The following is a 72,089-nucleotide window of genomic DNA, read 5'->3' as shown; positions in this document are numbered from 1 at the left end:
TGACTTTATTACTGTTTTGGTACTTCATAATTATTTTAGACAATGTCCTTAATTAAGCCTGACTGCTTTGTGCCGTATCTACCAGGAGGTTGAGCTAAGGTTAATTTAAAGATTTTAAAGGTTCACCTTCATGAAGGTTGTGATTATTCTTTGAGGTGGGTAGTCTTCCCACCTGAATAGTAATCCAATTTCTTGGCCATTCACAACCACAGTCTCTACAGGGTACTTTTTGAACTCCTAACCAAGAGGGTTCAGTCTATTGTTTGAAAATGGATGCATGCATAATTGGATCCTGTATCATTCCCAAAAAGGGATATCATCCAATTACCCACATTGAAACTGTGGACAAAGTTCCATGGATTTAAACAAACTAACATACCACTTGGCCAGTTGCCTTTTCTGTGCAATGCATGCCTTCCACCAGCAGAGATAAAAAGCATTGCTTTTTAAAGTATACTTAAATCTACTACTCTGTAGGCTCTCTCATTACTTCCCCCCATTCTTTGCCTGTGCTCTAAAGTCTGTTCACAAGCACCTGGATGCAGATTATATTTAGTATTTGCTATTCGTGCTTATCCCATCTCTTAGTGCCAAACAGCGGGTATTGTACTAGGCATGACAAACAGATCAGCACAGGAAACCTGCCTCTTTTTATTCATTACTTTGTTTCATACTTTCCTTCCCACTTTAACTTTCTCCCAAGCATACATGTGCTCTCCCCGTAAGATACAAATGGAGGTATCTGCTTCTAAAGAATACCCAATACTTGTAGAGGGGAGGCTATGGCTGAACTCAGGCTACATTGGAAATGGACTGGATCACACCTCGTTTAGAGCCGTACACCATTGGAGAAGCTGAAAGGTCTAATTTTTAGAGTGCACTTGGCATCCTAACTGAAACTGACCTCCTCTGAGACACCAAATGAGGGTGCAGCCACTCCTAAATACCAGCTATTTGCAGAGAGAGAATATTGTGACTGAAAGCAAGTCCAATAGAGACTGGGGAAGGGCTCTTCAAAAGCTCTGCACCAGTGAAGAAGCAGATTGTCTAGTAGTTACTTTCTAGCCTTCCTACCTACTTGAAGTTGACCTCAACTCCTGTGTCATGGGGTTTCATATTGCCAGGGTCATTTACATGCCAACATTTGGAAGCAAGACACAGACCTCTCGGGGTTTGAGCAGTCAACAGAGGTTGGAGACACTTTAAATTATGTAAGTTATATCAAAAACCTTTTACTAAAGTCTTTCAATATTCTATTTGGCATAATGTTGCTTTTAACATGTGTGATCCGCTTTGCAGGTTAATAACATTGATGTATCAGTCAATAGAACAGCAGGTCTAGTGGCACAAGGACCCATCGGTGAGAGGGGCCCATGGTACCCTCATTACTATAGTCTTTTACTATCCCATCGGTGGGCAATGTGCCCATATTTCTTGCTTGCATTAGAGCCCTGCCACCCTAGCTACCACTAGCGGAAATTAACAAGTTATTTACCTTCAGTAATGCTCTTTCTCGTGAATACTCCTTGTAACTGCAAATTGCCAAACGTGTGACTATCCCCAGACGCCAGACTGGATCTGGAAAATTCAAAGCAATGCTTCTGAGCGCCTGTGGGTGGTATGGTACATTGTGATGCATGTCTGCTCTGGAAGTGACGAATTGAGCAGCATATGCACGCTGATGTCAGTTTCTTTCAGTAAATCTTCTGTACCCTATCAGCGAATTGAATGAATCAGTGTGCAGATTCCTAGACTGGGATCTTTTTAGGTAGAAGAAAACATAGCTCAAAACAAGGAAGTGGGAGGATAGTGATGAATCTAGGGTTAGAGTATCCTCCAGAAAGAACATCACAGAATGTAAGTAACCTGTTCTTCTGATGGATGAATCTAACAGCAGATGGCTCACCGTGTGAATAGCTACCAAAGTAGAACCCCCAAAGTGGTGGATCTGTGCAATAGCTCAGACTAAAATGTCCTGCAGGATTGAGAAGGCAAAATGTGCATCTCTACAGACCAGTCTGAGCGCCTGACAGGTATCCAGGACAGGCACTCATCATGCCAAAGCAGCAATAGCAGCTTTGGCTCCGGTAGAATGAACTCGTAGTACTTCTGGAGACTGCTTCCTAGCCAGTGCTCTGCTGGCCTCAATGCTGAGGACTATCAATCAAGAGACTTTCTGAACCACCTTGCCCTTCTTTGCCCCCAGAGACCCTCACCCTTCCCCCAAGAAAAAGCTGATCGTCTACTCAATGCTCTTGGTATGTTCTTTGGTATGTGCTCTCTTTGGGCCCCAACGAGGGAGAGTCTCTTCCTCTTCCGAGGGAAAAGGCAAAGCAAAGATCAGTAGAATGATAGCTTGTTCAATACATAAAAGGTGTCACCACATTCAGCAGGAATGTTACGCAAATCAGTTTTTCCATGGAAAAGGCAGTATTAGCAGGCTGGCCCAAAACAGCCTGAAGTTCACTTCCCTGGCATTTGGATGTTATTACCACCAGGAAGACCGTTTTAAGATGTGTAGGTGCCTTGAACAACTGTGCATTGGTTCAAAAGGGGTATGCATCATAAAAGTGAGATAAAAATTCAGATTCTACTTTAGCAACACAAAGGTCGTTGATAGAAACATATGCTCCATTCCTTTTACAAAATGCATCACAACAAACGATTTTAATAAGGACAGCTGGTCCAGCAAACATTAAAAAAAGGCTGAAACAGCCAACAGGTAACCTTCAACAATGCTCAGAGTAAGGCCTTGGATACGAATTTAATTTTGAACCTCCAATTTCGAATACCCTGACATTTACATTATGTTTTAACATTTTCAGTTGTACATTTAGCCACTTTATGTATATGTACTTTATTAATCTGTTAATATTATTTAATTTTCCAAGCAGTCATGGACACCCTGAGGAGGCTTTAAGGACCGCCAGGTGACCCCAGACTACATGTTGGGATCACTGGTCTAGTGTGTGGAACAACCTGCCTTGCACAAAGTTGTGAATTACATTTATTTTCCCTGCATCGCTCAATAATTCCACCATTGCCCTAGGCTAAGAAATGGATTTTTTTAAAATTGCGATACTGTTTATATCAGCCCCCAAGCCATCTTCACATTTGCAAAGATGCCACCAGGCCAGCTGTGCACTTCAATGGTCTTTCGTGTCCCTTTTCTCCTGGAAAATGCTGCAGATCCCAGAGGACCGTGACACCTATAAAAACACAAAAAGGATAGCTGGGCAACAGTGGCTACCCTGGTCATCTGTGACCGCAGAATGTGTTGGACCACATAGTAATGGATCCTGTATGTAGTGGCATTGGGTGCCGGTTCTTCCATTATCCACACCACTTAGAAGTCCCCAAACCGTGCGCTAGTGCCACCAGAGTTCTAGGGTTTCACCTGTCCTCCTACAGCTAGCATAACAGGCTGATGACTGATTACTAAGGAATGGAGTGATCTGCCAGCTGCAGAACATACAGAATCAATCTATGTTTTTTTTCTCTTATCAAGCTTGGATTAAAAAAATAAATGCTTTAAAGGCCCCTTGCGAAATATGTGCCTACATTCTCAGCTGGTGACAATCTGGCAAGTACTTATTTGGCAATTTGACTAAGAAGAGACACAGGGAAGTAAAACATATGATGTACACAATATGGCCTTCATTACGAGAGGCCCATTAAATCTGATAAGTCCAGTGACAGCAGTAACTGGTCCCATAGGACTCTATCCACTCCGGCGCCCCTTCGGACCCCTGCCCGCACTTCATCTTTAACAAAGCCGCCGACATCATCGCCCCGCACCTCCAGACCGTCATCAACTCTTCTTTTTCTTCTGCAACCTTCCCCGAATGCTAGAAACACGCCGAAGTCAACGCCCTACTAAAGAAACCTACGGCTGACTCGAGCGACCTAAAAAACGTCCGCCCCATCTCTCTTCTGCCTTTCCCAGCCAAAGTAATAGAGAAGACCGTCAACAAACAGCTGACCACCTTCCTGGAAGACAACAACCTGCTCGACCCCTCACAAACCGGATTCCGAACCAACCACAGCACTGAAACCGCCCTCATCTCAGTCACTGACGACATCAGAACCCTGATGGACAACGGTGAAACAGTCGCCCTCATTCTGCTCGACCTCTCGGCTGCCTTTGACACCGTCTGTCACCGCACCCTAATCACCCGCCTCTGCTCCACCGGGATCCAAGGCCAGGCCCTGGACTGGATCGCCTCCTTCCTCTCAAACCGTTCCCAAAGAGTTTACCTCCCTCCGTTTCGCTCAGAACCCACCGAGATCATCTGCGGCGTACCCCAAGGCTCATCACTCAGCCCGACACTCTTCAATGTCTACATGAGCCCCCTCGCCAACATCGTACGCAAGCACGACATCATCATCACCTCCTACGCCGACGACACCCAACTTATACTCTCCCTCACCAAGGACCCCGCCAGCGCCAAGACCAACCTACAAGAGGGTATGAAGGACGTCGCAGATTGGATGAGGCTCAGCCGCCTAAAGTTGAACTCTGAAAAAACGGAAGTCCTCACCCTCGGCAACACCCCGTCCGCCTGGGACGACTCCTGGTGGCCCACGGCCCTCAGCACCGCACCGACCCCCACAGACCACGCCCGCAACCTCGGCTTCATCTTGGACCCTCTTCTCACCATGACCAAGCAAGTCAACGCCGTGTCCTCCGCCTGCTTCCTCACCCTCCGCATGCTCCGCAAGATCTTCCGCTGGATCCCCGCCGACACCAGAAAAAACGTGACCCACGCCCTCGTCACGAGCCGCCTGGACTACGGCAACACTCTCTACGCCGGGACCACAGCCAAACTCCAAAATCGCCTGCAACGCATTCAAAACGCCTCGGCCCGCCTCATCCTCGACATACCCCGCAGCAGCCACATCTCCGCACACCTGAGACACCTGCATTGGCTCCCTGTCAGCAAAAGGATCACCTTCCGACTTCTCACCCACGCACACAAAGCCCTCTACGACAAGGTACCAGAATACCTCAACAGACGCCTCAGCTTCTACGTCCCCACCCGCCTCCTCCGCTCCTCTGGCCTCGCACTCGCTGCTGTCCCTCGCATCCGCCGCTCCACGGCGGGTGGGAGATCTTTCTCCTTCCTGGCGGCCAAGACCTGGAACTCCCTCCCCACCAGCCTCAGGACCACCCAGGACCACTCCGCTTTCCGGAGACTCCTAAAGACCTGGCTGTTCGAACAGCGATAACCCCTCCCTTTTTCCCTTAGCGCCTTGAGACCCGCACGGGTGAGTAGCGCACTTTATAAATGTTAATGATTTGATTTGATTTAGGAATTACAAGAAAGCAGCCAAAATCTCCTCTTGAAGCACCATGGGGAAAAATGTACGAATAGGCGTGGAAACACCGACTCCTGCATGATATTCTCAATAAACTTCTCATACTCGTTATTTTCCCACCCCGATATTTACGAAAACCCCAAGTGACGATAATTTGGGGTAATGGAGATTACTGGGACCACTTTTAACGATGGCCTCTATATGGTGTGGACAGCAAAATCTGAAGATTGGTTCCCATCTATTCGACAATAACCTTAAGATTTGCAAAAAGTATATATTTGTATTTAGTTTATCTCATCTTATTTACTTGTGGCACAGTTGTAAGACCTTTCTTAAACACATTGCATTGAGGGTTATGACAATAAGGCACATGCTAAAACAGTACATCAGGTGACATGTAAATGTCCAGTGTAACAGAATAAAGCATACATGCATTATATGGCGCATAACGGAAATAACTAGCAGCAGTGCAGCCGTGGTAACTAATAACCTGCTAGTGATTGAATACATACGGAAAACAATGGCAGCAGAGCCGGACAAGGAGATATTAACCAGTGGCGGCCACTCCTTTAGGGCAGAGGAGCCACGCCCCCCCACCTTTTGCCACTCATGAAGAGTGTCTGTCAGGCTGAACAAAGGTCAGCCTGACAGACACTCTCCATGTTCAGTTCAGGCAGCCAGGAGCAGACATGCGCGATTTGCGCACACTCCTGGCTGCCTGAGCTGAACGTTGCTGGGCTGAGGAGGTCACAGCTCCTATGGGCGAAGGTGCCTTGAGGCCCTCCCCTGGGTGACGAGGAAAGCGCCACCAATTGACACTCTCCCTGGGCGCTTCAGGTTTAAGCCCTGAAGTGCCCAGGGTGAGTGTCAATCAGTGACACTTTGTCACAGAGTGGGCTGGGGTCAGCAGTCTCACTGACCCCATCCCACTCTGTGGCAAGGCTGGGACTGCTGCCTTCCCTCATACAGGGAAGGCAGCAGTCCCAACCCTCCTGGGACCTGGAGGCTGAAGGTAAGTGTGTGTGCGATATTTTAAAATGAATGTTTGGTGCGTGCATGTTTGAATGGTATGAGTGTTGTTAATGGATGTGCGTGCGTGCATGCATGTCTGTGTGTGAAAGAATGAGTGTGTGTGTGTGTGTGTGTGTGTGTATGTATCGGGAAAAATTAATACGGTGCACTCAGACTGGGGTGGTGGGGAGGGGTGAGTATTAAGCAGCTAGAGTCCTTTCAGCGCCATCCCCATCTGACAAAGTCCCTAGTCGAGTCCGGTAATCCGCACTAGTGTTGTAGGGACAGTTTTTTTATGGTCATTTACAAGCGTTGTGGCCAGGTGCTGAGCTGCGGACACGCCGGCTAGTACTCTATTTGAACATCTGTAACCAAAAGATATCTGAGAGCCAAACAGAAAATGAGTTCACAAGACTCTGAGAGCGAAGAAAAGAAGCAGCACAAGTCAAGAACCGGCACCAGAGTAACTAGAGAAGAATGTTCCCGTGAAGGCACCGACAATAATTGATCCAAATTCCCACAAAGTCACAAAGTACTGCAGGGACTGGGAAAGAGTTATCTGGTGAGAGGAACAGAACAACTGAATTGGTTCTGACATGTAAAAGCTCCACAAGTAACCTATTATTTTTTTAAATAAATATTTGAGTAGAAGGTATACTTGCAGACTTAAAAGGTCCCCTTTTTCAGGTCTGCAGTTAGTCAATACCTTTTCATTTTACTTAATTATATAATGTGTTTAAATTACCAGGCATTTCAACCATCCGTCTTTACCTATAGGTCTGTTATTGTGTCATTCACATTTTTCTACTTCCAACTACAGCATACACTACTGGGCAGTAGGTCAGAACACTTCAGTCATTAGCTACCTTCACTGTGAATAAAGGTATTCTATTTTTTCACAAGGAGCACATCCACACACAAATTTGTTCCAGTAAGGCAATGTGTGCTTTCTGAGAACCAAAGCAATATTTTTGCAGGTAATCAAATTTCACTTTTATACGATTGACAAGGGTTCTGAAGCCAGCTTTCCCAACAATAAAGTTTTGCAAAAACGATGACAAAACCAAAACAACACTGATAAAGCAAAGGACTGGTGGCCAAACCAGACCACTGGCTTTGCTAATGATTGTTTTCAAATCAATGCAGATGAGCTCTCCTCATTGATGGAACAATTGGATTAGCAGTGCAAAATTTGTAGAATAATGTAAATCATAGGGACCAAAATACCGGCCCTTCTTTGAAAAAAGAAATCATTAGGGATCCTTGTTGGCCAAGTGGCGCCATCAGATCTCAGCTGTGTTAAATTAAACCTCAACTCATGGTCAAAAAATCAAAATACATTGTAACCAGATCGATTTTAACAGCTTCTTCCTCCACAATGGAGCATACATTTAACTCTGGAACGGTGCAAATAGAACCTTCTACACTTTTCTCGGCATAAACATAAATTGCCCCAATGTGGGCATTCACTTTCCTTTAGTTCCTTCAAAAGAATGCCCCCAATGATCTGACAAAGGGCAGTAAATCAGCAGCAGGAGTATAATAGTGGGTGTGACACTCAGCTGTGACTTCCAGTTCAGGCTTCTGAAATCCCAGCAGATTCTGAATGTGAGATCTTTTATAGCTGTGCACCCTTCCTGTTTGCGAGCAGATCCATATCTTCCTCTTCACAGTCAGGAACGGGAAAGGACCTCTTAAGAGGGGGGACAGAAGCAGGAATCAAGGCAGCAGCCACTGCATCAGCAATCATCTCTTGTAATTCTGAATGAGGAAAAGTTCATCATCCTCTGAAGCAAAATGGTCTGGTGTCAGATGATGATGCTTCTCTTCACACTTCCTTCAAACAGATACAGCAAGGTAAAAAAGACTTACAGCTACATAGAAACTCATTAGCGATGAAACTGCAAGAGAGACTGTATTGAGGGGCAGCTTTTTATGAGAAAAACCGCTGAGGCAATGCTGGACATGCGAGGGACTGGAACACCACCCTTACGACCTCTGGCTGCAGCTCTTGAGAAGAGCGGACCATACTTCTTGCAGAAGACAGCAACACCCACACACTGGTGTTTTACACAGGGAGACTTTGTATAACCCCTGCCACACTCCATGTACTGCAAATGAGCAGAGCAACATGGCTCCACAGAAACCACCATTTCCTCCTAAAGCACAACTGAATGAATGCTCCCGCCATGCTGCCCAACTGCTATCTAGCCAGGTCAACCCAAAACAAAGCAGAATAATGAACCTTGTACATTTGGGTCTCAAAGAAATCACATGGCATAAAAATATCAAGGAGAGAAAGATAAACTTAGGAGAAACAGAGCAATCATCTCTGCATGAGACACAAATAAGGTCTCTCTGTGGGGTTGGAGGTAAGGCTATTGGGAAAGGATGAGGCTTCAAAAAAAAGAAAAAGAAAGCACACTTGTTGATGTATGGAAAAAGGCATTCCATCCAAGTATAGATTAGATGGTAATCCGTCTCATGGGAGGGCACATCTTCTCACACAAGTCATTACTGGAATGAAGAGGACAGATGAGGATGCAATGTAAATATGTAAATGGTTAAGAAGAATCAAACACAAAATAAGGTGCTATATGATCATTAATAGGGTAAGAAGGAGATGAGTTGCAAGGTGAATGATCTGGTAAGGGTACTTCGTCCAGGAATTGGGAAAAACACATATCCTCCAGCTTGTCTGGTCTTTGTATTATTCCATGTGGGAAAATCAATGTAGTGTGGTTGGACCAGGGTCATATCTGGAGCATGCAAGGCACATTGTGTTTCTGAAATAGCAAAGAAACAGAGGTTTAGTGGACTTAGACTGGGCAAGTAAGAGTAAGGGCACATTCAACCACCGTAGAAACAAGGAATTGTAGAATCCTGAGTCCTCCAAAGCGTATAAAGAGTTTATAAAACAAAAAAAAGACTTTTTTTTCTGTAGAGAGTAACTAAGGACTCTAAAGGCGCTCTACAAGGTCATTGAGAATATCAGAGTTATAAAATGTCCTTATGAGTAGTTGAAATATTATATTTTACGTTTTTACTGGAAGTAGCAATGCATTGTAGGCTGTAGACCATGTTTTGGCTAAGTTAGATCCTTCTACAATGAATTAGCATGAGGAAGTTTGAAAGTTTTTGGTTATATCTTACTAAAGCTATTAAAAGTCTTTATTTGTGTTGGAAGCTGTAATTGAATGTGCATATGGTGATGTGTGCTTTTATACCTAGTAGGGTTCATTGTCTGCATATGGACAACTCATCTTCTCATAGCATAATGTTTATTATGTATAAATCCTAATTTGGAAACAACAAAATTCCATTTGCCCTTGAGCGGGTATGGCCCACTAAGGCTGTGTATCTGTAGGTGGCTTTTTAAGTCATTATCAAGTCTCTTCTAAATGACTGAATCATTTGCAACGCTAAGAATTTAGGGCCAGATGTAGCAACAGAAAGTTTTGCAAGTTGCAAATTGCGAGTCAGACCGACTCGCAATTTGCAACTCGCAAAATTGTATGCAGAAAGGTGTCTCAGACACCTTCTGCGACTCGCTATGGGGTCGCAAAGACCCACCTCATGAATATTAATGAGGTGGGTCGCATTTTGCGACCCCATAGCGAGTCCATGCATTCACAGGGATGGTGGCCTGCTGAAGACAGCAGACCTCCATGTCTGTGACTGCTTTTTTTTAATAAAGCAGTTTTTTTGTGTGAATTGCAGCCCGTTTTCCTTAAAAGAAAACGAGTTGCAATACAAAAAAATAATGAAACCATTTGGTTTCATTTTTTCAGAGCAGGACCACTGCCTGCTCTGAAAAATAATTTTTAGCGACATTCACAAAGGGGAAGGGGTCCCATGGGGACCCCTTCCCGTTTGCGAATGAGTTACCACCCACTTCAAGTGGGAGTTAACTGCGAATTGCTTTGCGACCGCTTTTGCGGTCACAAAGCAATTCTGCATCGCGGTGCGAGTCACAAATAGGAAGGGAACACCCCTTCCTATTTGCGAGTCGGATTCACATTTTGTGAGTCAGTACCAGCTCGCAAAATGTGAATCAGCATCGCGATGGCCGTTTTGCATGGCGCAAACTGCGTTTTTCACAGTTTGCGACATGCAACCCGGTTCCTACATCTGGCCCTTAGTATCAGAATCTAAAATTTAATCTGGTGAACATATTTTGAAGTGAGTACAAACTAGTAACGACAAATCCATACTACTACAGGTTCCTTTTTGGCGAGTGGCAGGAAACATTAATAAAATAACACCACACAGTGAGGCAAACAGCCGAAAAGAGAAGCTGTGCACTGCTCCTTTTGTGTCAGGAATGAAGGCCCTGCGGGGTGCTGCAATCCTCGGGTACATATTGCAGTGCACCTGTGGAACAGCATTTGCGTATACAACCCTGTCCTGACGTGTGCCAGTAGCAGAGGTATTTCTGGGTCCTACCTGATGAGAAGATAATTGCGAAATTGGACAGTGCTGAAAGAACAACACCGGACAGCCAAGGGAAAATCGAAACCAAGATTCTCAACCAGAGCAGCTGGATATAAATGAAGGTTCCCCTTCACCAGGCATGCAGAGCAATGTGGCTCTTGTTATTAGCATAGTTACAGTACAACACACTTTCACTTTAAATATTCCTCCAAATAAAATGTCTGGGATAGAGATTGTAACAAAGAATGCGATTTTAAAAACAGTGGGTAGAGAGAATTCAGACTCCCCAACTATATCCTCTTTAAATAGCAAAACAGCTATTAATGGGCCATATCCCCAGGATGCCCAGGGGGGAGCTCGTACCTGTGATTAATTCCGCTGCCCACAAGCTGCATGTTCTATTAAAAAACAGCTGAAAGAGCATTTATACTGTAGAAACGAAAAGCATGCAGCTCCTGAAGTTTTAAGTTTGATAGTTGTGATGAGCTGAATTCACAAAATCGCAGACAGCTTCATACCACAGGAAAGACATTTTACAATTATTTAACAGTTCTACCCTCCTATCTGTTCCAACAATGGGTTTTAGCTTTTTCTGGGCCTGACAGGTAGACGTTACTCACGGCATCCATAAACATCTCACAACATTAAAAATGGGCATGCTATAAAATGTGCAACTATTTAGTTAGCTCAGTGGGCTAAGTACCAGGCTGTAAAATAACACTGGGAGACGTTACGTTTTACGACGGATCTGCGCTTACAGTGGTTTATAAATAATATATATTAGTACTGTTGAAGTGTCTGATCGTGGTAAAGGTCATCACACTGTAATCCTCAAACATATTAAAGGAAGTTTGTGAGATCTTCCCCTCCACTGGACAAAAAACACTAATATTTGTTTAAATGATCCGCAAATAGGCTTTATACAGAATAATACTTTTGTTTAGCAAACGTTATGCATTTTGGTAGTGAAAAAAATAGTTCTTTTAATTTACAAATGACTATAGTGTTGGAGATGGGGCAAGAGATGTGGTGGGGTACCGGGCGGTATGCAACCTAGACAATGGAAGGGCCTTTCACAAGCTGATGGCAGGCCCACTCTGGTACACACTGCAGCCTGCACCGAGAAGCGAAACGCCTGTAGATTAAGGGCCAGATGTAGCAAAGGTTTTTACCCATTCTGTGTCTATGGGAAAAAGTGTTTGTACATATGGCCCTTAGTGTCATGCCGGGCGATGAAGAGACAACAAAGATTGGTGTAAACACTAATTAACACTCTGGAGATGCACTTAGAGCTGGACGGCCAATGGGTATAATTCTTTTGATGGTTGCAGATAGCATCATAGGCCGGCTCAGGAAGCAGTCTGGGTTACCATCTCCCTGTTCTCTTGCTATACTGGTGGGCCATATTCTGCACTACCTGCAGCCTCCCCGCCCTCCATCCTAAGGTCAGGCACGAGGGAAAATAAGAAGAGCAGCTGGAGCGGGACTGTCTCTCACTCGAAGCATGGAGAAACAAACTCAGTTCCAGACAAGGCTGATGTCCCAACCCCCAGCCTCCCCTCCCCTCCAACGCTTTCATGATAGGGCTGTAAGCCTGAATGCCGCATAGCAATAAAAAACATGCTAGTTTGTATATGTTTTCTACTTTAATTTGGTTGACTGGGCTTTTCCCACAGTATGGCAAAGCGATTAATCTGAATGAGTGAGATTAAGGGGCAGGGAGTGTCTGGTGGTAGATTAAAGAGACAGGAGTTGGGATCAAGACTATGCACACTTGGTATTCAACAGCGCCGGCTGCGGGCTTCAGAGGACCTCTTTGGACCCCAGCACTTTTACAAAGTAAGCAGTGCATTGAGTTCTTTTCATTGCAAAAGTGTCCAATCTTTGACCGCAAATTATCTCTCTGCAACGGTAGTTCTTTGTCTACGTCAGTACCTGATACTTGAACCATCTACAATGACTGTAATCTTATTTTATTCAGACTATTTTTTCTACAAAATATGCTGCAACCTGTGCCTTGCTATTTTTCTAACCTGTAACGTCTATGTTTAGAGACTTGTATATTTGCTTTTATATTTATTTTGCCAACATAACCATATCTATAAGAGAATGTGACCAGCTGGCTATAGTCTTCTGAGTCCCAGGTTGCAAATTGTTTCAATTTTAGCTCTCTCCTGTAGTAAGCAGTGGCAGCTCCTCCGCAATGGTGGAGGAGCGTCGCCCCACTGGCTAAAAGCCAGCAGCTGAGAAAAAAATATATATATATTCTTTTTTATTTTTCAGCTGCTGGCTCAGCTGAGCCAGTGTGTGAAAGGCAGGACAGGGCTGGGCCATGGGAGGGAGGAAGTGGGAGGGGTAGTGGAGTGCACTAAATGTGCATGTTAGACCTGGCATCCTTGGCGTAGTCTCCCTTGTCTTTTTGCCTCTGCTTCCTATGTTGTGACTGTGTGCTGAACTCTGTTTTTGCTGGTTATTGGTACTCTGGGCATTTTGCCACTGCTGACCAGTGCTAAAATGCAAGTGTTCTCTGTGTAAACTGTATCTGTAATTGGCCTTTCCATGATTGGCAAATTTTATTTACTAGCAAGTCTCTAGTAAAGGGCCTTTAAACCAAATGCTACTAGTGGACCTGCAGCACTGATTGTGCCACCCACATGTGTAGCCCTGCAAACATGGCTCAGATCTGCCACTGCAGAGTCTGTATGTGCAGTTTTAAAATGCCAATTCGACCTGGCAAGTGTCCCCACGTACCACGCCAAACCCTTCACTTTTTATACATGTAAGGCACCCCTCAAGTAGGCCCTAAGTAGTACCATGATCAGGGTGCAGTGTATGTTAAAGGTAGGACATGTACTGACAGTGAAATAATGCCAAATTCGTTTTTCACTGTTGCACTGTTGTCTCTCTCATAGGTTGGCATGGGGACTGCCTTTAAATATCTTTCAAGTTCTGTTTCCCACTGGGAGGAGATAGCGATGTGGAGTTTGAGGTCTCTGAACTCAATTTAAAAATACATCTTTTGGTAAAGTTAGTTTTTAGACTGTCAGTTTGAAAATGCCACTTTTAGAAAGACAGGCATTTTCTTGCTTAACCATTCTGTGCCTCTGCCTGCTTGTGTATTCCACGTCTGGGTCAGACTGACAGTTGGGCTGTTGTGAATTCCCCCTAGACAGTGACACAAAGGAAGCTGGGGTGTAGCCTGCATATCCTGATGAGTCTCCTGGGCTGGAGTGGGGGAGAGGAGCTGACACTTACACCTGAAAGGGCTGTACCTGTCCTCACACAATGCAGTATCCAACCCCTGGTTTGTGTCTGGGGCTAGGCCTGGTCAAGACAGGATCTTGTGAACAACAGAGACTTTCCTTTGAAGTTGGCCTACTTCAAAGACAGAAAGAAGTATAAGTGGGGGTCCCACAACCTCAGAATTTTAGAACATTTCTGGATCAAGTGGAGAATCTGCCAAGGAGAAGAGCTGAAGGAGGAGTACTGCCCAATTGCTGTGTGTGCTTTGCTGGGTTGACCTGCAGTTGCTGCTTCTGCATTAGAGAGGGCAAAGACTGGACTTTGCTGTATATCCTGCTTGTGAAGTTTCTCCAGGGGCTTGGACTGAACTTGCCTCCTGTTAAGAAGTCTCAGGGAGAGTAAAGACTTCACCTCCTAGCCTCTGGGTTCACTTGCTCTGGACTCTAAATTGCCAGATGGTGCCTACTCTAGTTTCTGGGCCCCTGGGAGTGAAAGCTCGTTAAAAACTAAAAAAAAACAAGCGCCCTGACTTCGGATGTTGATGATGCCTGGTCTGACACTGCTGCCTGACCCCGCAACACCGCCTGCAACTGTAGCTGTGGTCCCCGCTGGAGTGCAACAACCCCAACGGACCCCATAGGCCCGACGCAGCCTCACTGAAGTCAACGACTCCGTGAGTCTCGAAGTGTTGTGTCACCGATGACCGTGACACCCGATTCTGCCGGAAGTGTAAGGAACCGACGCTTCACACCAACGCCACCTCATCTCCACTGATTTGCAGCAAGGACCCGACGCCTTGCACAGACACCGCTGATCCGAATTGACACCAGACCGGATCCAGCGACGCCTCGATCCCCGACTCCGTGCACCGGTTTGTCTCCTCATTTTCACAAGGTACTGTACCTGGGGGTCCGTGAGACTCCATGACTGGCGTCATTGGCATTGGATTGTTGGGAACAACTCCATCATGACGCCGTGATATCACCAAATTGAAGCATTTGTGTTTCTAAGCGCTATATTGTAGTTTAATCTTTGAAATTTCATAACTTTGCTTGTGTGTGTTGGATTTTTGTCGTTATGGTCTTGTTTGATTTAGATAAATATTGGCTATTTTTCTAAATAGGTGTTGTGTCCATTTTGTAGTGTTTCCATGTGTGTGTTGGTAGAAATACTTTACATGTTGCCTTTGAGATAAGCCTGACTGCTTGTGTCAAGCTACCAAGGGGTTGAACGTAGGGGTCATTTTAAGTGTGTATCTCCTTTGTCCTGACTAGAGTGAGGGGCCCTGCTTGGACAGAGTGCAAACTGACTGACAACCAGAGACCCCATTTCTAATAGTGCACACAGCCAGATTAGAGAAACTGCAAAGACTCCAACGCAGTGCCTGAGGGGCAGACCAAGCCGCTCAGACCAATTCTGATGTTGCTCTCATGCTAGGTATAGCATGAGAGCAGTGCCAGGATTACATGGGTAGCCTGTTGTGGTGTCCCAGGGACTGCTGGGATACCATCAGGAGAAGAGCGCAAAGGGGCCGGTAATGTCGGGAAAGGTACGTTTTTTTTTATTTTTTATTTATCCTCCCCGTCTCAAACACTCCAACCCTGCTCCCCCCCCCCACATTGTGATTTGCAGCGGCCGCTCCATAGGATAGTGCACAAAGTGCCCTTTCATTATATTAGAAGTTTGTGTACAGTTTATACAGGGACATGTTCTATTCTTTTGTGCTTTCTGGTAAGATTTTTGTTTGGTTTTCAATTTCTCTGCCAGTAATAATAAGTCCTTGATATTTTCCCCTATTGTAGGGAAACACAGATTCACTGTTAAATATCTTCTTCAAGACTTCATCCACTTTTATCAATTTCCAAAGACAAAACAGGGCGCATAATTACGGATTTCCATTTTGTTTAACTATGCTTAATTTAATGTAATTTTTTTTTTTATGTCCGTAATTACATAACAGCAAATTAGGCCAATTTCGTACACCCCATATGCCTTGGATGACTAAATATCGAGTACTACATTAAAAGAGTTTTGGGGCTTATATGGAATACTGCTGGTGGTCTGGTGCCAGACCGTGTTTTTACCTTTTCATTTCACCCATCCTTCTAAGTTTCTTTGTTCAGGCTGGGTAATACGTCATTAAAAGAGGCAGAAAACTGTGGCACTACCGTGCCGAAATACATCGAAGACATTACAAGACTCTTCAGTTTTAAAACTGGACTCAAATGTTACTTCTGCATGCTTTTAGCCTGATTTTCAAATGTATCACAGCCTGTTAACTGTATATGCATGCCAATGTTTTAACATTAAAAAATAAAGCACTATTTAAAAAATTGTATCTAATACATCTGTAATGTGTGATATCAATCCTTCAACTGCATGTGTTGCGCTGCATATTTTTGTTTCCTAGTATTTCAAGGCAGTACACGATTTATACATAAAAATACAGAATATCACATAAGATTTTCTTAAGGTAGAAAGGAATGCGTTTATTAAACAGTAACTGAAATATAAGGTGCTGACCCTATGAATTTATCATGCATAACATATAATGGGGCAAAGGTGGTAGCAGGGAGCCACGAGGCCCAAGTAGCTGGCACCAAAGAGGGTAAGGCAGGTAAAGTTAGTGAACAGAATGGAGTTTTGGAGGGAACCGACTCTAGCAAGAACCGCGAGGGGGAGAAAGGCCGTCCTGGGAGGGCAAGTAATGGCAGGCGACATTACCAAAGGAGCAGAGAGGAGCTGAGAAAGGCGAGGAGGACGTGTCAAGTAATGAGACACAGGGCGGTGAAGACTCCAGAATGAATGCTCGTGGTGAGCACAGAGGTTGCAAACTGAACACCCGCTGTAAAACAGGAGGCCCAGATAACGCAATGCACAGGAAAGCAGCTGAAACAGAGACACTCGCCAGTAGAGAAACACTGTCAGAGTAAAGAACATACGGCTAAGGCAAGGGTACTCTGCTTTGGACAGGAATTAGAGATAAGATGCTCTAATGGTAAGCGGCACTTTCAATTTATTCACAGGGAAGTGCAGGGGCAGCAAGGAGACCCAGATATTAGGCGAGAGAAAAAAACGATGTATTTATCTAAGGATTACTCACGCAGCCGTGATCATCTCAGCAATGATGGACACTCCAAGAGAGCATTGTAATAATCGCAATAAGAGGGAAGAGCGGTGAAGGAAAGCAATACACTCAATCACGTGCAATATGATGGCAATAGGTATAAGCATCTGGGTTTTTTCCTAGCAAAGCCTCTTTATCATAGATGATTCTTGGAGAAGAGCAGTATCAGGGGACTAAGGGAAGTCAAACGAGTGGGGGGGAGGGGTATCATGGCACAAATTAGATATTTCAAGAGAAAGGAATGGTGCGCTGGATCCCACATATGGTTTGGCAAAGCCAACAGGTCTGGGTTTAAAGTACCAACGCACGCAGCTTTATCAAATTAGAACAATGCACATGGAAGAACCTGCAAGAATGAAGAAAGGGCTACAGAAGTAAAATTGTTTCTCATGCAGTCCAATGCAAGCACTTGAGCAAAGGTGGAAAGATACTTCTAATCTGCCAACAGCAACCGGAGAAAGACGAATACTGTGCTGGACTGAGCCAAGACATAACTGACAGTCTCAAGCCAATGGCTGACACAGACTGGTGCAAGAAAGGCAACAGTTGAAACACACGGATCCAAAGTCCACTTAATATTTATTGTAAGCCAAAGGTCAGTCAGCTTCATTGTCAAAACTCAGACCTACAAAATCTTGAGCACAAATGGAGCAAAAGGGGTGGGTTGCACAAACACTTCAAGAGGCAACTGCTAAAAATCACACGGTCCTCGCCTCCAGATGCAAATTACTGCAAAAAGAGGTGATTGCATTGTGGTCTTGGGCAACACCTCCCACAGTCACCAATCATTCCTGTCAAAATCAGGCTCTGATAGTCCTGGAATACAAGATCACAATGGTTTGTATAAGTCGTCATTATTCATTTTTTGGTGGCATACCAAGTACAAGACCTTTCTTCAGAAGAAAGGCGAAGGCACACCTATAACCAACACATCTGAAAGTAGAGGGGAAACAAACAACCAATGTTCAGACGACACATCTGATAAACAGAACAATGTAATAAAGCTTAAAGCACAAAATAGTATCAAACCATTACCTTATGGGCCCACAATAATATGTCGGGCCCTACAATACCTTAACTGCCCTTAGGTACCTGATCATAGTGACACAACAGGAGCACGCCTCTTGTTATCATGCATGACATCAAAACACCTACCATATAGATTACACTTGGAGCCCATACTCTTCAAGCTACGCACAAAAATGTTATGAAGAGATAAAAGGTTCCATCCCTCGCCCATCTTTCTACACCCCATAGGGAGCACAGCTACATGTTTCACCATAAGGGTACCACTGTGGTCATCAAACAAAACACACTTCCGAAACAGACCACACTGTCAGACCACACTCTTCAAACCAAGCACAGCCGATGTAGCAGTGAGCTACCCGTTCACTGAAAACACCATAGAGTGCTACACAAATGAAAATACAATGCAATGCAATAAATAATAAACAAAAAGACAGTTATGCAACGGAAAGCTGGACAACAACAATATTCTGTAAAGTAACTCAAAGAAAAAAGATGGAGACGGGCTAACCCCTACTAATATCTCATGTTAATTAAAAGTAGTAAAAGAGGACTGAATGTAGATTGCAAGCTCAAGCACTATTTTGGAGTTTACTTTAAGATGCTTTGGCTATAGGGAATATTGGATATCCGTTTATACTGTTCTTCCAATAAATAAGCATTATTTAAGGAGACACAAACCTAGATTTAAATGACATGACAGAGATACCCACCTGTTAAATCTTGTCTGTCATTTATTGCTATTTCTTGCCTACTTCATGACAGTAGGTACCTCTCAAAGGTTTGACTGGTCTAGTGAAGTGCTCTGTAATCATCCATGGGTCTGTCATAACTGGCATCTGATGATGTGGGGCTAAATATACAAAATGCCTTGTCCATTCAAGCCAACATATTACCACCCTGCTGTGACGCGGAACTTCATTTGAAACATGGATAGTTTTTCTTTATTTGTGGAGAGGGGAGTTGAAATTAGCGCTAGCGCTGGTCAACACATGTTTGTGCTTTTTGAATTCTGTTTATCAGAAGACGGGTTTCAGAAATGTACCACGAGGACACTCTAATACAAAAATCAAATTAAAAAAGCCCATATGTGCAGCAACCAGCAGCGCCATACATCACACGGAAGTAATTGCTTTGAAGTAACGTTTGCAGTGTACCAGCACATACGCAAAGGGAATTAGAGGTTATCAAAATATACCATATATTACCTGTCACGTTAAAACATCTCCCTCTTTCATTTGCCTTTGTTTGGTAAGCTGAAATGCACTAACAAATGTCACTATTTTTCAATTTTATGTAACCATTAAAATTTGAAGATCTTAAAGGGGAAGTACCACATTTTTATTTGATACTAAGACTTCAACCATGGTGGTTGAAATAAGTGCTGTATACGTATATGTGCAATTAGCACTTTGAAAATTAAGCAAAGTCCAATCACGGACAAAGACAAACTGGTATAAGGTTCAGTTGCTAGGTGTAAATATTTTGCTCTAAATGTCCATCAGCCAGTTATTACCCATCTGTGTGCAGAGCTCAGCAATGCAGAAGGCAGCAGAGTATCAACTCATCTTTCTCCCAGAGCTCTTATTGTCAAATGTTGACTACGTGGAGAACAAAGCAAGGAGATGGTGCCAAGAGGCCGGTAGCTACGAATGGCTCATGTAAAGGAGGCAGTGGCCGATGAAAGGTGGTTATGAATGTCTAATGCAAAGAGGCAGTGGCAGCTGAAAGGTGGCTATGAGTGTCTAATGCAAAGAGGCAGGGGCACCAGGATGGTGGCTACAAATGCCCAATGCAAAGAGGAAGTGGCAGATGAAAGGTGGGAAAGAATGTCTAATGCCAAGAGTCAGTGGCAGCTGAAAGGTGACAAAGAATGTCTAATGCAAAGAGGCAGTGGCAGCTGAAAGGTGACAAAGAATGTCTAATGCAAAGAGGCAGTGGCAGGTGAATGGTGACAAAGAATGTCTAATGCAAAGAGGCAGTGGAAGGTGAATGGTGGTTATGAATGGTTCCTACAAAGAGGTAGTGGCAGCTGAATGGTGGTTATGAATGGTTCATACAAAGAGGTGGTGGCAACAGGCTGGGTGGTTTCGAATGGTTCATGTAATGGAGGCGCTGGCAGCAGAATAGTTCATGTAGAGGAGGAGGTAGCAGGAGGCTAGTGGTTACAAATGGTCCCTGTAAAGGAGACCGTGGCAATAGTATGGTCAATATGAATGGTGCATGCAAAGAATGAAGAGGCTGCAGGATGGTGACAACGAATGGCAGGCTGATGGTTTTGAATGTTTCATGAAAAGGAGCTGGTGGCAGCAGTAGGGAGGCTACAAATGATTAATTTAAGAGATATTGAAGTCAGTCACAGAACATCGGATGAGAACGCATCAGGGTAGGATGCACTGCTGGGATGGAGTAACAAGAAAGCAGGAAGCGCACTGCAAAGTACTGGCCTCTGAGGTGTATAATTGGCAATCAGCGTAAAGATAAACTATATGGTCTCCATTCTGCAATCATCTCTCAATTTCAAAAAGTTAAAAGGAGGAGATTTTAAACAGTATTGGGTAGCAGATGACACCACCAAATTCAGGTAGTGATTGCCCGAGAGTTAAACAGGTGATAAGACTTTGCCAAGGGACCCATACAGACACCTAAATAACTCTAAAATAACTGCCAGTCGTACTTGTGGCAAAAGATATTATGTCAAGCACCTTTTTTGCAAAGGGGCTAGTGTTTCGCTGTAGAAGCAGTGATTGTATCATAAAGTACCTGGCTTCCGTACTTATGTATGTGGTAGTTACACAACGCAAACTGAGCCCAAAGGCAACAGAGCTGCTCTATTACGTGTCCCTCGTTTTAGGGACTGACCCTAGAATGAGACCTCAAATCACTGAGGTATAGTTGACACTGGGCCATGACTCTTGTTTGGCCTGCAGTGGTTGTAACATATCTTAACAAAGCAACATTCAGAAGAACATGTCTGAAAATCAAATATCAATCCTGGGTGGACTGGCAGTTCTCATATACAATAAAGTTGATCTGATAGGTGCACACTGAATGAAGGGCTCTGAGGGCTCTGGATGGACAGTAGTGAGGTGCCAGCCTAGACAGATGTAAGTGTGGTTCCTTTTATGGATATTAAGGAAAACAATCTGGCAGTCTAGATTAGAAGTGTTTGGAGCCTAAAATGAGTTTTAGGAAGAGTAGAGTAGAAAATATTACAGTCGGAAGTTGTGGTGGAGAAGGACTAGGTCTCTTGTAAACACAATTCTATGGTCGGTGTGAAGGAAATGTTTTTTTCAGAGAAGAGTGAGCTGAGCCACCGTGTTGGGAGGAAAAATGAAGTGTGAATCAACATTATTAGCAGGTTCCTTATGTTTGGAGAGGTGGAAGTGGGGGTTTCAATGCCCGAGGGATAGGCAAAGCATAGGGAATTGGGCACAGTGCCTCTACCTACCAGGATCTTCATGTTGGTAATTTAAATGGAGAGGAAGCTCTTCTTCATACCATAGTACATACTGCCCAAACACAAAGTGATGCTGGTTGGATTCTTAGGCACTTTCTTAAAGTGAAAGTGATCTTCAGTTCATCTGGTATTGCTCAAGAGGATATAAGTGGAAAGGGTGTATGTAGATATTGAATAAAACAAAACTAGAGGGGCGACCCCTGAGGAGTGCTGCAGGATACTGGGTATGTGCACGTTTCCAATAATTTATTCCAGACATTTGGACTGCAGTTAGTTAGAAAAGTTTGGAATCACTGAAGCACATATCTGGGTCCCATATGTTAGAGCCTTATCAACAGGATTCCATGGTTGGCCATGTCCTAGGTAGTTGAGGAGTTAAGGAGTATAGCTGCAGTATTGTCAACCAAGGCCAGGGATTATGGGAACGTTTTCCTCTTACTGCACTAGGTGGTGTCCCTTAAAGAGCAAAATTCAGACTGTTGGTTGAGACACGCGTGGTTTTCTTGCACATATTCCTGAATTTTTCTTGTCGCCTTCTTCTCAATGGTTTTGGTAGAGAAAAGGAGATTGGAGATGAGCCAGTCACTGAGCAGACTTTTTGGGTCATTTGGGTCACTGTATTTTTTTAAAGTATTTTTTTAGTAGGGGGATTATGATGCTGTGTGTCAAAGGGACAACAGGCACTATACCATAAGAAGGAGGGCCTTGATCAGGTTAGTTGTGTCTGCCAAGAGAGGGGGATGAATTGTTTGCGGCATGTGCTAAGCAAGGCTAGTTGATCAATTAAATTACGGATCATGGCATTGATGTGGAAATGTGTAATGAAACAGCACTTTGTCTTACCTGGAACGCATTCATGCAGCGTAGAGAGGCTGGCAAAGATCTATTGCTTGAAGACAACAAGAGCAGTAATTCCAAGCAGGTGTGTGATGGGAATGTTAGAGAGTGAACACCAGTATCATTTCTCCATGCCTTTACAAGCCTACAAGTCAAACAGATATATTATTAGTACTAAAGTCCACTAACATATGTACGAGAACACTGAGCAAAGGAGCCAGGTAAGAGTGGCAGATAGATACTGACATATAACAGCTTCTTGATCAAAATGACAATTAGGTTCTGAGCAGCACTCAACTGCAACAGAAACATGGTGCCCTTCTTAGAAGCATAGAAAACAACATTCAGAGATGGCTGGGCTCAGTTATCGGCTTTGCCAATGCTTGCACCATATTGCCCAAACCAATACCACAAACACGCTTTGGCAAAGCAAACCCTACTGGCTATGCCAATGATGGTTGTACCTGGGTCCCGGAAATAAGAATGACAATTGATTGCAAAACAGTCAAAACACAGTGGCAATAATGTCACGCAAGCTGTGCCTAAAGCTATCACATTTTTATGAAGGTGCCACAATGAAGGGAGGCTTATTGAGACTGAAAACATGCTATTATCACAAGTATTTGGGAAAAGGATAACCCTGAAGCTGCCTGTCACTTCTACTGCCCCATTTTTTTCCTAAGCGTGAAGACCAAGATACTGGCAAATGTTATCACCAGGAGGTGGCTGCCAATGGTGGTATCAGTGATTCACCGAGACCGGTGTGACATCTACGCAATTAAACCTGCTGGAGCTATATAACTGCTTGAAAGGCACATATAAACTTTCGTCATAAGGTAAATACTCAACTGTAAGCGGTTCTTGGAATTCATTTACGTCTTGACTCCCATGTGCCATCACAGCTATTTGGGGTGAAGAGGACTTGACAAGAGTTCAAAACGCTCTAAATTTTAATTGTGATGCATCTGTTTCCAGAAATCACACAAAGTTGGGGTGACACATACCATGGAGAGCTAGGGAAGGGGAACAGACCAGGGCATGGGCACTGAGAAATCCATTCATGAGGGATAGGGCTGTTTCAGAAAATAAAAAAATGTGTGTAGCCTATGGAAAGATACATAACCTGAGAAGGAAAAGTAATGGAGGAACAAGAACAGGAGAAGGTGGGCTGGCCATTGTTTATCTTGCGACTGGCCACTGTGTGGAACCCAGTGTGATGAAGTTATGTCTGCTTCTGTAGGCATATGTGGTAGAGTGTGATCCTGTGATGTATCGCATACAGCTTATCCACACTGCCTTTTCCAGTTTACTCATCACACTGTGCATGAAACAGAATATAGTTTAAAAATATAAAACGTATAAACAAAACAGTTGCAAGAATTGTGGTGTGAGCCAAAAAATCTACAAAGGCATCCCCATTTTCATGAACTGCTCTGGCTGCAGGCATCTGCCAGGATCAATTTCAAGATGGCAGTATGGTATCAGAACAGCGTGGACTAAATATCGTCTGACATAAATATTATAAAACAATATCGTTTGCTAAAATATCACCCTACTGGAGTTACTCAAAAATCTACATCCAATAGGATAATACTTTAGCAAACGATATTTAGGACACCGTTATACATTTGTAGTAACGATATTCTGACGTAACCGATACATAGCTTGCACTCATGTACTTACTAAACTCAACGTAAAAACACACCTCCAGGGCTCAAAAACAATGTCAATGGGAGAAGCTCTGCGCATCTGTCAGACCAGCAACTTGGAATAAACGTGGCCTGCAAATGAAGTCAAACAAAGCACGTACATCTTGGTTTAAATACCTAACATCAGTTTTATAAAAAGCAAACCTGCTTCTTCTCAAATCATATGGTGACTCCAAATCAATTGGCTACCTCCAAGAAGCGCACCACATAACTTAGCAATATGCATCACCACGGCCAACCCCTGGTGATGTGCAACTCTAGGTTAAGTCTGAAATTCAGCACCAAAACACTCACCATGCCATAGACTGCTCTGATGGCCAAAACTGCTTCTAAACTATTCAACCATAATATTGTTTTTTTTAATTAAATTTAATGCAAATTAATGACTTCATACCCATAGTAGTTCATAGTAAATGGTGCACCCTCGCTTTTTAGAAGCAGAATATTTTATGTTGCAGTCTTTTTTCTAACTATGTGGACCTTCCATTAATTAAACTTCTCTTCACTGCATATCCTCAGGTTTGTAAATGTATTTGTTGGTGTAGAGATCCCTAGGCATGCCTTTCAGTGTCTCATTCGGTATATCATATACAGTACCATTACATCTGGCCTATGCTTTGGTTTGGGCCTCTAGTTTATCTATCAAAGATACCCAGATGAAGCACGGATTTTGCTTTCTTTAGCGGCAATTACAATGTCACAGCTGTAGTTCGTGCAATCAGCAAACAGTGGCAGAATTTACTAAATTTAACAAAAAACTAGATTTTGATTTGACCTATGAGTAATGCATTGTCACAAGTACAATTCAATGCTCTAAATTATATATTTGCAGCCAGTCGAAGATTTTTGTACATTTACTGTTTAGGACTTATGAAAAAAGGGCTAAGGGTACATTCTTTTTTCTCGTCACTAGTAAGGGCATACCTTTTGTTCTGCCCCATTAACATACCCACAGGGCCACTTTAGAAAGATCATGTTCTGAAATCCGTAGCCTGCCACAAACTGTTAGTCTCTTGTAATAGAGGGTTATCATCTGAAGAGGCTGGCATTTCTCGCGGGCATGTTCAAATTATTTTGTCGTTCTTGTTTTGCCGTTCAATGTGAGCGAAAAGCTGGCAGCGGAACAATATAAGTTTCAAGCTCTTTTGAAGTAGATCCAATACCCTGACAGGACGTAAAAGGAATACATCTATAAGAGCCTGGAAATAATGTTTAGTGATGTATAATAATGACTCGATTAGCTAGCTTGGCCCAATTTAGCATTACAACAGATATCTCCCCTAAGCGGATATTAGGTTGTGCCATAACAGGAGACTCACTCCATAATATCCATAATATATGCCCCAGCTGGGTAAACACAATTTAAACCTTCTTGAGAATTTGACCCTTTCGCTGTAGGAGCTTTGCCGGATATTCATTATAAAGGCTAAGATCATCTCAGGACAAACCTGGCTTGTGTCCAGGTCAGATAGGCTCGAACATTCCAGTTTACCATGATTGCCTTTGTAGTCATGATTCCAGTTTTTCCACAGACCCTACCAAGAGGGAACCCTTCAAAATGTCTGGTCATGAGAGCTGTAGAACTGCACCAGCCGTACTCATGGTTTCCCTAATGACCTGAGGGCAGCAAGCAATGACGAGGGCCCTTTTCCATTTGTGTGGCACAATGCAAATTTCATACATAATGGTGCTCTGACTTAACTCCAGGAACCCTTTCCCCGCTCAAAGCGTACAGCAAACTTCACACACAGCTGATTGCATAACCTCACACAAACTTCAGAAAACGCGCCTGGTTCAAAATACAGTTAAAACAACAATATGGTGGTACATATTTGGAGGTAGCTCTAGCATAGGCTATCTCTTAGCGGCAGCTGATGTTACCTGCCTTATGACAAATATTTCACAAAGCTGGAAGTACCTGTATTTGTGGTTTATACATAAAAGTTAACAGTGGAAGTATCGAACTCAGAAAAGAACAGGCTTAGGGCAAACAGCCTCAGCTGCTCCAGCCTTGCGATGGCCCTGCTCCATGATGCGTGTTAATACTATATAAACCACAACAGAAAAGATTGGAAGTCTCGTATAAAGACAGTATCTTATCAAGCACTAATGAAGAGCCTCCCTATCCCGCGACCTCCTGGTTTCAAATGCAACATCACTTGTATCCATTGTCTATAAATTGAAACATTATCATTCACCAAGTTAGTGTATAGTGTTCTGTTGCTCTCCAGGTAGGTTTGTGCTCTATAAATCCCAGGAATTCAAATTACACATAAATAAATGACATATTAAATGATATATGATTTGGACCTTGGCCAAGTTATGAAATTGAGAGCTAGTGGTACCTTACTGAGAGCAGGAATCACCACTCACACACCTCATCCAATTTGATTACCATTATTGTAAAGGTGGTTGCCTGCGTCACAGGCTGGATGAGAATTTGGGCAGGCGCAGGCTGGATAACAATTTGGGCAGGCGGCAACTTAGTCATGCATTTCCCTACAAGGATGCACACTTTTCTGTTCCTGCTTCGTCTCACCCATGGGACTTAAGGGCACGACTCACATCGGAAAGGCAGGCTAAACCCCTCCAGTTAAGCCTGGTCTCGTCCCCAGTACAGAAGTCACAGGATTCGTCCCCAAGGTCGGGAACACTGCGTTGCAAAACTTCAGGTTACCCAAAGAAAAAACATTAAAAAAAACAATTTGTGACTTGGCCCTTCCTGCTACTCACATACCGCTGAGAAGACGCAAATGAGTCACTCATGCCTTTCGATCTCGCTCCGAAGTCAGAGCCTGCCCTTCAACTTGTGACACAATCAGAGTTTCCAGGGCGTCTGCGACACAGAGACAGATCAAAGAGTTCAGCAAGGTCATGCTCCTACGCTTCAGATCCTTACTGATTTCCTGTGATGTGCTGTCTGGCTTCAAGAAGTCAAAAGGCCCTCCATCTGGGGTACTGGCTAAGTGTTCCTTCTCAATGACAGTTGGACTCTCCGAATCCACCACTGGCTTCCATTCTGACTCAGTCTTCGGTGCCGTAGTCCACGTCAATGCCGACTCCATCAATGTCAGAGGATGAGGTGCCCATTGTGCTCTATGGTGCAGAGTCTGCATTGCTACGACCTTGACCGAAGCCGTGATCAGCTTCTATAGAAGGGCCACACCCCTGCTTGACTTGCCATTCCCACAAGGAAATGTACATACATTGCATTCCTTATTTTGCACAGACTCAGACAATAATTATGATGTGGGTAATGAAATAACGCAACTGTAGCACAAGGAAAATTGGTATGATGACGTTCAAGAAGCCAGTGACCTTGACTCCACTCACCCCTGGTCCTGCCACTGAGGACACAGCTTCTTATTCAATGGCTATGCCTAGTGAGCCAAATTTCTTGATCTTCAGCTGCCCAACTCACACACAGGTCAAAACCAATGTGGTGATGGATTGCTCAAGCTGGGGCAAACATCTACATAGCCCCCTTCTCACTCAATGAGATGCTTAAAGATACCTTTTTGGGGGCATGAGCCAAACCTTGCTCTGGCCCGCAGGTCAGTCACTCGATTGCGAGACATCACCGCCCTGCATTTTTGTCTCAGCACCACTCCCCTGAAAGTGTGGTGGTGCAGGCAAATACAAGCTGGACGAACCCAAATACCTTTCCAACTACTCCCCCCATAGCAAGTCCAAATGATCAGAGACCTTTAGGACGAGGGTTCTCTCTTCCACCAGTTTGGCCCTCAGGTTTGTGAATGTAAGCTGTCTCTTGGGCAGCTATTCCTAAACTCTTTGGGATTCGGTGGCTCATGTCCTCCCAGCTGTCCCAGAAGGCCTCTGACCTGTCCTAACCCAAGCCATACAGGACAGTCGTAATGCAGCCAAGTTCAGAATTTATTGTGGAATGGACAGCATCAATTCCATCAGGCAGGCCATTGGCACCGGTGTCGCCATTCGCCACTACGCCTGGCTGTGGTCCACTGGTTTTTCAGGCAATCTCCAATCGTCTTTTATGGATATGCCCTTTGGCAAACTCTGCTCTGGAGCTGTTCAAAGAGAGCAGGGCCACAGTACTCTCCAGGGGCTTACATGCCCAACATTGCCAGCGGCATCAGCCCTACCATTCATTTAGCTACTTCAGCAAAGGTACCCTGTAATCAGCCAAGTAAGCCCAGCAAGATGGCCAGCAGTTTCGGATCCAGACACTCATTGGCCCTGTGGTCAGGGTCCTCATACTACTCAGTCCACTCCCCTACCTCCTGCAGCCCCATCTGCCACACCCCTCTAGCATGCCCTTTGTGCAGCCCAGCTAGTCTCCTGGAGGCAGGATCGAATAATTCTTGCTGGGTTAGCTGACCATCACATCGGAAAGGTGGGTCCTGCAAATAGTCCAGAAGGGGTAAGCTTTGCCCTTCACACTCACTCCAACGCACTTTCCACCATTCTCAGAGGAACCAACTGGGGACCATCTATCTGTCTTAAGGCAGGAATTTCAAGTCCTTTTGGCCAAAGAGGCTATAACGGTAGCTAAGTAAAGCAAAAGCAAAGTAGCTAAGTAAAGCAAAGTAGCTTGTGTTTGTTATTCCTGCTACACCCTTGTACCAGACTACGCACTGTCCATGCCTTCCTCCAGAAGGAAACATTTGAGATGCTTGCACTGGTTCAGGACTCATCTGCCCTCAACCCTGGAGACTAGATGGTGGCATTGGACCTGCAAGATGCCTATTTCCAGATACTCGTCCTGCAGGCCCACTGGCGGTACCTGCAGATTGTGGTGGAAAAGAAGCATTTTCAGTTTGCTGTGCTCCCCTTTGGTCTTGGTGGTGGTAGAAGCACACTTTCAGAAGTCGTGGGTTTTAGTATTCCCCTAGCTCGACAGCTGTCTCCTAAAATGGGATCACCCCAGGCAGTCATCAACCACCTGCAGATTATGGCAAACCTCTTGTGATCTTTGGTCACTATCAAGGTGCCAAAGACACACCTGACTCCCTCCTTCTAGATGCTCTCCTTCATCTGAGTCATTCTGGAAAAAGTTTGGTTTTATGCCTTTCCCAGGAAAGGAGTGTCCAGAACATTCAAGCTATCATCCAGATCTTTCAGCCTCTGCCATGGATTTTAGTCAGGTCGACTCTAAAGCTACTGGGACTGATGGCCTCCTGCTTCTCAACCACACCAGATGCCACATACCGGCAATGTAGTGGGATCTGATGTCTCAGTGGGCCCAACATCAAGGAGACCTTCTGACCATGTCCATATTTTGGAGGAGATTACAGTCCTACAGTGGTGCAAAAGATCTGCTGTGGTGGTTGCTGGACCGACCACGACTGGGCCTGAGGCAGGCCCTTCTTCCTATCTCAACCAGATTAGAAAGTGGTGACCAATGAGTTCCTTCTAGCTTGGGGCAGCCACTGGGAGAGATGGAGATCATAGGCCTCTGGTTTCCGGGGGTGGTCCAGCTCCATATCAACCTGTCGGAGCTACGAGCCATCCACTTATCATTGAAAGTCATCCTTCCGCTGATCAAAGTGTGGCTGGTGCAAGTGCTTACACATAATATCAACAACATGTGGTATTACAACAAGCAGGGTGGTGTGGGGTCTTGTCCCCTATTCCACTAGGCACTATGCCTCTGGAAATGGCTGGAACATCAAATAATTTTCCTGGTTGCGAGCCACTTGCCCAGATCTTTGAATGCCAGGGCTGACTAGCTCAGTTGCGGATGCCTAGCAGACCAGGAGGGGCAATTACATCCTGAGGTGGTGTAAGGTCTCTTCCACAAATGGGGAGGACTAAGAATGCAGAATGATAGCAGGTCGGCACGTTTGAGTTGCCCAAGGCGTCTCTCGACAGGACACTTATTATGCCTAGAGTGGAGCTCTGGCCTCCTGTATGCCTTCGCACTTAAACCTCTTCTGCCCAGAGGTCTGAAGAAGATCAGGACTAACTGGGCCCAAGTCATTCTAGCGACCCCAGACTTGGCATGGACATTATGGCAAGCTCATGTGCTCGAGTATCTGTCTTCAGATCAGACTGCCCCTTCTGGAGTACCTGCTGTCACAGCAACGGGGTAGGGCTATGCACCCTAGCCTTCTCAACCTCCACCTTCATGCACAGAGATGAACAAGTTACTTACCTTCGGTAAAGCTTTATCTGGTGGATACATTAACTATCTGTGGATTCCTCACCTTATGACTTCTCCCATGCACCAGTATCCGATGGAAAATCTTCTTCCCAGCACTCCACATCGACGAGGACATCTCAATTGCATGGCTCCACGTGAATCCGTCTGATGTCCCCGTGCCAATAAAAGGTCCTCGTTGGCATGCTGACGTCAGATTTCACCCATTCTTTACGTGCCTTTGAGGCAAACAAGTGAAAACCGACCTCACAATAGCTCAAATTAATAGATATATACATAAAACCATAATGATGCAATACAATTATAACCATAATTTCTATAAACATACAGTTACTAAAACCTATATACACTTGTAAAAAAAAAATCTTGGTATGACCAGACAGGCAACAGAGAGGCGGGTGGGACTGTGAGGAATCCACAGGTAGCTAATGTATCCACCAGAAAAAGCGTTACCAAAGGTAAGTAACTTGTTCTTCTGATGAATACATGTAGGAAAGTCCTCCTTTTTGCCCTGGTCACCCCAACACTTTTTGGACAGGTACTGGTGGTTGCTGACTCTTGGCTGTGCCCTGGGTACTGCTTATCAGTCCCAGGGCCAGTGCTCTGTGTAAAGTGGATATGCAAATTAGGTTAATTATAATTGGCAAAGTTATCCTACCTATAAGTCCCTAGTATATGGTAGGGCATGGAGGTTTAGGGACCCCAGCATAGGTAGTGCCCCCATAGGTGCAGTGCTGAGGTGCCCAGTGTCATTTTAAAGGCAGGCCTGCCTTGCTGACTGCTTTTAAATTAAAGTTACATGCAAATTCGACTTTGGAATTAAAAGTAGTTCCAAAGTCTTAAACTACCTTATTTTTACTTATAAGTCACCCCTAAGGTGTGCCCTATGTGCCCCTAGGGCTGGGTGCCATGTAACTATAAGCAGGGACCTTATAAAAATAGTTTTATAAGCCCTGGTGAGATAAAACAGCCAAATTCGTTTTTCCCTCATTGTAGTGAATGGCCTCAATAGGCTAGAATGGGGAGACTTTATTTTAATTTTAAAAGTCCCCTTAAGTAACAGATACCAAGAATTTGGTACCAAATTAATTGTTATAATAAATCCCACTACTACCAGTTGTTGGATTTAATAGAACTTGCTCAGGTAAAGAGTTTTAAACTTTACCTGAAAAGTTGCCAACTTCAGCCCTGCAGTGTTTTTGCTGCTGTGCTCTGATTGGCCAGCCTCTGGCAGCCTGGCCAGGCTGCATTGATGAGGTTTGAAGTGGCCTGGCTTCACACAAAGAGATGTGCCTGTGGGAGGAGATCTCCCCTCAGCAGATGGTGAGGCAGGAAGGGCTGCCAAACTGGTCTTCAAAGGCAGGGAAGGACATTTGGAGCAACCCAGCAACACCCCCACAACCTGCAAACCCAGACAATTAGGTGCCCCCTTGATTAGATTAGGAGAGGGCAGGAAAGGGGTGTGTTTAGGATTTTTAGCCACTCCAGTGGGTGGGCTCAGCCAGATGTAACCTCCAAAAATCACTTTCAGCCATGATGGATTTTTGAGGAATGTTGCTCCCTGGGATTGATTTTTGCCACACTTCCCAGGAAGTGGTCATCACAGGGGGAAGGACCCTGCACCTGATTGGAGAACCAGGACCCCCTTGTTTTTCACCCAGGAGCAGGGATAAAACTGGCAGACCTGCACCCACACCTCAGATCCCCATCAGATTCCAACAAGGAAGAACCACAGGAGAAGAAGGACTGCCCTGCTGGACCCCTGGCCTGCACCTGGACCCTGCACTCTGAAGGACTGCACCAGCTGCACACTTGGGCTTCACCACAAGAAGGACTTTGCCTGGCTTCAACTGGTTCAAGGAGGGACTCCCTGTTTGCTACAGGTGAAAAATTGCTAACCAGAGTCCCCTGCACCAACTCCTGAAGAAACCAACCAGCTGACCACTGTCCAGTGGCTGAAAAGGAGTTTGCGCCAAGTGCATTCTGGGATCATCTCAGAGCCTCTGGAGCCTTGGGGTGAGCTGTGGACCCCAAAAGAACCTTAAAGGAACATCTGGAAGAAGATCCAGAAGTTTGGAGAACTTTTGAAAAAAAGCTCCGTAGAGGGACCGACCAGCCGCGGCAACTCTAGCCGGCTTGCCTCAACCGAGACCCGGCCTGACTTGCAGGTTCGTCCCGGTGATGAAAATCTCCAAAAAAGAGACTAAGTCTGAACGTAGGAAGTTGACCGGGACCTCCCAGCCAGCGTATCCGAGGAGGGCTCCAAGGACGTCGGATCAAGATCCAGGTTTGCCCTGGTCGAAGGATTTTCACCTCGAAAAAACGACTAAGTCCGAAGTTAAAAATCTCCACCGAGGGCTCCCGCAACGCGTATCCGGAGAAGAGTTCCAGGAGGTCGGATTGGACTGGCAGGTTCGTCCCACTGAAGAAAATCTTCAGAAAAACGACTAAGTCCGAAGGTAAACTTTTGACCAGGGCCTCCCGCGGTCTGTAGCCGAGCCGGGCTCCATCGAGGTCGGCCTTAAACTTTGACTATGCCCCAGTCGAGGTGCGACCAGATGACCAGATTGGCGCTTTTTGTTTCTAGGTGCTTGAAAACAATAATTCTTTAAAAATTCATATCTCCGGTTCCCCTTATCCGATTTTAACGTTTTTGTGTCATTTTAAAAAGTTAAAAATATAATCTATTTTTATAAATTGGTTTTGGATTTTTAAACTGTTTCCTGTGTTTTATTTAATTACTGTTTTGTGATATATGAATGCTTTACACTCTGTGTCCTAAGTTAAGCCTTGTCGCTCGTTGCCAAGCTACCAAGGGTTGAGCTGGGTTTAATTTACTGAGACCTAACTGGACCTAAGTGGAGATTAGGGGCCTATTGCTAAGTGTAGGTACCTACCTGCCCTTACCAATAACCAATTTTCCAACAATATAACTACCTGTGGATTCCTCACCTTATGAATAGAGTCCCAAAGCAGTACCGCACTCGGAGGTGGATGCCTGACTGGTTACACCAAGAAATCCTGCAATACAGATCGTGCAAAATGGCCATCCCTGTTAACCTCCAAGTCCAAGCAATAATGCTTTGCGAAGGTGTGGAGGGACGCCCAAGTTGCTGCCTTGCAAATATCTACTGCCGGAACCCCTCTAGCCAGGGCCAAAGTGTCTGACTTAGCCCTGGTAGAATGGGCTCTAATACCCTCAGGGGAAACCTTCTTTGCCAACGATTAGCACACCTTGATACAAAGAATGACCCACCTGGATATCGTTCTTTTATGGACGGCTCTGCCCTTCCTCTTTCCAATATATCCCACGAATAGCTGGTCTTCCAAGCAAAAGTCTTTTGTCCTCTCAATATTAAAACTGAGAGCCCTACTGGGGTCCAAACGATGGAGCCTCTCTTCCTCCTTCGAGGGGTGAGGCGGAGGGTAGAAAGATGGAAGGGTAATGGACTGCCCCAAGTGAAAAGGAGTAACAACTTTAGTTATGAAAGCCACCCTGGTTTTCAGCACCACTTTATCAGGAAAGAATAAAGTAAAGGGAGGTTTAACACTAAGAGCCTGAAGCTCACCAACACGCCTAGCCGATGTTATAGCTATCAAGAAACCGTCTTAAAAACTAAAAATCTTAACGGGCAAGAATGCATGGGTTCAAACGGTGAACCCATTAAAAAAGTTAAAACAAGATTCAGATCCCACTGAGGCATAAGAAAAGGACTGGGAGGAAATTTATTGGTTAAACCCTTTATGAACCTAATAACAAGAAGCGATTTAAACAAGGAGGGCTGATCCGGAAGGCAAAGAAAGGTTGACAGTGCCACCAAATAGCCTTTAACAGTAGCAACTGCACAACCCTTCTGTGCTAAAGCTAATGCAAACAACAGAACATCAGACAGATGGGCCCTCAAAGGATAAATTTGCTTCTCTCCACACTAAGCCACGAATGTTGCCCACTTGCCGGCATAAACAGTCTTAGTGGAGTGTCACCTGGATGATAAAATAGCATCCACTACCTCTGGTGGGAGAGAGAAAGAACTCAGATTGCCCCATTCAATCCCCAGGCATGAAGGTGCAGGCTCTGAAGGTGGGGGTGTAGAACCTGCCCCTGGGACTGCAAGAACAGGTCTGCCCTGAGAGGGAGACACAGCTGAGGGCACAGTGAGAGTTGGAGAAGGTCCGTGTACCACACCCTTCTTGGCTAATCCAGGGCTATTAAAATGACCTGAGCCTGATCTTGGCAAATCTTCCTCAGAACCCGAGGAATCAAGGGTATAGAGGGGACACGCGTAAAGCAACTGGTTGCACCAAGAGATCTGAAACGCATCCCCCAAAGCTCCTTGCACCAAATACTGGAGGCTGCAGAATGACGGGCAGTGCGCTTTCTCCCCAGTGGCAAACAGATCTACCCTTGGAGAACCCCCACATCTGAAAGATGTGAAGGACCAGATCAAGATGGAGATGCCACTCGTGATCGTTCGAGAAATGTTGAAAGAGAGTGTCCGCACGTACATTGAGCACTCCAGCCAGATGATTTGCTACCAAGCAAATCCGATGGACCTGAAGCCAGGACCAGAGCCGCAGAGCCTCTCTGCAGAGAAGGTACAACCCCACTCCTCCCTGCTCGTTTATATACCACATCGCGGTAGTGTTGTCCATCAGGACCTGAACTGACTGACCGCGAAAGGACGGGAGGAAGGCCTTGAGAGCCAGACGTATCGCCCACAATTCTAACAGATTGATATGAAAAGTCTGTTCCACTCGAAACCAATGACCCTTGATCTCCAGGTCCCCCAGATGAGCTCCCCACCCTAGAGTCGAAGCATTTGTCATGATCGTGGCCACTGGAGGCGGCAGTGAAAACGGCCTTCCTTGGAAAGGTTGCTGTCCACAGCCTACCATCATAGATCCACTACAGCGTCTCTGGAGATCGTAATCGACTCCTCGAGATCCCCTTTGTGGTGAAACCACTGCTTGTGGAGGCACCACTGGAGAGCCCTCGTGTGCCAACGTGCATGAGTGACCAACAAAATACAAGAAGTGAACAGACGGAGCAGGCATAGGACCTTGAGGACTGGAACAACCATTCCATTTTGAAACAATGGAATCAATGCCTGGATGTCCTGAAACCGCTGAGGTGGAGGATAGGCCCAATTCAATGTTGTATCCAATACTGCCCCTATGAACAGGAGGTGCTGAGAGGGCTCCAGGTGAGACTTGGGCACGTTTACCGAAAAGGCCAGACTGAACAGCAACTGAGTTGTCATCTGCAAGTGATGCAGCATGAGCTCTGGAGACTTGGCTTTGATCAACCAATCGTCCAGGGGAGGGAATACCGATATTCCCTTCCTTCTGAGACTTGCTGCAACCACCACCATCACCTTCGTGAAGACTTGAGGTGCTGAAGTAAGACCATACGGAAGGACCGCAAAAGGTAGTGTTGCTACCACACCACAAACCGGAGATACCTCCTGTGCGACTTGAGAATAGGGATATGAAAGTAAGCCTCTTGCAAGTCGACAGACACCATCCAATCCTCTTTGTTCAACGCCAGAAGCACCTGCGCCAGAGTCAGCGTCTTGAATTTCTCCTGTTTGAGGAACCAATTCAAAATCCTCAGGTCCAGGATTGGTCTCAATCGACCATCCTTCTTGGGAATCAGGAAATATCTTGAATAACAACCCTGACCCCTTTCCTGCTCTGGAACCAACTCCACCGCACCTTTTGATAACAGGATTTGAACCTCCTGCTGCAAGAGGAGATGGTCTTCTGAACAAGACGAGGGACGGGAGGGATGGAAGGGGGAATCTCCTGAAAAGGAAGAGCATATCCTTTCCTCACAATGCTCAGGAGTCTGATGTGATTAACTCCCACTCGCGGAGAAAATACGTAATCGCCCCCCTACAGGAGAAGTATGGCTGAAAATGGGCTGCTTCCCTTGTTGTTGTCCTCCAGAGGAAGAGGATGGTGCAGGGTGCTGCTGGATGGCCTCTCTTGTCCAAACCCTCCCCTGCCCTCTAAAGGACCTATAATGGAGGCTGAGGGGCTGCTGGACTGTGGACTGATGTCTCCCACGGTAAACAGCTCCACGCCCAAACCCCCTGAACCTCCAAAAGGACCTGAAAGGGGTAGTAGTGGAAGCCTGCAGACCCAAAGACTTTGCTGTGGCCCTACTGTCCTTAAAGCGCTCTAGGGGCAGAGTCAGCGTCCAAGAGAGCAGAATGGACATCTGAGGAAAAGCCAGAGGACCTCAACCATGCATGCCTCCTGGTAGCAATAGAGAAACCCATCGCCCTGGCCACCTAATCTGTAGAATCCAGACCAGACTGGATTATCTGCTTTGCCGCTGCCTGAGCATCCAACAGGAGTTCTCCAAATTGTCCTTTCACCTCCTGTGGCAGGTCTGGAATCATAGCCCTAGCTGAAACCATCAGGGCGTGCACATATCTACCTAATACAGAGGTAGCATTTGCTGCTTTGAGGGCCATACTACAAGAAGAAAAAGACTTCTTTGCTGACTGCTCCATCCTCTTGGACTCCCTATCCGATGGAATCACAGGAAAGGAGCCTGGTGCAGACCATGTGGAACAAGAGGCTTGAACAAATAGACTCTCCTGGGTAGGATGTTTCGACAAAAATCCCGGATCTCCAGAAGCCACCGTATACCTCCTTGCCACAGATCTGTTGACAGCTGGGGACGACACAGGCTTCCTCCATACCTCTAAGATAGGCTCCGTAAGAGCATCATTAAACAGGAGCAATGGATCGGCTGAAACCGAAGAAGGATGAAGGACCTCAGTTAGAATATTCGTTTTGACCTCTGCAAGAGGCAACGGAAGATCCAAATAATTTGCCGCCTTCCTGACCACAGTATGAAAAGAGGCCTCGTCCTCCGTAAACTCCCCTGGAGAAGAAAGGTCCCATTCCAGGGAAGTGTCTAGCCCACTGGCTGAGTCAAGTACTTGATATTCCTGCAAGGGCTCGACAATCTCTCCTTCCTCCAGCAACTGCCTTTGGTACTCCTGTTCCTCCAAAAGTCTTAAAGCTTTTCTGTGCGACCTCAGCCTGGCCTCTAACCTTGGTGTCGACAGAGAATTAGCAGATGTCGATGACACCGGCTTCAGGACTGAAAGGCGCGGACCAGGAGAAGAAGGCTGACTACGGTCTAATCCGGGGCCATCAAGCGCCCCGGAGCGGATCCCATTGGCGCCATGGTCATCTGAGGCTCGATCATTGGCGTCGACTGATAAGGTGATGACATCGGCGCTGCAGGTCTAAAAGGTAACGTCATTGGAGCCGCAGGTCTTTGAGGCGACGTCATCGGCACTGAATCGGCATCCTCAGCTGGATAGAAGGGCATAAACGGCACCGCCTTGTATGGAGCCGGGGAGCCCAATGTAAATGTCAAAGGACGTGACAAGGCTTCCGAGAACTGGAACTGGAGAGAAGGACCTTGAACTGTGCAGAGTTCAGAAGGGTCAGCAAGAACATTCTGCAAATGTACCAAAAGAAAGGAGATGATGAAGACAATTTGATACAATTATGTGTAGTGTAGGCTAAACGCACTTTTCCAGGACTTGAACAATGGAAGCACTGACTAAAAGACTGGGTGCAACAATTTTGTTACCTGAAGAGCCGGATGATGTTCTCATCGACAGAAAAACTAATCAAACTAATGGAACTTGAATCCTGAATAAACGTGTACATGCGGCAAACAAAAACTATAGGTTAGAGTTATAACTTCTGATAAGGTTGACCAATTAGCAATTAGTGGGACGGACTGAGAGACCCTAATAAAAAGTCATGACAAGTTGAGAAAATTCAGAGCGGGGAGGAGAAAGTTGATGATGTCAGGAGACGCTGTCCGAAGTGCTGGTAATTGGGCTTACTCTCTGTGAGCCTGATACTTTGCTGATGACTGATGACCTGGAGACGAAGACTGACTCGTTGCTGATCCATCTTAGATAGGTAGCTCTAACAATGTGACTGACTAATGCGTGCTTTCCTTCTAGGTGCCAATTGCGCTGTTTTAAATATTTTTCTCTTAGATAGATTTTTCCTAATTAATGTTTTTCCAAATTGTTTTCGCATGAAGACCCACATGATGATGCTAATCTGGGTTAGGTAGGCTGACAAGGGTGGCATTGATGGTGACAATTGACTGACAACAATTGCTTTGCTGAATTACTATGCCATGTGTTGAGAAAGTATTAGTTAATATTGCTTTGATTTTGGTTCTTGGATGAATAATGCTTCTGTGATGATTAATAAAGCTTGATTAATAATAAAGTCGAATAAGGTTTTTGGATAGAATTGTAACCAATGGGGAATAAAAACTATTAACCTTCTTAAGAGTGATGGTATTTCTTATTAGATAGGTTTTTCATTAATGTTTGATATTGATTATAGTGCTGTTAATGGTTCAATGGTTACCACTTAACTAGGATACTCCATGCGATCCAAAAGCTTAATCGACCTATAGGCGTCCCCTTATAAGTTTACTTACTAAGGACCAGGCACGCTATCAGTTTTTGGTAGCAGCTTGATGGTTAGTTTCCTTGGGGAACTAGTTAGATGGTGACTATTGGTTATGGTAGTAGTTCTACAGCCCCTCCTGCTACTCCTGGAACATCCCAGGAAGCTGTGGGAGCTGTACAAGCAGAAGGAGGACAGTTACCAGGGGTAGTACAGAGTAGACCTGTTGCAGGAACTAGTACTGTAGCTCAGGCACAGTTGCATCCACCTTTAGTACAGATAATTTATCCAGATGTACCAGTTCTTGAGACTGTGTCAAATATCATGGTGCCAAGGGAGCAGGTGCTTCCAGAGTCAATGTTGATTCAAACAGACCCGACACCAATGTTGTTACCCTCAGCACAAGCGCAGGGAATGTAGAAGTTTACCCCTTTGACAGGAACCTCAACTGATTTCACCCCAATTATGAATCATGCAATGGGAGTACCACTTGCACCAGGTGCAGGTGCTAGGGCAGCTCTGGATGCAAAATCGCTACTGATTAATGTTAGTCCAGTGGTATCTTTATGTGCACAGAAGAAAACAGAGACAGGAGAACAAAATGAAATGTCCCAGAGTCTTGTAAGAAGGGGAGTGGGAGATTCTGCGCAGTTGACATCGTCCCCAGGACAAGCTTTTTAAGTGCCTAGAACGTCTATGGGTCTTAGTCCTCTTGTGGCGTTGCCAGATGCGGTAAATGTCTCGAATGCAAGTCAGAGCCTGAGACTTCTGACACTGCAAGCTTCAGGCACAGTGGCACAGCAGCTGCCAGTCCTGAACGCAAGTAATATTTCATTGCAAGGGTTAACAGCTCAGCAGTTGAATAATTGGCTGGATAGTCTAGATACTCCTGAGAGTGCATTAAAAAGGGGAAGATCAGCTGAACCGAGTGGGATTAAACATTGATGCAAATGAGTTAGATGAGGGAACAATGGGATTGAATAGGTTAGAATCCTATACTGAGGAAGAGCTGAGGTATTTATGCCCAAGAATTACAAAAGAGGTGGGGAAAATACACCAGAGGTTAGCGGAATTGGCAGAAAAACATGACATTGATCTTAAAATGACGAAGCATCTGAGACGAAGTTACAGATTAGATTTTGAGGCACAAGATTTTGAACACATGAGATCAGCTGGGATGAAAGCACACTTAAAGGACTTACAGATTTGGGAGCATTAGAGAAGTGGGAAGGCAGATGGAAAAAAGAAGAGAGAAACAAAAACGAGATTCCCAAGAAGGGGCAGAAGGAGTTAAAATGCTTCCAATGAGAGAAATTCCAGGGGGGCAGTTTGTTCATGTCCCATGGCACAGAAGTGACATACTGTCTTTTACGAATGATTATCCCAAGTTGAGAGAGAAGCCAGTTGAATGGTATCAGCAGACTGAGAGGTCTGTGAAGCTTTCTAAATGTTTGTGGGAAGACCTGAACACACTATTGGAAATAGTTGTACCAGCTGATTTATGGGTTGAGTGTAAGAGGGCAGTAGACTGGCCAACGAGTGAACCCAAGAGAGACAAAGTTACAGGTGCGCCGTCACCCGAGGTAATGAACAATTATTACAAGGTGATTGAGTTCCTGAAAACTAGGGTTCCTCCTAAGAACATTGATTGGCAGCAGATTGATAGAACAGTCAAGGAGTCTAAAAAGAGTCAATACATACTTACTATGAGAGGTTGCTGAAGGCTTTTAAGGAGTATAGTGGCAAGGAGGCGATTGAACCAAAAGACATGTTGCATTTTTTGTTCAGATTTGTTGAAGGGTTGAGACCAGAAGTAGGACAGATGATTAAGAGTCATTTGATTTGCTGGCAGGCAAAGCTGATTGATGAAGTGCTGCAGTATGATAAATATTGTAGTGATGAGATTGAATTAAAACAAAGGAAATTGAAAGAAAAATCAATGGTGATGCAGATTAAGGCAGCCCAAACAGGAGTACAAGGAGCTTTAGTACCGCCGATGCCGCCGCAACAGAGAGCTGTCATGTTTCAACCTCAAGTGAGGGGTAGAGGGCACGGAATGGATATGATGGCTGTCCAGATTTAGGAACTGTGATTGTTCAGAATGACATGCAGGGTATGAAAAGGATGTTGCCATGCCATTTGTGCGGAAATGTGGGACACTGGAAGCAGGAGTGCCCATTGATGGTGAAGAAAGGAGGGGTTCAGCAAGGTGATGTCAGTGCAATTCAAATTGTACAGATCCCAAAAATGAAGGGTATAGTTCCGAATGCTCAGAATCGAGGACAGAATTTCCTGCCTGTACAACAGTTGCAGGTGCCTCGAACACAATTTGCTCCATTCTCACTAGTACAGCAGCAGGTTTCTATGGTACCTAGACAGCAAATGCAAATACCCCAAGCACTGATGGAACAGCAACAAGTTATGCTTACTCAACAGGTCACAGGTCAAAGACAGGACAATAGTAACAATACAATACTACAGTTCCCATTTCACAGTGAGGATGAAATAAACAATGGATGGATGAGTGACAGTTCGGGTGAGGGAGCCTGTATTCTTGCTGCGTCCATAGAGGTAGATCAGAGAGGGCCTTTTGTGAAAGGAAAGGTAATGGGTCCCAAGGTCTCGTTCTTAGTTGATACTGGAGCTACGAGCTCCCCAGTGAGGAGTGTAGAAGTACTGAATTTACCTTTTTCCAGCAGGACAGTTCAGGTTGTGGGAGTAGAGAATAGACAATTTACGAACCCTATCACAGAACCAGTGCAAGTTGAAATTGGAAATTATTTGGGACTGCATAGATTTGTGGTGTGTGATTCAAGTCCTGTGTTCTTGCTGGGTATAGATTTGTTGTGCAAGACCAAATGCTCTACAAGTTGCAAAGATGCAGGGATAGAAGTCCAAACAAATAGTGATGATGAGGAGGAACAGGTGTCAGCTATGGTGTTCAATGATGCTTATGAAGATTACCCATTGATTGAATTTTTTCTGATGTTCACTATGAAGGAGTTGCATGCAGATTTACAGGGAACTTTAAAGGAGGAAGTTTGGGACTTGACAGGAAAGGAAGTTGGATTGATTAAAGGAGTGGAACCTATTAAAATTACTCTGAAGCCAAATGATAAATTCCCAAAACTTCCTCAGTATAACATGGTGCAGGATGTGATGAAAGTGGCACAGATAATTGGAGACTTTCTAAAACAAGGAGGCCCATATTTATACTTTTTGACGCTAAACTGCGCTAACGCAGTTTAGCGTCAAAAAGTTTTGCGCCGTCTAACGCCATTCTGAAGCGCCATGCGGGCGCCGTATTTATGGAATGGCGTTAGACGGCGCAATCAGACCGGCGCTGCCTGGTTTGCGTGGGAAAAAACCACGTAGACCAGACAGCGCCGGCGTAGGGGGAAAATGGCGCATGGGCGTCTTAAAATGGGGCAAGTCAGGTTACGTCGAAAAAATCGTCTTAACCCGACTTGCGCCATTTTTTAACGACGCCCATCCCCCATCAACATGACTCCTATCATTGGAAAGATAGGAGTCATGCCCCCTTGCCCAATGGCCATGCCCAGGGGACTTCTGTCCCCTGGGCATGGTCATTGGGCATAGTGGCATGTAGGGGGGCACAAATCAGGCCCCCCTATGCCACAAAATATTATTAAAAAAAAAAAAAAAAAAACTTACCTGAACTTACCTGAATGTCCCTGGGGTGGGTCCCTCCATCCTTGGGTGTCCTCCTGGGGTGGGCAAGGGTGGCAGGGGGGGTCCCTGGGGGCATGGGAGGGCACCTGTGGGCTCATTTTGAGCCCACAGGCCCCTTAACGCCTGCCCTGAGCAGGCGTTAAAAAGTGGCGCAAATGCGCCGTTTTTAGCCACGCCAACTCCCGGGCGTCTCTTTTGCCCGGGAGTATAAATACCACGTAAAGTCCTGGGAGTCATTTTTTAGACGGGAACGCCTCCCTTGCATATCATTAACGCAAGGAAGGGGTTCACGCTAAAAAATGACGCACATTCCGGGAACTTTGGCGCTATTCGCCTCTAACGCCATAGTATAAATATGGCGTTAGTTGGCGTTAGTTTTGCGTCGAAATTGCGTCAAAAAAAACGACGCAATTTCGGCGCAAACGGAGTATAAATATGGCCCGGAGTTCTAAAGGAAGTGTTGAGCAGCCCATGTAATTCACCGAAAATGGTGCTGAAAAAGCCATGTGGAAAAGTATGAGTTGTGCACGACTTGCGAAAAGTGTATGACATGGTGGTTAAGTGTTGTCCGATTGTGCCCAATCCAGCAATGATACTGTTTCAGATTCCGTGCGATGCGGAGTGGTTCACAGTGGTCCATTTGTCACAAGCTTTCTTTTCAGTACCACTTCACGAGGATAGTCAGTTTCTTTTCAGTTTTAAATTCCTAGATAAAGTCTATACCTGGTGTAGGCTTTCACAAGGGTACATGGAGTCACCATCCCTGTTCAATCAGATCCTGAAGAAGAATCTGGAGTCATTGGAACTACCTTGCCAATCGACTCTTGTTCAGTAGATGATTTATTGATCGCATCCAAAACAAGGGACGAGTGTATGCATGACTTGATTGCCCTGTTGAATCATTTGGGAGAGTTCGGACATAAGGTCTCACCTGTGAAGTTGCAGTATTGCCAGAATCTGTTAAATATTTGGGACATCAAATTGAGAAGGGATTGAGAAGAATCTCCAGAGAAAGGATAACAATGATTTTGCAGAGAAGTCTCCCGACTTCCCAGAAGGATGTACTCATGTTCTGGGAATGGTAGCGTACTGTAGACGGTGGATTCTGAATTTTGCTGAGCTAGGCAAACCCCTACAGCAGTTGACTCACAAAGGAATTACAGATCCCATTATCATAGATGAGGACCAGATGAGGGCATTCACCGAATTGAGAGAGTTTGTGCAGAGCTCCAGCGTTGGGAATGCCTGATTACACAAAGCCTTTCACATTGTGTTGCCATGAACGTGATGCTTGTTCTTTGTCTGTTTTGGCACAGGTCCCTGGAGGTGCTAGTCGTCCAGTAGCTTATTTTTCAGCTACCTTGGACCCGGTCGCAGCAGCTTTACCAGGTTGTCTGTGAGCAGTAGCCACAGTTGGTCAAAGTCTTTCCCAATGTGAAGGGGTAGTCATGGGATACCCAGTGACAGTAATGGTACAGCATTCTGTTGAGATTTAACTGACAAGGACGAAAACACAACATTTGACGGGGCCAGACTGACAAGGTATGAGACGAGCATCTTGGGAGCTCCAAATGTAATTTTGAAAAGATGTACAGTATTGAATCTAGCAACATTATTACTAAGTGATACTGTTGAAATTGAGAAAGGGGAGGATATAGAGCATGACTGTCTTGAGGTGACTGAACTATGCACAAAGCCGAGGCCTGACATTAGAGATACTCGGTTAGAAGAAAATGATCGAATTGTCTTTGTCGATGGTTCATGTCTCAGAGATGGGACATGCACCTTGAGAGCAGGATATGCTGTATGTACAATTACAGAAACTCTGCGGGCATCATGGCTTCCAGGAGTGTATTCTGCACAAGTGACAGAGCTGGTGGCTCTTACTAGAGCTTGTTGTGTTTCTACCAGGCTGCGAGTGACAATATACACTGGTAGTCAATATGGTTTCGGAATTGTTCATAATTGTGGTCAATTGTGGTCGCAGAGAGGTTTTATGACCTCCAGTAGAACACAAGTAAGAAATGGCGACCAGATAAAAAAATTACTGTATGCAATTCAGTTACCTGAAGAAATTGCTGTAGTGAAATACAGTGCACATCAAAAGACACAAGATTACATTTCCTTGGGAAATGGGGATGCAGATCAAGTCGCAAGGTGTTGTGCCTTGAACTGTATATCATTCAAGGACAAGTGGGAATTGATGCCAGAAGAAGAGACAAATTGTGCAAGTTTGGCGTTGAAAATAATTGATACTTTAGAGGAATTGAAAACGTTGCAGAGAATGCAGACAAGGAAGAGAAAAAGCTGTGGTCGAAATTGAAGTATGTACAGAGACCAGATGAAAGTTGGGTATCTGAGGAGGATCAGATGGTTTTACCGAATAGTCTGTTGACTCAGATGGCTCGGTATTACCATGGTCAGGCACACATTGGAAGAGATGCCATGGTCAGGTTGTTTAAGGTTGATTGGTTCAATCCAAAGTTCAGGCAAGCAGCTGAGGCTGTATGTCACAGATGTGTGATCTGTCAGCAGTTAAATGTGGGAAAAGGGACAGTGGTGAATTTGAGCCACATTGGAAGAACAGGTGGACCATTCAGCAGAATTCAATTGGATTTCATTGGGATGTCTGCATGTGGGGGATTGAAGTACGTGTTGGTGATTGTGTACGTGTTTAGTCATTGGATTGAAGCATAACCCACAAGTAGAAATGATAGTCTCACAGTCGCAAAGCTGTTGCTAAGGGAGTTAATACCACAGTTTGGATTTCCAATCTCGTTAGAATCAGATAGGGGAACGCACTTCAATAGCGAAGTGATTAAGCTCTTATGTGCAGCATTGAACATTGAACAGAAGCTTCACTGCAGCTATCGTCCAGAGGCATCAGGACTCGTAGAGCAGATGAATGGTACTCTGAAATCAAGAATTGCCAAAATGTGTGCTGCAACAAATCTGAAATGGCCAGATGCATTGCCTTTGGTGTTGATGTCAATGCAAAATATACCTGACAGGAAAACAGGACTGTTCCCACATGAGATTCTCATGGGCAGGGCAATGAGGTTGCCAGCAATGCCAGCCAATGCTCTTGTCAATATTACAGATCATATGGTGTTGGATTACTGCAAAGGTCTAGCTGATGTGATTCGATTTTTCTCTCAGCAGGTACAAGCCGTTACCCTGCCACCCATCCATGAGCCAGGTCACAACCTGAGAGCTGGAGACTGGGTTGTGATCAAAAAGCATGTGTGAAAGACCTGCCTAGAGCCACGATGGAAAGGTGCATATCAAGTGGTGTTGACAACTACAACAGCTGTGAAATGCGCAGGTTTGTCTAACTGGATACATGCGAGCCATACCAAGAGAGTGGTGTGTCCCCAGGACCATGAGGAAGTGTTGTTAAGAGCACCAACAGCAGCAAAGCAAGTAGTTGTTCCTGAACCAGAACCAGGGCAGGCTGAGCCTGAAGTGGATCCAGAGCTAGTGGAAGATGGATCGATTACCCCAGTGAGAGACGAGGGTGCAGAAACACAAGAGGCAGAGCAAGAGTCTAATCCAACGGAAGTGGCTGGAGAACCAAGCATAGGAGAGGTTCTCTCAGAAGCAAATGGTGACAAAGCTCAAGGAGACCAAGTGCCAGAGCCTGAGGGGGAAAGAGTTGAGGCAGATCGAAGCCAAAGTGATCTGACTCCTCCTGAACCCGTTGCAGGCCCATAAAGAGAAGGCACTACAGACAAGGCGAAGGAGAAAAGTCCAATCTTAAAGATATTATTGTAGAAGGAACAAGAAAAGGAGACAACTGGCCTGAATCTCAAATAGGCAAGAAGAAGGACTTGGTTATAAATGAGACAATCGAGGAAGAAATAGACACCACAAGGAAAGACAAACTAAGTGATGGAGAGTTAGCAGGAGAACGAAAGTTGAAAAGAAAGAGAGTAGCAAGTCGTTGATACGCAGGACCTGAGTGGGCATATGCCGCTACAAGTGATTGGCAAAACGAGTTCATGTCCTTTTGCTTTGACAGAGAAGTTCCGACTCAGTATATTGATGCAACCTGAAGAAAACCAATAGACTGAGTTGTTGAGCTAAGCAAAAGAGAAATTGAGAAAAACTGTCGAATTTAACCGGAAGAGACACTGATAACCTGATATGACAGCTAAAAATCTGAATGTGACCAGCTGCTAACCGATTTGACAAAGAAAAAAAAAAGGGTCTTTCTGTGTGCATCTGAAGAGCGAAGAAGTATATTTTTGATTTCTGATTTTTCTTGTTGCACTTTACTTTACTTTACTTAAGAGTTCATTCTATTCTCTGATTCTTTTCAGATTATGGCTGAATTAGATAATAGCGCTAAAAATATTAGGTATTGTAGTGTGGGAATGGCAGTTGTGTGTGGTATATTGTTTATAATAATGATTGTGGGAATGTCTATTCATGAGATGAAAGAAGTCGATCTTACATCTGTAGCTGAGACTACCACACTAAAGGCTTTAGAGATGTTTAAGTTCGATGAGCAATATTTGCATGATTACACTAACGCAAGAGGAGAGCTGTCTTCTAACGTCTTTTATCGGTTGTTGAGTGAGTATGTGGAGACGATGAATGCAAAGGGTTGTCTTGTGTGCACGCAAATCCCTTCCTTTGTGGAACAGGGGGTCACTTATCATAGCTTCCCTTTAACTTATGGTATAACTTGTAGTTTGCTACTAACCCGATTTTATAATCAGGAGTATATACAGTATTATTACTCTAACCATGATGTCGTGTTTTCCTTTGTTCCGATTATCAGATATTTGAGTAAGATAGCTAAGGACCATGATACAGTATTAATTAGCGGATTCTTTGAGTCAACGCTGAGTTTTTGCACGGCTTATGCGCATCGTAACAATCTAACTTGTTTATTAACCCCTATGGAGAAGAGCTTTATTGGGCATGCTGATGATAGGAGAAATGCACTTAAGAGAAACTAGAAAAAGGATTAGAGAAAAGGACTTACGAAAATGATTATGCGTACACTGCTATTAAAACACAAGGGAGATTAGCTTTAGATGCAGTACATGTACGGAAGCTTTGTGTATATAGGCCAAAACCACGCACTGACACTTTATTTGTGGGAACGAGTGAATGTAGGCATGTGTTTTTGTTTCAGAGTAAATGGACATTTATGCTGAATGGTGCGGACCCTGTGATTCCTGGAATTTATTATATTTGTGGGCTTAATGCTTATTACAGTCTTCCTAGAGGATGGTATGGGACATGTTACTTGGGAATAGTTTTCCCTAAAATGTATCAAATAGATGATCTGAAGAAGATACCGAAAATGACTGAATTACACCAGATGGGACAAAAGAGAGAAACAGCCTCTGCAATCGTAGGAGATATTTTTTGGGCAATAATTCCTTCTGTAGGAGTTATATTGAAAGCAAACAAGATACAAAAATTGGCTGCTATTGTGGATAATATGCTATCTAACTTTACTGGAGCCATACTTTTGCTAAATACTGAACTAGCTGCGGATAGAGCTATGATGCTTCAAAATAGGCTTGCTTTAGACATAATATTAGCGAAGGATGGAGGAGTCTGTAAAATGACTAATGCAAGGCACTGTTGTTCTTATATACCTGAGAATGAGAATGAGATAAGAGATTTGCTTACTAATTTAACTACTGCAAATAAGGATTTGAAAGAACTGAAGGAACCAGGATTTTGGGAAAAAGTTGGGAATGGATTTGTTACCATGGGAAATTGTTTTAGCCAAATTTGGGGTGGGATATTATGGAAAATTGTACACGGAATTTTCATTGTGATTACTGTTATATTAGGCTTATGGGGGGGCATGTAAATGATGGCAGAAAATAAAACTAAAAAGGGGCAAAAATAATCAGAGGAGGGAAGAGCAACCCAGGAGAAGAATCTACAGGGAAAATACAAAAAAGAGAAATCAAATGTAGCTGAAAACAATTTGTAAAATGTTGACAAGGGAAAGGTGTGATGACATATTTAGTCATCGGAGGAGGGACTATTGGAGCAGCTATGCTAATATGAGAAATTTCTAATGATTTGCGTGTGAATACTAATGAGAAAATTCGAAAAAGAAACTAATATTTGAAAATAACGTGTATGAGCAAAATGTGCCCACAGGGAGTGGTCACCATGTGTATTAACAAGATGCTAAATAATGGAAAATATTCATGAAAAATGTATTAATATGTCATACTTGGATGTATAACTTATGTTCTGTGTTAATTCGTATTCTTAACTTAGCCATACTGGAGGCCTGGTTTTCACTGGGCCTTGCCTGCTTCAATGTGGAGACCCGACAAGGCTTCCGAGGACTGGAACTGGAAAGAAGGACCTTGAAATGTGCAGAGTTCACAAGGCTCTGCTAGAACATTCTGCAAATGTACCAGTAGACAGGAGATGATGAAGACTATTTGATACAAATATGTGTAGTGTAGGCTAAACGTACTTTCCCAGGACTTGAACAATGGAAGCACTGACTAAAAGACTGGGTGCAACAATTTTGTTACCTGAAGAGCCGGAGGATGTTCTCATCGACAGAAGAACCAATCAGACTAATGTAACTTGAATCCTGAATAGACGTGTACATGCGGTAAACAATAAACTATAGGTTAGAGTCCTAACTTCTGATAAGGTTGACCAATTAGCAATTAATGGGATGGACTGAGAGACCCTAATAAAAAGTTATGACAAGAGGAGAAGATTCGGAGCAGAGAGGAGAAAGTTGATGATGTCAGGAGACACTGTCCGAAGTGCCTAAAATTGGGCTTACTTACTCTCTGTGAGCCTGATACTTAGCTGATGACTGATGACCTGGAGACGAAGACTGACTCGTTGATGATCCATCTTGGATAGGTAGCTATAACAATGTGACTGACTAATGCGTGCGTTCCTTCTAGGTACCAACTGCGCTGTTTTAAATATTTTTCTCTTAGATATTTTTCCGAATTAATGTTTTTCCAAATTGTTTTCGCATGAAGACCCAAATGCTGATGCTAATCTGGGTTAGGTAGGCTGACAAGGGTGACATTGATGGTGACAATTGACTGACGACAATTGCTTTGCTGAATTACTATGCCATGTGTTGAGAAAGTATTAGTTAAAGTTGCTTTGATTTTGTGGTTCTTGGATGAATAATGCTTTTGTGATGATTAATAAAGCTTGATTAATAATAAAGTCGAATAAGGTTTTTGATTAGAATTGTAACCAATAGGGAATAAAAACTATTAACCTTCTTGAAAGTGATGGCATTTTCTTATTAGATAGGTTTTTCATTAATGTTTGGTATTGATTATAGTGATGTTAATGGTTCAATGGTCTACCACTTAACTAGGATACTCCATGCGATCCAAAAGGTCCATCGACCTGTATGCGTCCCCTTGTAAGTTTACTTACTAAGGACCAGGCGCGCTATCAATCTTAACTTGCTTACTCTGCCTTTAACCAACCTGCAATTGCTAAAGAGTTGCCTATTTAATGATGGCCTAACTCCCCCCTCGAAAACATATAAATTTAAATTTTCAGCCAAATTCAGGTACTAGAAGTATGATATTGGTATACAATAACATGTTCCGACCAAGTTTCATCTATCTTTGAGCTTGGGAACACTGAGGCATTGAGGCATTTGAAAGGATCTCAAAGTTCTTGCCGAATACAGGCTTAAGGCATTATCACAGTAGACTGCTCACAAAAGGGATTAAACACATAACATTTTGTGGGCTATTTGACAAAAAATAACTCCATGACAACTAGGTAAGGTTTGGGCACTCTACTCATACTAGATGGACTAGTTGGAAAGTCGTACAATACAGGTATTGCTAAGGTTATGGGTTAAGCAGTTACGCACATAAACATAATTCAGTACCAGATGGCAGCCTGGCCTAATGTTGTAAGCCTTTGATTGTCAGAAGTGCTGCAGTGCTTCACTCGCATCAAGCTAAGTAATGACCTCTGTCTTCATGTAATCTATTCTCTGCAGGGTACTGAGTTTCAAACTGTGTCAGTATCCTGTGTCAGTATCCTGCTCCTGATAGACATTTACACTATGGGAATCACCTTATGGGCGTATTATCCACCTTTAGATTTTCTGCATTATAGCAACAATTAAAGGGTTTACGATCATTAACTTACCTTGGGCATTTATTGGGAATGTAAAGGTAGCCAGAAAGAAGTCATTTTAGAACACTATTAAAGAAGGAGAGTTCAAGTGGTGAATCCCAAAGTATCAAGGCTTCTTTCCTCTTCAGTGGAAAGACAGAGAGAAACAAGCAGCTAGATTCGTTGGAGTTAGTTCATGGGTCCCAAACAGCACAATTACTATGGGCTGCTTGAGGAAATCTGTATAATTAATTATACATACAGTACAAAAGAAGGATCATTTGGTTCTGGGATTGCATATGTCTGGCTGTGAGCAGTACCCATTAATGTCTAACTGGCTGGCCTAGTGAATAGTAAAACAATCATGCATGGGCATAGGTCTAGCTGGCATATATGTGTGTATCTATCTATCTATCTATCTATCTAGCTATCTATCTATCTAATAAAATTGTGTATGTAGATGTGTATCTGAGTATACAGTGGCAGTCATTACTGTGTAGTAAGGTCAGAGTTTACACAGAAAGAGAGTTTATTATTTTGATAATAACTTTGGCACTGTGAGCCAAAAACTTGGGTTTTTGGTTGAAGGGGGTGTAAGTCCTTTTGAAGCAAAAGCCAAAATCTTTATGAGGGTAAATCATAAAAAGTCACTAAATTAATCTGTGTTTACTCCTCCGGTAGTCACGAAGCAGTCTGACTTCATTTAGGGGCAGCATGTAAAGTACCGATGCAGCAATAGAACAGTAATTAAGTGAAAGCACAACACAAGAAAATTCTCACGCCAATTTAGAAAATAGAGTACATTTTCATAAATGATTTGACACCAAAACAACAAAAATCCAATCATTAGGACAGGAGTAAAGATTTTTGGAAATTGAAACTGGAAAATAGGGTCTAAAAGATCAAAGCGTCATCTGCAGACACCTAGTCCCGTAAGACCGGATAAAGTCGAAAGTTCAGGCCAACCGTGATGGAGCGCAGTCGGATGCACGGAAGTGGATTTGGCCCAGTCTCCGCTTACCTTCGAACTTAGAATAAATTAAGGAACAAAATGTCAGAGAAGGTAAAGTTCAGCAGACCAAGACAGCTGTTGGTGTCCAAGGAAGAGGGGGCATTGTTTTCTGGGGGCCGATGGATGAAGATGCAGAGAAGATTCCTATGTTCTGATTTAGGGCCTGATTTAGATTTTGGCTGATGGGTTACTCCATCACAACAATGACAGATATCCCATCCCCTGAAATATAAATCCCATAGGAAATAATGGGATTTGTATTTCAGTGGATGGGATATCCATCACCGTTGTGATGGAGTAAGCCATCAGCCGAAATCAAAACCAAGGCCTTAGTCTTTTTTGGAAGTCAAAAGTCCCCATCAGGGCAAAGCTGCAGGCTGTAGCAGATGAGGGCTCTATGAGGCCTAACACTCCTTCGGCGAGAAGCTGCAGATGAGGGCTCCATGAGGCCTAACACTCCTTCCGCGAGGAGCTGCTGAACAGGATTTGTTGCAGCAGAGAAGAACATAGCAGGAGCTATCTCAAAGTCAGGCCGACTGGTGATGCACCCTGGGTAGATTGACAAGCAGGTAGGTCCATGTTTTCTCTCAATTCCCAAAGCACTTTTTGGGCAAATAGTTTTTGAGTCCCAAGTTTTGGATTTGGGCTATCTGGGTACCTTTAGCACTACTTCCGAAGGTCCAGCATTGGATAGGCACCACTCTAGGTCCAGGACTAGAGGGTCAGGACTCACTAAGGCAGGGTCCAGATGCAGGTTCAATATGGTTGGAGCCTATTCCATTTCCCAGGCTCTGATCAGGAGACGAGGCAACTAGCCCTTGGAGTCACTTTGGAGGTCCTGGGTTCAGGTAGAAGAGCTGAGCTCATGCAGCAGCACAGTCCTCTGGGGGCTGACAGCACGCTCCATACAGCAGAGTTGTCTGTCTTGGTGCAGAAAATCAGTCATCTGAAGTACACAGCAAGCAGTCTTTTGAGAGTCCTTCAGTAGGTTCAGAAATTGAACTGGTGAGTGGGTCTCAGGATCCTATTTTCATACCTGGTCCCTCCTTCGAAGTGGGTTAAACTTCTCGAGGCTTCTCCTCCCAGCCCTGGTCCCAGTCTGTCTGTAGGCACAACAGGCTGGTGTAAAGTTCTCTGTATGAGAGCAGGGCACAGTTTTATGAAGTGTAAGTGGGGCTGTGCACAGGTCTGCCCCCCCCCAATCATGTTTGTGGGTTGCTGCCCCCTGGGGGGTGTTGGCCACCTTTGGAGGGGTTGGGCTCTGGACCCTAGTGATGCAGCAGGTTGGCTGCTCAGGCTCTGTGCCCAACCCAACACTGTGCATGGCTGAAGGCCTATAGTGGCTATTAAAGGTCCACTCCGTTATTATAAGTGCTCAATTTCAACTTGGAGCAATTACTCGGGCAGACTTTTATCAGCTGGTATAGCCTGCTACAAAGGGCTTTAGTGGTACATAAGGACATTCTGTCTTCATAGAGCAGAATGTTTCTACCCCTTTACCAACCCCTAAAGCAGGTTGCTGTAGTAATTGCAGTCCCAGTCTCTTGTTACAGCTGTTCTCTTTTTGCTTGGACCAACAGTTGATTTTAATGGTAACTACGACCTGCTTTGGTAGCCTTTAAGGATATACTAACATTTAGAAGCAAACATGACAAACATTTATTTCTATCTTCTTAACCATTAAAGGCTATTCATACAGAAACCATTCAATTTGTTTTTTTAAACGTTTTTTGATTTTCTAGTTTTTTTCGGATTGAACAAAAAAGGAAAAAAGAGGGCTTAAAAACTGGGATTCATTAAAAAAAAAAAAAAGATTTCTACAGGCTTGCTGATGAGCAGTTAACAACTGGTCCCCAGCTTTGACACTCTGCCGTCGAGCGGATACAAAGGTGCCATAGCAAATACAATATAGTGCAATGAGCTGGTATGGGAGTTCCATTCACAGGTCAAAACAGGAGCATCGTCAGAATGTGCGGTGTCCCCAGCCTGGACAGTGGGTAAGAGTGCAGTGGATGTGAAGGCTTCTTCGTCCTCCTGATGTTTTCACTTTGAATCGTTTAGCCACCTGCTGTTTCAAGCATCCATATGCTTGAACATTCCGGAGGTTAAAAAATAATATTTCTTACTAGTTCTTCTGCAAAACTCACGATGGCAGATGTCTATCTTTGCAGACACTTTTTTTACCCCTCCAGAATACTGAAGAACTCCCAACCAATGGACGGTTGTGTGGGTCCTTGGCTCGTCCAGCCGTTCCTTGTCTTCCTGGGACTGCTCTTCCCAGTCCTCTCCTGAAAATGCAAATGTATTTACTTCAATCCAAAACAAATTGGAAAACATCAAAAAAAGTAAGCAGAGGCTGCAGAGGGTGTGAATATTCTCAAGTGCCACTCCATAATAACACTAAAAGGATTAGCCCATGAAATGGTGTTTTAATGTGTCACAGGTACCACAGTACCACAACACCTAAAGACAAAACAGTTAAACTAAAATTTTCAAGACCCTTTTTTATTTGGCCTGTGAGGAAACCTCAGGACTCAATATGAAATATATTCAGTGGGACCCACTGGAATGTGGAAGCAACTGAGGGCTATGCGTGTGCTGACAGCGTACAGATAATTGCGAAGTAGATGCAGAGATGTAGAAGCGAGCGGCAGAAAGAGAACTAACTCCTCCAGAGAAAGTGCGGAACAAGGAGAGGAAGAAAATGATGAAAACATGCAGCATTTTGATATACACTGCAGACACTGCCATAACGTTGTGGCCTTTGGTGAAGTGAATAAAAGGTTTCGGGGCCTTCTGTGCACATTTCTGCTTCTTTTGAAAGTCCTGCAGAAAGTGTGCTAGGATCGGACACAAGTGATCCTGATTGGCCCAAATTGGGCAAGGAGAATTTGACATGGCATTCCACATAGGGCTACATCTTTCTCTCCTGCACATGGTGGAACTGCTCTCACAGCAAGATGTTGAGGTGCTCTGCCCGAATCCTCAATCACTGAGGATGCATGGTTATATCTAGAGTTCTTTTACATTCTGGTAATGTTGCAAACATCATCTTGGCTTCCAGGAAACTTGCTACAAAATATAGTTATGTGAGTCAGTGGAACAGATTTGTTTAATGGGGCAAGCTGAAGGGCCTGAATTCCTTCCAATCCAAACTTCCTGATGTCCTTTGATTAGCTCTTTCTGTTGCCCAGGGTGGTCTAGCAGAAGCTGCAGGTAAAAGCTGTTAGCCTGCCTTTCCACCTTGATGTGTCTTCATTCTTCTTTAGACGGCCTTTAGTCACATTTTCTGAAAGGTTTACTTTATTTGTTTCCTCTCTCTCCATTCATTGTTCCTCAGTGGGATTTGAATCTTGAATTGACTTTCCTCACAGCATCCTTATTTGAGCCAATGCACAGTTTCCCTGTTCAACTTGTTGAAGTGAAGACAGTACTGTAATTAGCAATAACTTTGATCTGTGAAGTGTCCAATTTCATTCACACTTGACAGGACAGATTCAATTATCAGCTGTTTGTAGGCTTCGCCCAATCTACAAAGGGCACGGAGGTTACAAAACCCACCATTTCCTGTTGGGCGATCCTTTGCATCAAGAAATGTTTAATGGTTCTTCCTTGGAGAAGCCATGAGGGCACGCTGGCTGTTTATGCAATAGCCCTACTAATGGTTTTCTCTCTCCTGCTACTGGTTTGACCCCTCAAAGAATATGGTATATTAGGATCCTTTATGCCCACCACCACTGATTACTCCTCTCTCGTGATATAAAATACATCTTGTGAAAGACTGTCTCTCAATGGGCCTCATGAGAATTATGACTGAGTCCCTGCACCGTGCAGGCTGACAAGGGGGCTCAATGGTTAAGGGTTTTTCCTTTCTGGGAGAGTGTGCGCTCTTGTTCTATGTGTTTTTTTATGTGGCCGGGTGGCTGGATTTCAGCTGCAGGGACATGGGCCCAGCTCTGGAGTTGCAGTGGTGTCTCTGTGCCTGCAGCAGCCTTAGGGTGGTCTTCATTATTTTAGTCCAGTGTTCTCGCTGCAGTGAGGACACGCAGCAGTATCACTGAACTGCCTCCCTCCAGCCTTACATACATAAAGGGGGATCCCCAGAGAGTTAGCTCAGCTTGTCAGCCTGAGGGCATGGGTACTGCGAGGGGGCCGCAAACAATTCCTTGCAGGGGGCCCCCTAGGTTTTTCTTACGCCACTGTTGGATTGTTGGTAATACACAAGAAAAGACTTGGGGATCCATCCACACTTACCTTTCAATGGGAGTCCTAGCAACTTGAATAGGAAATAGAAGTAAGGCCTGTCTAAAATCCTTACCCAGCCCTGGATCGCTACCATTACTAACACTGAATACCGACCCAAGCCAAGACTGAGAATTACTATAATGCAGTTTCCTGTTCTTTTCATATGTCAGGAGGAAGGAGTCTAAAGGGGCTGCATTGGAACACAGTCAAAGTGTGATTTATTTGTGTTCATTGACCCTTTCCCTACTATTTTTGCCCCTTATGTTTTACTACAGCTTTACACATGGTGCTCCTTTGGTGCGGATTCTTTAGCTGGTCATTTTCTACTCTGTGTGTTGAGGGTGTTTAAGTACTTGCCTTTTCTCTAGTACGATCCTGACACTTATTTATCCTTGTCCATCTTGTCAAGGAGAGTTTTTATGTCTTTAAGGATTTTTCCTTCTTTCTAGGACCCTTCGAAAGAAGTAACAGGTCACCCCTTGTGTGGGTCTTGTCATGCAAAGATGCACCATGTTTGCTGGAAGAGGTCATCATTTGCTCCTGCAAGCCAATGAGAGAAAGGCAGTGACAGCTATGGCCAAAGCTTGCCATTCTTAAGGTCCGCACATGTCCTTTCTGATTACTCCTAAGTCCCCTATTCAATGTGATTTAACCTCTATCTTTTGCCCATTCCAGCACAGTAGGTATCAACATGCACAGTATGTATCAACATACACATCCACATCTATCCTCACTCTTATCTGCTACACCCAAGCATGTAGCATTTGCTCATACTATGGATTGAGCAGTCTTTATAACCTAATACCAAAACTCTTTCCATGTACACCACATCCAATTCTCCTTCTATGTTCGCTGCAAAGAGTTCAGTTCGCAGTGGAGGAGACTGTGACGAGGAGGCTGCTGACAGTCATCATTGTAGTATGAAGAGCAGGCTGGGCATCGTGGATGGTAGTTGATGCAGCACAAAGAGCTGGTCAAGCATCCCAGACAGTCACTGCTTCAGCTTCCGGTTGACGGTCATCGTGGGCTGTCATTGCTGCAGCGCGAACTGCAGGTCTCACATTGCCAGTCAGCACAACCATCACCATATAGAGCAGATTTCACTAATGCTTCACACTGGTGGTTGTCGCGGGCAGCAGAGTCTTGCCATGAAAAGGCCAACTCACTGTCACAAAGAACCCAAACTTCAGAACTTTTGCCTTTTCACTTAGTAGTAGCTCTCATTGATGCCCTCCAAGGGCCCAGGACTAGGGGAGCAGCTCTTGGTAATCATATCTCACTCCAGCAGAGGCCAACAGCCAGGCCCAGGCTGGTCCATTTGCACATCTAGGCAGGTCCAGTTATAGCACATTAGCTGGGCAGTTGCAGGTAGGCCTCTGAAGCATGTTGTGTACCTGTAAGCTCATATAGTTGGTCAGCCAACTGACCCTTGGAGTCACTCTGGGCAGCCTGGGATGAAGTCAAGCAGGTCCAAGTTTCCTTCTTAGGCAGAAAGGCAGTCATTCAACTAGCAGGACAATCCTCTGACAAAAATGCAGTCCTTCTTCTGTAATATCTACAAGTACAGTAGTGTTCTGATGAGTGGCTCTGAAGGTTGAATATTTATACCTGGTGCCTGCCTTTGTGTGGGGAGACTCCCTATCCTATCCCACACCTGTTTCTAGAAAAGTCTTCCCCTTCCCCTGTCAAGGTTCCAACCTGTCTGTGTGCAACAAAAGGCAGGGCAGGCCTGGTGTCAGGTTCCTTTGATGAGTTCAGGAGGCAAAGCCCTCTGAAGTGTAAGTGGGTCAAGGTACAGCCCCTAACCAGTCATCCTGCCAGGACAATCCATCCTGTCCACTCCAAAGCCCCTTTTGTGTTATTGTCTGGAAGCAATACAAAAACCCAAACAGCAGAGCCATTCACAGTCAAATGGCACAGGACACTGGCGGAAGGCACAGATGGATGGGACAAGAAAATGCCTACACTTTCTAAAGGCAAAAAGAACAGATGATGGACGGAATGTGGAACAATCAAACATTCACCCCTAGTCACAGATCTGGGTTTAATCCATCAGTTTTTTTGTTTGCCATGCCATTCCAGTTTGGATCCATCCATATGCATTTGTGTTTGTTCACTTTCTAAAGGTGGCATTTCATAATTCTAACTTAAAAGCTCCCCTTAGGGTGTTGTGCCTAAGATGGCCACCGCGTAGGAGCTTTTTTTCTCTGAGCTCTGGCATGGGCCTTTGAAGAAACTGGATCAGGCGCCCAGAAATGCAATCCAGAGGTGTTGGTGGCATTCCCTGATTCTACTGGGGCCTCCGGGATCGATAGGAGGCCAGGAGCCATGCCGTGCGGGCTGCGGACTCAGTGCCTGGCCCGGTGGAGAGCTGAGACAGGGCCCCGGCAGGCCACAGGCTACGCAGAGGACGGAGGAAGCCCTGCCGGGTGGGCCTGCGGGCTACCATGCGAGAGATGCTGCTGCCATGCAGGGACAGATGCAGCTGATCAACGGGCCTAGTTGAGCAGGGGACTGGGGACATTTGAGCGGCCGCCGGAAAGGCACAAGAGGACGTCTGAAAGGAGCAGAGCAGGCAGCGGGACCGGGCATGGCCCAGAGCAGAAGGGGTGCAGATGGGGAACCCCACCTGAAGCAGGAGCAACTTGTAACACTGAGGCTGCGGCGGAGACAGGGAACAGTGAAGTCCCTGTTGTGCAGACACAGACTCCAACCGGTCCCCGCATGTGGAGCTTTGGTTGGCTCTGTCTATCGGTCGGCCCCGGGAGTCCCAAGGGCCCTGACAGCTATATGGAGGAGACACGTGGAAGAGGCAGCGACGCCCCCTGACCCTGGTAACCCCTGAGATTGGCAACCCTGCTTGACAGAGATGAACCTGGCCACCACCTGTGAGTTCGTTGAAGGGAGCCAACTGGACACCTTGGCAGTATAGCACAGGCATATGAGTTGATGTGGAGGCAGGAATCTGGGGAAACAGGAGGGGAGGGTTGACTGGGACCAGCGGGCAGGAACCTGAGACGCCCAGTGCGGACCAATCTAGATATCCAGCGCCGAAGACCTAAAGGCCCAGAGGCAGGCAAGCACAACCAGGCACCTCACGAGCAAGACCCTAAGTGGCATTAAAATAGGACACCTGAACTAGTAAGAATTTTGCACTTCTACGAGGACATTAACGCCCCAGACGGAGGGGTGGAATCAGGGTTGCCGTTGGGACCGTCTCACGCACTGGGCCCCGCTGGCGATCTCGCTGCCTGTTTGACAGAGTGACCTGTCCTGGGCACCTCATGGGGCTGGGACGCCGTGCTTGACTGGGGGCAAGAACCGATATCGATGGCACAGGCACGGGTCGAACTCTAGGAGCAACCAACATATCGAGGCTGCAACAGGAAGACTGTAATCCAGACAGAGTCAGTGGTAACACACGGGTCAACAGGGATGGCGTCCCAGAGATACAATAAAAAGGAGAGCTCCCTCAAGGACCTCTTTCATAAATCCCTGCCAAGAAAGCGATTCTATCAGGGGCCCTAGCGGCAGAGGGTGGAGAGATGGCAGAACCGGGACCATCGGGGGACAGGGAAGCGCCTTTAACAAGAACACTCATCTCAAGAGAGAGGTTGTTGTAGGAAAGTACCATCTTGCCTGGCATGTTACACCCATTTTTACTGTATGTATGTTTGTTTTTGCCTATGTGTCACTGGGATCCTGCTAGCCAGGACCCCAATGCTCATAAAGTATGCCCCGTATGTGTTCCCTGTGTGGTGCCTAACTGTATCACTGAGGCTCTGTTAACCAGAACCTCAGTGTTTATGTTCTCTCTGCTTTTAAAATTGTCACTGCAGGCTAGTGACTAATTTTACCAATTCTGAATGGCACACTGGAACACCCTTATAATTCCCTAGTATATGGTACCTAGGTACCCAGGGTATTGGGGTTCCAGGAGATCCCTATGGGCAGCAGCATTTCTTTTGCCACTCATAGGGAGCTCAGACAATTCTTACACAGGACTGCCACTGCAGCCTGAGTGAAATAACGTCCACGTTATTTCACAGCCATTTTACACTGCACTTAAGTAACTTATAAGTCACCTATATGTCTAACCCTCACTTAGTGAAGGTTAGGTGCAAAGTTACTTAGTGTGTGGGCACCCTGGCACTAGCCAAGGTGCCCCCACATTGTTCAGGGCAAATTCCCCGGACTTTGTGAGTGCGGGGACACCATTACACGTGTGCACTACATATAGGTCAATACCTATATGTAGCGTCACAATGGTAACTCCGAACATGGCCATGTAACATGTCTAGGATCATGGAATTGTCACTCCAATAGCATTCTGGTATTGGGGGGACAATTCCATGCATCCCCGGGTCTCCAGCATGGAGCCCGGGTACTGCCAAACTAACTTTCCGGGGTCTCCTCTGCAGCTTCCGCTGCTGCCAACCCCTTAGACAGGTTTCTGCCCCCCTGGGGCCTGGGCAGCCTGGTCCCAGGAAGGCAGAACAAAGGATTTCCTATGAGAGAGGATGTTACACCCTCTCCCTTTGGAAATAGGTGTGAAGGGCCTGGGAGGAGTAGCCTCTCCTGGCCTCTGGCAATGCTTTGAAGGGCACAGATGGTGCCCTCCCTGCATAAGCCAGTCTACACCGGTTCAGGGATCCCCCCAGCCCTGCTATGGTGCGAAACTGGATAAAGGAAAGGGGAGTGACCACTCCCCTGACCAGCACCTCCGGTGTGTCCCAGACCTCTGCCATCTTGGATGCAGAGGTGTGAGGGCACAATGGACAGCTCTGAGTGGCCAGTGCCAACAGGTGACGTCAGAGACCCCTCCTGATAGGTGCTTACTTTTCTCTGTAGCCAATCCTCCTCTGTGGGCTATTTAGGGTCTCTCCTGTGGGTATCTCACCAGATAACGAATGCAAGAGCTCACCAGAGTTCCTCTGCACTTCCCTCTTCGACTTCTGCCAAGGATTGACAGCTGACTGCTGCCTGCATAACCGCAACAAAGTAGTAAGAAGACTACCAGCAACATTGTAGCGCCTCATCCTGCCGGCTCTCTCGACTGTTTCCTGGTGGTGCATGCTCTAAGGGCTGTCTGCCTTCACCCTGCACTGGAAGCCAAGAAGAAATCTCCTGTGGGTCGACAGAATTTCCCCCTGCCAACGCAGGCACCAAACTTCTGCATCACCGGTCCTCTGGGTCCCCTCTCATCCTGACGAGCGTGGTCCCTGGAACACAGGAGCTGGGGTCAAGTGTCTCCGACAGTCCAGTGGCCCTTCTGTCCCAATGTGGTGGAGCTAAGACCTTGCCTCCCCACGCCAGGCAGTAATCCTGTGTACTGTGTGAACTGCAGCTGCTTGGGCTTCTGTGCACTTTTGCAAGACTTCCTTTGTGCACAGCCTAGCCCAGGTCCCCAGCACTCCGTCCTGCATTGCCCAACTCGCTGAGTTGGACTCTGACGTCGTGGGGCCCTCCTTAGTTGCTCTGAGTCAACCGTTGTCCTCAGATCTTCCAAGTGCCTGTTCAGATGCTTCTGAGGGTGCTGCCTGCTTCTGCATGGGCTCTCTATGTTGCTGAGTGCCCCCTCTGTCTCCTCCTCCAAGGGGCGACCTCCTGGTCCTTCCTGGGCCCTGGCAGCACCCAAAATCCTCAACTGTGACTCTTGCAGCTAGCAAGGCTTGTTTGCGGTCTTTCTGCGTGGAAACAACTCTGCATCCTCCAGCACGTCATGGGACATCTTCTGACCAAAGGAGAAGTTCCTGGCACCTTCCGTTGCTGCAGAATCTTCAGCTTCTTCCACCCAGAGGCAGCCCTTTTGCACCTTCATCCGGGGTTTAGTGGGCTCCTGCCCCCCCTGGACACTTGCATGACTCTTGAACTTGGTCCCCTTCCTTTACAGGTCCTCAGGTCCAGGAATCCGTCTTCAGTGCTTTGCAGTCAGTTTTTGTCCTTGCAGAATCCCCTATATCGACTTTACAGTCTTTCTGGGGTAGTAGAGTAAATTTACTCCTACTTTTCAGGGTCTTGGGGTGGGGTATCTTGGACACCCTTAGTGTTTTCTTACACTCCCAGTGACCCTCTACACACTACACTAGGCCTGGGGTCCATTCATGGTTCGCATTCAACTTTTGGAGTATATGGTTTGTGTTGCACCTAGGCCTATTGTCTCCTATTGCATTCTGTTGTGTTCTACAGTGTTTGCACAACTTTTCTAACTGTTTACTTGCCTGATTTGGTTTGTGTGTGTATATTTTGTGTATATTACTTACCTCCTAAGGGAGTATATCCTCTGAGATACTTTTGGCATATTGTCACTAAAATAAAGTACCTTTATTTTTAGTAACTTTTTTGAGTATTGTGTTTTCTTATGATATAGTGCTAAGTGATATAAGTGTTATAGTAGGAGCTTTGCATGTCTCCTAGTTCAGCCTAAGCTGCTCTACTATAACTACCTTTATCAGCCTAAGCTGCTAGAACACCTCTAATCTACTAATAAGGGATAACTGGACCTGGCACAAGGTGTAAGTACCACAAGGTACCCACTATAAGCCAGGCTAGCCTCCTACAGTTGTAGACCTGGGACAACAAGTAGACACGCTGGAACAGACCTGTGATGCGCGAGTGGAGGAGCTGGACTGCCGCAGGAGGGAACTCCTTACCCTACAGGATAAGAACCAGGAACTGCAGTATCAAATAAAGAACTTGGAGAACAGATCACAGCACTCCAATATTCAAATAAAAGGCATACCTGCGCAGGCAGTGACAGGAACCCTAGAGAACTTTGTGATGCGACTCTTTGAACATGTGGTCCCAACACTGAAAGATCAGACTGTGATACGTAACAGAACACATAGAGCTGGCCGTCCTGCCCACTCTCCAGGCCAGGCTCAGGACTTACTAACTTGTCTACACTACTATAAACAGCAGGAGATCATAATGGCGGCTTTTGAGACCAAACATCGATTGAATTTGAGGGCCACTGGATTGGCCTGTTCCAGGACTTATCGATGCTGACACTGCAGCACCGTAGAGCACTTCAGCCTGTGACGGACTTCCTTAGAGAGAAAGGTATCAGATATAAATGGGCCACCCCTTTCGTCTTCACTTTGTCTGGCAGAATGAAACCCACAGCATCCGCACACTGGAGAAAGAACAGGGCATTGAGGAGATACTGCCACGCCTCGGAGACCAAGCCCAGCAGTTGACTGTACAGGAACAGCCACCGCAATCAGACCTGGGGCGGTCAAAAACCCATGCCCGACTGCATAAATCTCATAAATCCCCCAATGGCTGAGAGCCAAAAGGAGAGGGCAGCACTGCTTAGAAGCCTACACATTCATGATAATGTCTCAAAGGCAGACTCAGACCAATGATATGCTTTAGTACATGAGGCTCCCCCATCTTTTGCTGACAGCGGTCTCATGGGTAGCTGGATGAAACAGACCAAGATCCGGTAAAGGAAAAGATACAATAGACAACCGAATGGCCGAGCTCCGACCCCTCTGGAGTAGCAGTCGACTGGTGACGGAATGAGGACCAGGCTAATCCCCAGACTTGTCTATGCCGGTTCCCAGGCGGGGAACACCTTTAAAAGTTCATCCCCTGTTAATTGTTCTTCCTCCCCTTTTCCTCTATACTCCCACTTTGACCTTGATGGGGCGAAACCTTCCCTCTTCATCATTCATGGGTCTACACACTAGGGACTCCCCACTATTGGGCACCTGCCTTCCTCATGATCACTATCCTTAGTCTAAATGTTCGGGACCTTAATGCTTCTGTGAAGCGACAAGCTCTTCTGCTGCAGCTCAGGGACACAAAGACTGATCTCTGTCTACCACAGGAAAATCACCTACTCCGCTCGGATTGGAAAAGACTGAGGTCACGCTGGTTTGACCATCAGTTCTACTCTTTGGGCCCTGCGAGGTGGGCAGGAGTGGCAATCCTCCTGGCCACAAACTTTCCAGGGAAGGTAATTTGAGTGCAAGCTGAGATTCCCAAGAGGCTCCTCTCCTTTCATATTGACATTCTAGGGCATAGGCTAACAGTAGCTAATATTTATGGGCCGAATGAAGATCTTGGCAACCTCAGACAAGTACATTGTGGTGGGCAGGGACTTTAATTTAGTTCCAGATCCCCAGTTAGACAGATCCATTCAGAGATATGGTCAGATGGTCTCTTTCTCAAAGGGATTTTCAGGGATGGTTAGAGGGAGCAGGACTAACTGACATTTGGCACAGGCAACACCCGGCGGATAGAACATACTCTTTCTTTTCAGCTGCACACCAAACATATGCTCGCATAGACCTCTTCCTCACCACCCTGTGTATTACCAACCCGGTTACCAGGATTGAGACTGGTGTGGCTCCTATTTCAGATCACTCCCTGCTCACACTGTCTCTCCCTCTTCCCTCCCATACCCCAAGTAAAAGGCACTGGCGTCTTAACACAAGGTTTTAAACATATGAGGACACTCTAGTGGAAATTGAGACCATTATAAAGTATTTTCTAGACACAACCGATACCCCCACGATCAGTATTCCTACATTTTGGGAATCCCTTAAAGCAGTCATTAGGGGTCAGTCCATAGCGATAGCCGCAAGATTAAATACCACCCGTCGTAAGAAGACGACATATGGGTTCTGGAGGACACAAATAGCCGGACTGTGTATCTGGCAGTGAGGAGGCAACTTACCGTTCTCTGGAAACAAGTGCGTGCTCTGGATGAGGATAAGGCGGAGTATGCTCTACTCCGAACTAAGTAGAAATTCTATGCATGGGGAAATAAGGCGGGCCGCCTACTGGCCCAGCGCGTCCATGCGCAGGCCACGGGCGAACAGTAGCGGAGTTGCGGTTGCCTGATGGTACCCTGACTTGCCAGAAAGAGCTAATTCTTCATCAGTTTGAGCGGACTTATATTCTGCAGAAGAGCTCAACGATGACGGCATGGAGGACTATTTGGACTCAGTCTCTCTGCCACGGATCCCTCCTGCGGAAAGTGACATACTGGAGAGGGATGTCACGCCCGCGGAGGTCCTTGCAACTATACACCATCTGCAAACAGGTAAAGTACCGGGTGCAGACGGCTTTGGAGCAGAATTTTATAAATCTTTTGGAACCCAGCTAGCTCCTCTGCTGGCTCAGCTGTTTACTTCGCTGAGCAAGATCCACCCCTATCCCCCTACAATGGAACTGGGTATTGTGACCGTTATTCATAAATCTGCGAAGGGCCCACACCTGTGCTCCTCCTACCGAACCATTACATAATTGAATCTGGACACTATGGCCCTCATTACAACCCTGGTGGTAAATCCCGCTTACCGCCGTGCTGACGGCCGCCAAGATACCGTGGCTGCGGCGGAAATCCGCTACAGATATTACGACCCACATCTGGTAATCCACCACAATACAGACACCCACACAAGTCTGCCACGCCAAAGGTCAGCGATAAACTGGCGATACCAAAACCTACACTGTCACGCCAACAGGAATACGCTCACACTATCACGACCCACAAATCAACGCGGCGGTCTTTCAACCGTGGTAATCCATTGGCGGTACACACCGCCGTGCTCAAAATACACACACATTTACAAAACACAACCACAATGGACAATTCAAAATACACACACCTAATACACTTACACACACCACACCCACACACTCACACCACTATAAAACACACACCCACATTACCCACAACCTCTTACAACTAATTTATTTGAAGACGCACAGAGAGAGAGGGAATAGCAAACACAACACCAGCATCCACAGGCACACAACACCATCACTCATACAACATCCATGCACCTCAAAGAACACACACCAACACAACACATCACACAGCACAACAAACAGCACCTCACACATCACCCACACCACATTATGACACCTCAAAGACACCCGAGGTTTTCTGAGGAGGAGCTCAGGGTCATGGTGGAGGAAATTATCCAGGTAGAGCCACAGCTTTTTGGATCACAGGTGCAGCAAACATCCACTGCAAGGAAGATGGAGCTATTGCGGAGAATTGACGACAGGGTCAACGCAGTGGGACAGCACCCCAGAACACGGGATGACATCAGGAAGAGGTGGAACTACCTACGGGGGAAGGTGTGTTCCGTGGTATCCAGACACCAGGTAGCAGTACAGAGGACTGGCGGTGGACCTCCACCTCCTCCCCCACAACTAACAACATGGGAGAAGCAAGTCTTGGCAATCATGCATCCTGAGGGCCTCACAGGAGTAGCGGGAGGACTGGACTCTGGTAAGTCATATCTTTACTACTATATCCCCCCACCCTACCTGCATGCTATCACAAACTCCTAGCCCAACCCTCACACCCATCACCCAACAAGCCACAGATACCCCACTATCACAATCCACACAGCCCAAAACCAAGGCCTGCATGTCACACCAATGCATGGACACCGATCACCAAAGCCTGTCCAGTACAGATACTCACCCATGCCCCAAAATCACTAATCACACAAGGGCAAAGACAATAATGCAAGCACAGGAGTAGAGGGTAACTCACCCATTGCATAAGATGGCACACACAGATACAATAACTATGCATTTACACCCCAACAGGACCCATACCCAAAGTCACTGGACAGGAGGTGCCAGACATATCCATACCCCCCACAGAAGAGGCCAACAGTGACGACAGCAGCTCTGCACGCCTGGATCAAGATGACCAGCCCGGCCCATCATGGACCTCTGGACAGTCGGTTCCCCTGTCACAGTCACAAACCACCACTGAACGTCCCCCTCAAGAAACACCAGCACAGCACCCACCCAATGGGCCCATCCCTCTGTCCCCAGGACACATCAATCAGCAGTGTGTCCACCACTACAGGGACCCCAGGCAATCCCACCAACCCAAGACAATCAGGGACCTGGGGTCAGTGGCAGTGGGCACACGGTTCAGGAGACAGAGGCACAGGATAACAGGAAAACTGGGAGGACTGCTGTGTGACAGGGGGAGGACAGGCCCAGGGAACCCACTCTCCACGAGGCACTCTCCAACATCATGGGAGCATACCATCATTCCCAGGAGACCATGGGCATGGTACTGGCCAAGTTTTAGGAGACCCAGCGGCTGCAAGAGGAACAGTACCTGGGGATCAGGGAGAACTTGAAGTCCATTAACACCACCCTGGTCACCATTGCAGGGGTGCTGGCAGACATGGCCAACACCATGAGGGACACAGTGGCACACCAACAGGCCCCTGACACTAGCCTGAATGATGAACAGCCCTCCACCTCCGCCGGCCCCAGTGGACAGGAGGTCCCGCCACAGGCCCAGCAGGCCACCAGCACCCCACCCCCTGCAGAAGGAGAACCACCCCGCAAACGGTCCCTGGGATCCAGGAACAAGACAGAGAACATTGCCAAGACTCCCACCAGGAAATAAGACTCTCCTGATTGTCACCCTTTTGTCCCACTATGTCACCCTGACAACTTTGAAATGCCATTACTCCACTTCCTATGCCCCCTTGGACAATGCACCTGTGATACCAAGAGACTGGACTCTACCATGGACATTCCTCCACCATCACCCCAACCCACTGCACAGCCCCCTCCACGTATTAGCACAGAAATAAACACCCTTGAATCACAAGTCAATCTGGAGTCAGTCTGTACTTTCACAAATGTGTAATTGCAACCTCTCAGAAAAATAGCAATGTCAATGTTCATGTTCACATACCAATGTTCAACAGTTGTTGGGCATCAGTAAACATAGCAGAAGGCAGAAAGTGGGACCCAGATCTGTGAAATGGAAAGTCAAAGTGACAAGTCAGGGTCCATACACAGAGGTAAAAAGGCAGATTCATGCAATGTCCAACAGTAGTATGATATGAGAGGAGCAGTGCCAGTCTCTTACCTGTATCTCACTGGAAGTATTGCATGATGATGTTGTTTCGGTTGTCTATATCTTCTTCTTCTGCCTCCTCTTCTTCACTGTCCACAGGCTCCACAGCTGCCACAAGACCAACATCAGGCCCATCCTCCTGCAGAAAAGGTACCTGGCATCGCAAAGCCAGGTTGTGCAACATACAGCATGCCACAATGATCTGGCACACCTTCTTGGGTGAGTAGTATAGGAAGCCACGTGTCAGATGGAGGCACCGGAACCTGTCCTTCAGGAGGCCGAAAGTCCGCTCAATTATCCTCCTAGTTCGCCCATGTGCCTCATTGTAGCGTTCCTCTGCCCTTGTCCTGGGATTCCTCACTGGGGTCAGTAGCCATGACAGTTGGGGTAACCAGAGTCACCTGTAAATATCGAGGGACAACTGTTAGACATACACCAACCCTTAGGGACTCTCCCATACCCAGGCACCTATGTCAACTGGGTTGGGACCTTGGGCTTACCTATTAGCCACACACGGTGCCTGTAGAGTTGCCCCATCACATAAGGGATGCTGCTATTCCTCAAAATGTAAGCGTCATGCACTGAGCCAGAATACTTGGCATTCACATGGGAGATGTACGGGTCTGCCAAATACACCATCTGCACATTCATGGAATGGTAGCTTTTGCGGTTTCTGTACACCTGTTCATTCCTGTGGGGGGGGACAAATGCCACATGTGTACTATCAATGGCTCCAATGATGTTGGGGATGTGTCCCAGGGCATAGAAGTCACCTTTCACTGTGGGCAAATCCTCCACCTGAGGGAAAACGATGTAGCTGCGCATGTATTTCAGCAGGGCAGACAACACTCTGGACAACACGTTAGAGAACATTGGCTGTGACATCCCTGATGCCATGGCCACTGTTGTTTGAAAGGACCCACTGACCAGGAAATGGAGTACTGACAGGACCTGCACTAGAGGGGGGATTCCTGTGGGATGGCGGATAGCTGACATCAGGTCTGGCTCCAACTGGGCACACAGTTCATGGATTGTGGCACGATCAAGTCTGTAGGTGATAATGATGTGTCTATCTTCCATTGTCGACAGGTCCACCAGGGGTCTGTATACCGGAGGATGACGCCATCTCATCATCTGCCCCAACGGACGTGCCCTATGGAGGAGAAGGGTGAGCAGAGGGTCATACACCACATAGGTTTCACAAGGGTGTTTAGAACAATCATGATGTAATAGGTGTGTTGCGCTGTCTGCCTGTATTCCTGGCCAAAAGTGTTGCGATGCAGTTACTTGCCCTGCCATGTGCCCCCCTGAAAAGGTGGCTGCCTGACCTGTAAGGATGGACAGGGGGAAATGAGGTCACTGCGCTGGCGTTGTGCTGCGTCGCGGTTGAAGACCGCGGCGCAAATCAGCATTGGTTATCATTGGGCCCTATGGGTTCCAGGAGCCAATGACGATGTACGCCGGCCGCGGATGTGACCGCCATTTTCTATCTGTTCACTCACTTGATACCTGACCTTCAACAAGAGAGGACCTACACTGCAAGTGCTGCTGTGACCTGAGTCTGGAAGCGACAATGGCTACAGTGTCTAGGGAAAGGGCCCCTGCCTTCACCGCAGAGGAGTTGGACAACCTGGTGGCTAGGGTCCTCCCCCAGTACACGCTACTCTACGGTCCTCCAGACAAACAGGTGAGTACACTGTGAGCATGATGGATGGGACATGAATGTATGGAGTGGCATGGATGGAAGCTACAGGGGTGGGGGGCAGAGGCCAGCATGTGAGGATGGTCAGTGTATGTGTTTTTGGGCCAGGGTGGGAGGTTTGTGGCCAATGAGTAAGAAGAACCAGATGGAGGAGTAAAATCTATTCTTACTTCAATATTCCTCTAGGTCAGCGCCCACCAGAAGAAGGGTATTTGGCGTGCCATCGCCAAGGAAGTGCAGACTCTGGGGGTCTATCGTAGACGGAGCACCCACTGCTGCAAAAGATGGAAGGACCTGTGCCGCTGAAGCAAGAAGACGGCAGAGGCCCAGCTGGGGATGGCCTCCCAACATGGAAGGGGTGCCCGTCGCACCATGACCACCCTGATGTACGGGATCCTGGCGGTGGCATATCCAGAGTTGGATGGGCGCATGAGGGCATCATAGCATCCACAAGGGGATGAGTACAGTCTCATTCAGATGACTCTGTGCGCTTTATGAGGTTTCTGGGTGATGGAAGTGGGCTCTGGCTTCCCCTAGGCCAGGGCAAACGTGCCAGGGTAGATCCATTGTTAGGCAGGCTCAGAGGCACTCCAAACCCAAACTCCAAACCCAAAGTGGTAGTGGCCCTCTACACCTAGTCAGGCTCCTGTGGGTTCCAGGTGTGCATCAAATGGGTCTAGGCAGAGTCCCTCATGGGCATGTGATTTACCCCTGAACTGTTAGTGCATGGGCTAGTGCATAGGGCTGCTCCCTGTGTGTTGTGCCCGCCAACGGTGGTGTTGTTGCAGGCATTGACCATGTGTCTCTTCTGTCTTTCCTCCCCTTTTTGTCTTGTCACCCTCTCCTTGTGTGCATTAGCATCATCTGGCGGAGGAGCATTTGCAACGGAGCAGGAGGGAGCTGCAATCCACATGGCCCAGGAGGGTGAATGTATGGAGTCTGAAGGCACCAGTGAGACGGAGGACGAAGGGAGCTCCACAACGGGGACAGGAGACACCAGTGAGAGTGACTCCTCCTCTGATGGGAGCTCCCTTGCGGTGGCGGGTACCACAGGTACAGCCGCCACACCCCCTACCAGCACCCCCCTCCCAGCAGCCCCTCAGCGTGGTTCCCGTGCCCACTCACCCAGGAGGGTGGGCATCTCCTTTGCCCCAGGAACCTCAGGCCCTGCACCAGTCAGCCCTGCTGCCCTCAGTGAGGAGGCTATTGACCTCCTGAGATCCCTCACTGTTGGGCAGTCAACCATTCTGAATGCCATCCAGGGTGTCGAGAGGCATCTGCAGCAAACAAATGCATACCTGGAGGGCATTCATTCTGGCGTGGCAGCCCAGCAGAGAGCATTTCAGGCTCTGGCCTCAGCACTGATGGCAGCCATTGTCCCTGTGTCCAGCCTCCCCCCTCCAACTTCCACTACCCAGACCCAATTCCCTCTACCTCAGCCTGTCCCAAGCACACCATCAGACCAGCATGCACACTCATCAACACACAAGAGTGGACATGGCAAACATAAGCACCACACATCCCACAGGCACTCACACAAGCATCATCCCCATGCAGACACGCCAACATCCACTGCCTCCACTGTGTCCCCCTCCTCCACGTCCCCCTCCTCCCTCCCAGTCTCGTCTCCACTCACACCTGCATGCACTACATCCTCAGCCACTACCTCCATCACCAGCACGCCCATCACCACACACCGCTCACGTGCAATCACCACCCCCACTACCATTCACACATCCCCTGTGTCCTCCCCCAGTGAGTCTGTGAGCCATCCTCCCAAACTACACAAACGCAGGCACACACTCACTCAACAGCCATCCACCTCACAACAGCCTCCAGCGCATGCACCCTCACCCAAACTCAGCAGACGTACACCTCCTACAACCACTACCTAACCCCCTTCCATCTTACGGTCCCAGTGTGTCTAAAAAACTTTATCTAGCTAGCATTGACCTCTGCCCTACACCTCCCCCCGTCCTTCCCCTAGGGCCCGAATGTCCAGATCCCAGCCCAGCACCTCAGCCACGAAATCCTCCAGCACTGTGGTCCCTGCAAGTCCAGTAACATCGCAGGCGGCACCTATCAGGGCTGCTAGTGTGCCACCTAGTGAGGCCAAGGATCACCCTATTCTGCCACCTGCGAAGGTGAAGAAGGGGCCCATATGACGTAGGGAAAAGCCGCACCAACCACCCAGGAAGGCCTCATCCAAGACAAAAGAGGACAGTTCCAAGGTCCCAGCAGCGACTTCCAAGGTGGGGAAGGGACACAAGGCTGAAGGGAAGTCAGCTCAGGGCATGGAGCTTCCGGGTGAAGGACTGGTGTCACCCCTTCTGCCAAACAGAACAGCAACCTGTACGGTGGTGGCCAACGCAGCAACCACCACCACCTACACCGCCACCTGCACGTCTGCTGCCTCTGCAACAGTCCCCAGCATCATCCCCAGTGGGCAGCCGTTTGAGGCTGCAGGAGACGTCCTGCTGTCTCCCTTCACAGGTGCTAACACATGCATCACCGGCAGAATCTCCGCCACAGACACCGCTGCAACCACCGCCACCTGTCCCGCGACGTGCACAGACAGTGCCACCACAGTCGACATGAACAACATTCCCAGTGGGCAGCCATCCGAGGCTGCAGGAGATGTCCTGAGCCCTGCACAGACTACATGAGGCACCACAACCAGCA

The sequence above is a fragment of the Pleurodeles waltl genome, chromosome 5 (assembly GCF_031143425.1).
Source record: "Pleurodeles waltl isolate 20211129_DDA chromosome 5, aPleWal1.hap1.20221129, whole genome shotgun sequence".
NCBI lineage: Eukaryota > Metazoa > Chordata > Amphibia > Caudata > Salamandridae > Pleurodeles > Pleurodeles waltl.
The sequence above is the reverse complement of the archived record's forward strand: the minus strand, read 5'-3'. Positions refer to the sequence as shown.